Source organism: Bufo bufo, chromosome 3 (assembly GCF_905171765.1).
Source record: "Bufo bufo chromosome 3, aBufBuf1.1, whole genome shotgun sequence".
Classification (NCBI taxonomy): Eukaryota; Metazoa; Chordata; class Amphibia; order Anura; family Bufonidae; genus Bufo; species Bufo bufo.
Genome location: NC_053391.1, coordinates 535,125,770 through 535,197,858, shown reverse-complemented (window position 1 = coordinate 535,197,858; position 72,089 = coordinate 535,125,770).

The window sequence follows — 72,089 nt, the reverse complement described above, 5'->3', positions numbered from 1 at the left end:
GCGTTCCAGGCAGATGCATGGAACCTGAGCGATTCAGGCAAATACATTGGATCCTGAGCGGTTCAGGCAACATGGAGTCCTGAGCGAATCAGGCGATTACATACGCCTTTGGTGAAGATGACGGACCCTGGGTGCGTCGGGCATTACCTTGGACCTGGGTGGACCTGGCCACTACCTACCCACTGAGAGACCAGGGAAAAATACAGAAGCCTGAGCGATTCAGGCCAATACTTAGACCCGAGTGATTCAGGGGAATACATAACCAGATTGTTCCAGGAAAAATATGCAATAACTATATGTGACCAGAACGTAGTACGACTGGTGCCTACGAGAAGGCTTGTGTCGGTCTGGGTACGTACCTGGGCTTAGAGGCTATTACCTGTACCGATGTCTTGGGTCGCCTGACCTTGGTCCAAAATCTCGAACCAGTGAACGGTCAGGACACGTTCCTGAGAGGGCAAATCCATAAAGTTCGGAAAGAAAAGAGAACATAACTGGGGAGGATGACAGGCCTGGGCGAACCAGGAGACAGAAGTAGGTGTGAGCCTGGGCGAACCAGGAGACAGAGGTAGTTGCGTGCCTGGGCGATCCAGGAGGCAGAGGTAGGTATGAGCCTGGGCGAACCAGGAGACAGAGGTAGGTATGAGCCTGGGGCGAACCAGGAGACAGAGGTAGGTATGAGTCTGGGCGAACCAGGAGACAGAGGTAGTTGCGTGCCTGGGCGATCCAGGAGGCAGAGGTAGTTGCGTGCCTGGGCGATCCAGGAGGCAGAGGTAGGTGTGAGCCTGGCGAACCAGGAGACAGAGGTAGGTGCGTGCCTGGGCGATCCAGGAGGCAGAGGTAGGTGTGAGCCTGGGCGATCCAGGAGGCAGAGGTAGGTGCGTGCCTGGGCGATCCAGGAGGCAGAGGTAGGTATGAGCCTGGTGATCCAGGAGACAGAAGAAGGTGCGTGCCTGGGCGATCCAGGAGGCAGAGGTAGGTATGAGCCTGGACGAACCAGGAGACAGAGGTAGGTGCGTGCCTGGGCGATCCAGGAGGCAGAGGTAGGTGCGTGCCTGGGCGATCCAGGAGGCAGAGGTAGGTGCGTGCCTGGGCGATCCAGGAGGCAGAGGTAGGTGTGAGCCTGGGTGATCCAGGAGGCAGAAGTAGGTATGAGCCTGGCGAACCAGTAGATGAGACAGCAGCATATAACGTGAAGTACATACATATAACACATGGCACTGTCGCCACCATAGAATAGATGACTGCAGTGAGCGTTTAGTGACCGCTGAATGGGTATGGCGTGCAATGATGACCTGGCCTACTCGTGGTGAGACCCCGGTTTCTTTGAACACCGTGCTGAAACTAGCGACCCTTCCAGCCAAGCAGGGCCCCCGGGGCCCTCTCCCTAAGGCTATCATTCACATGTCCGTAATTTGGGTCCGCATTTGTTCCGCAATTTGCGGACCCATTCACTTTCAATGGGGCTGGAACGGATGCAAATCCACATTTCCTGGATCCACATCCATTTTTTCGGGATCCGCATCCGTTTTTTTGGGATCCATTTTTTCGGGATCCATTTTTTCGGGATCCGCAATTTCGTTCCTGGAAAAATAGAACATGTCCTATTCTTGTCCACGATTGCAGACCAGAAAAGGCATTTTCTATTATAGTGTTTGTGATGTGCGGATCCGCAAATTGCGGATCGCACATTGCAGGTGTCCGTGTTTTGCGGATCCGCAAAACACTTACGGACGTGTGAATGGACCCTTAAGAGGAAATGAGGATAACTTTGTCTTCCTCTCGCCTAACGCTGCGTGGCACGGCGGGAGTTTTATGAGATGGCTTGTGGTTGGGACCTACCGAGGGTTTTTATTTTTTTTTCCGGCTGTTTGTGGATGTGGGCCGTTGTTGCCCAGGGGCTAGATACCCCTACTACGTATAGCCTGTTTTGACAGGGGTGCCAGGCTTGCCTGGTTCGAAATGGAATGGCAGGGGGGGTGACCATGCGGACCAGCAGACTGGGGGACGGGGACCACTCGTCCTAAGTAGTACGTAGGGCGGGAGACCTGGTTGTGGGGCCAGAATCAAGGTGTGTTTCGAGAGGGGGAGGGCCCCGTGGGGACAGGATTAACCCAGGCTGGGGCCACCGCACTGGAGCCGCCACGTTGCATGGATCTGCCGGGCCTAAATGAAGATTCCGGCGTGCGCTCCACTCTGGAACGCACGCCGAACACGTGACCAGGCCCAGGCCCGGCAAAGGGACTCCGACGCGCGCTCCAAGCTGGAACGCACGCCGAACATGTGACCAGGCCCAGGCCCGGCGGGGGGATTCCGGCGTGCGCTCCAAGCTGGAACGCACGCCGACCATGCGACCTGGAGCTCATGCCTGGTGGCGGATTTCCGGCGTGCGCTCCACGCTGGAATGCACGCCGGGCTGCAGCGGAGCCCTAAGTAAAGACAGGACGGGGGAGGCCGTGTGGAGGGGGGGACCCGCGGGCCAGACCCTGCCCCCTTCCTGCTGCCTCGGGAGGGAGTTGGATGGGGAAAAGAAAGGAGACAGACAAGACAAGAAACAACTTGGGGCAGGAATGTGTATAGGCATGCGTTCCACGCTGGAACGCACGCCGACTCAGGGAGCCGGAAGTATGGCACAGAATTTACCTCTCCTGAAGACGTGAACGGCAATGTATGAAAATAAAACGAAGTAGATGAAAGCAACTCACGACGTGCACGGATGCAGTACCAGAGCAAGCGACTCCCTAACCAGCTGTGAACAGAAGCGCCCTGAGGAGCTGGGGGCTGGAGCTTAAGAAGGTAAGATGCCCCTCCCACAAATTCAGGCTGACTTTTCAGCCTTCCACATACCATACAATAACACAAATTGCATTGGGTATAACATATTTTTCTTGTGTTTATAAAATTTTATTTTTGTGCAAAACCAAGAATAAGATATGCACTGGAATTGTACTGTTGCTGGAGTACTTTTAACAAATGAATCTGTGTAAACTGTGAAAGAAAGGAGTTCACAGAAGCAAACATATAAAATATATTTTTATTAATATATAGATATAAAAAAAAAGTCATAATTCAAAATTGACAAAAAAAAAATTGTCCCTAAACATAAAGAATACAATTGACAATCAGATTGAAGCAAAACTGCTGTGGGCGCCAACATCAATAAGTAAAGGATATCCCTGCATGTGTGCTATTTAAAGATGGAGCAGCAGCTGACGGTATCAGAAACAATCTACGCCTGAGATGCTGTGAAGCTTTGCTTAAATCTGATCTTCCAATTGTGTTCTTTATCACTGGTGGATCATTTGTAGCTATATTTATCATTAGAGCTAACAAACCCAGTTTAGTTATATCGACAAATACTATCCCTAAAGTACAACTTGTATCCCGATACTTCCCCTGATGATCCAATGGAATTGGAGATTTGCGTTGGGAAATAGATTACTAACTTCAGAAACGATTTATCTCATAGGGTCTAGGTTTTATAAATTTTTTTAACGTATTTTTCAAATTGCACTGAGTTTGTCACACAGGTTTAGCTGTAGATTTTTGTTGTTGTTTGGCTATATTGGCATCTTCCTGTCTGTATACCACGGACCGGTGACTGTAAGGCCGACCATTATTGTTGATATGGGTAATGTTATGTTTAGGGACAATCATTTTTGTAAGTTTAGAAATATGAATTATATTTATGACTTTTTTATATCTATGTATCAATAAAAATGTATTTTTATATGTATGCTTCTATAAACTCCTAAACTAGTTAAAGAGAAATATATCTGCATTCAGTGATATGTTTGATCTGTAAAAGATAAAGATGAGCAACTCTGACAGGTCTATGTCCAATGACATCTCTCTTCTCCCAGTGGGCCTCCCCACTGTGCTGCTGTCCATGCTGCTTGTGGTTGCCCCTGTCTCTTTCTTCCATCTCCTGCTTGAATGTGCTCCCTGGTTGTTAAAGGGCAAATGCACACAGACTAATCTGATCCCTGTCTATGACAGCATTCCCTGGGAAATGTAAGGCACCTTCCTCTGTGGGAGGGTGTGCTGCTATAGTGTTTTTTGACCTTTTGTGCCTGACCATATTAACCCTGTGCGGCCTGACCATTATCTGGTCTCTGTATTGATTCTGCATTGCCTGCCCATACCTATTGTTAGTGCTACCACTGCAAAAACTTTCCCTGTCTTGACTTTCAAATCCCTAGCTGCCACTCTGAACAGAGACTACTCCTAGTGGTAGCAGCCTGGAGGCTCATTCAACAAAGTCTAGATCCCTGTATAGGGCTGAACACAAGAATCCCACCTTGACAACGTCCTAAGGAGTAGTTCCAAGTCAAATCTGTTCAGTGACCCAGCGGGTGTACATCCAATGCCTTGTATGGGAAAATTATTTTCTTTATTAATGATTCTTGATTTCCTAATATGAAAAACACTCTGAGTTGGTGCAGTGATTGTACCATTTCTAGCCTCAGTCATTACAGTAAGCAGGCTCGGACTGGCCCACAGGGGTACAGGGGAATCCTCCGGTGGGCCCCTAGTCTCCCACCCCAAGCACAAGTGGCACATAACACATTAGATTGACTGTGCTACATACATATATTCAATGTACAGCACCTCAACCAGCCTATGTTCATATAAAAAACTTGTTAAATTATTTATTATATTCGAATGTATGGTACGGTGGGCCCCCAAAATAAATTTTACTGGTGGGCCCTAGGTACCCCAGTCCGACACTGACAGTAAGTTATTATTAATGGTAATGTACTGTATTGTCAAAAGCTATAATCATGAAGTATAATTTCATTGGCTTCTCAGCAACAGTTTTTTCAGGTACTACGTTGTGTAGCTTAATCAACCCCAAGTCCTCACCAATGGACCGTACAGGAGGATTTTGATAGCACTGCATTGGATTCACAAGTACCAGTGTTAAATAGTTTCATCTATCAGCAAGTTTAAAAGAATCAGCAACTAAAGGTTTTCATAATATAATCTAGAATTCACAAGATAAAATGTATCTAGCAGCAGTCAATCAGCGACCGTCATTATTCACCTATTTCTCTCCACTGCCACCTAATAATGTATCCTGTTTATTGCAATATATCTAGTCATTTCCATATTTTCTACATTAAAACAAACTATTTGTGTACTACTTGAATGAACATTTCATTTATGTTAGTGAGAAATTAAACTTTGACTCAAGTCTAAGCTATAACAATCTTTTCTATCTTTGCATAAATGTGTCTTTTTAAGATATCAATTAGAGATGAGCAAATTTTAAAAAAATTTGATTTGCCGGTTCGCCGAATTTTTAAGGGAAATTTTGGTTCGATCCAAATATATTTGCTCCGAATTAGGTTAAAAAACTGCTATTTCCTGGCTGCTGAGAGCCTTTATAGTGGTATAGAACACTGTGCTTTGCATTCACACGCATTGGGAGTCTACTTTGGTAGTGAAATAATACTGTGAGTCCGTATGACATGCAGATGACAGGCGTCACTCTTAGAATCACTGCACACTTCACTTATTTTGGCAGTCACATGGCCAAAATAGACCAAATAACTCAAGTATGAACTCAGCCTTACAGGTCAATGTTAGTGTCAAGAAAAAAACGCACTCCATTTACACCGTCATCAGCTGATTCCAAATTGATGTCTACAGAACCTGTTCTATTAAACGCTTATAAAAGTAGAGCCCCCCCCCCTACAAGAGTGCAGAGGGTGTCAGCAGTAAGTTTGTGTTGACATCACTGATTATTTTGCCCTTCCTCTGATCCGTCAGAACACTAAAAAAACAGATCCTGTCTGTTGAGAATTTGTCTTCATTCAGTCAGCATTTGGCCAGTAATCCATCAGTATTGCTAATGCTAAAAAAAAGGAGTGAATCCAAAACAGATATGACACGTGAACCGAATATTTGCATGTTTTCTGTGTTTTGTACCCACTCCTGCTTTTTTCTACCGAATCATTAGCCAATTCTGATGTAAAATAGGGAAAAGGCCTTAGGCCTCATGCACACGACCGTTTTTTTTTGCGGTCCGCAAAAATGGGTTCCGTAGTTCCGTGATCCTTGTCCGTTTTTTCTTCCGTGGGTCTTCCTTGATTTTTGGAGGTTCCACCGACATGAAGGAAAAAGTCTTTTGGTGTCCGCCTGGCCGTGCGGAGCCAAACGGATCCGTCCTGACTTACAATGCAAGTCAATGGGGACGGATCCGTTTGACGTTGACACAATATGGTGCAATTGCAAACGGATCCGTCCCCCATTGCCTTTTAATGTGAAGTCAGGAGTCCCTATTAATATACCATTGGATCGGAGTTTTCGCCAATCCGATGATATATTTTAACTTGAAGCGTCCCCATCACCATGGAAACGCCTCTATGTTAGAATATACCATCGGATTTGAGTTAGATTGTCAAAACTCAGATCCGACAGTATATTCTAACACAGAGGCGTTCCCATAGTGATGGGGACTCTTCAAGTTAGAATATACTAAGAACTGTGTACATTACTGCCCCCTGCTGCCTGGCAGGTGCTGCCAGGCAGCAGGGGGCAGCCCCCCCCTTTATTTAACTCATTGGTGGCCAGTGCGGCCCCCCCTCCCTCCCTTGTATTTAACACATTGGTGGCCAGTGCGGCCGGCCCCCCCCTCCCTCCCCCCCTAATTAAAATGACCGACCCCCCATCATTGGTGGCAGCGGAGAGTTCCGATCGGTGTCCCAGTTTAATCGCTGGTGCTCCGATCGGTAACCATGGCAACCAGGACGCTACTGCAGTCATGGTTGCCATGGTTACTTAGCAATTTTTAGAAGCATTATACTTACCTGCGAGCTGCGATGTCTGTGACCGGCCGGGCGCTCCTCCTACTGGTAAGTGACAGGTCTGTGCTATAAGCAATGCGCCGCACAGACCTTTCACTTACCAGTAGGAGGAGCGCCCGGCCGGTCACAGATATCGCAGCTCGCAGGTAAGTATAATGCTTCTAAAAATTGCTAAGTAACCATGGCAACCAGGACTGCAGTAGCATCCTGGTTGCCATGGTTACCGATCGGAGCACCAGCGATTAAACTGGGACTCCGATCGGAACTCTCCTCTGCCACCAATGATGGGGGGTCGGTCATTTTAATTAGGGGGGGTGAGGGAGGGGGGCCGGCCGCACTGGCCACCAATGTCTTAAATACAAGGGAGGGAGGGGGTCTGCACCAATGAGTTAAATACAGGGGGGGGTCTGCCCCCTGCTGCCTGGCAGCACCTGCCAGGCAGCAGGGGGCAGTCATGTACACAGTTCTTTTAGTATATTCTAACCTGAAGCGTCCCCATCACCATGGGAATGCCTCTGTGTTAGAATATACTGTTGGATCTGAGTTTCACGATCTAACTCAAATCCGATGGTATATTCTAACACTTGTAAATCGTTTTTTTTTTCAACACAATCAAGTCTTTACTATCACTGTCTCTAGCGCCTGCAGACACATTTCTCCCTACACTAAGTACGCTGATGAATGGCAGAATCTAACATGGCCGCCATATTTATAGGGCTGTCACATCACAGGGCTGGCTGGCTGCTGATTTACTGCATGCATGTCAGTATGGGTGATCCCGCCTTCCCAGAGTTCCTTTCCCCATGTCCTCACGCGTGTAGCAGCCATTTTAGGAAAAAATGTGATTCATTACCACGAAGCACGAGGAGATTCGCATTCGATGTGAATCGAATTTTTCCTGAAATTTGTATAGAATTCCACTTCATCAGCTTCGATTTGCTCATCTCTAATTAATATCATTTATTCAGATCTGGGAATAAAGTCTGATACGCTTCAAAAAGTCTACATTAAAGACCTCTGCTTGTAACTGACCTTCTTCCTTGACATAGACTTGACTAAAAATTCTGCAGTCATTGAAAAAAAAACTGTATTCCTATAATAGCTATATACCAAGGCAGAGATATAATGATTTTAAGAAGGAGTAAACTCTGTCAATTATACTATTATGATATTCCTACTTGGTTTTTTTTCCTCTTATGTACAAAAAAATGCTAATAATTATGTTTACAATAAATGAATTATGATTTATATGAATCACGTTCTCGCTTTCATCATGAGACATCTATAATGGAGTGTTTGCTGGTGGAGAGTTTCTACACCAGCAAGTAGGTTGTCTACAAGGTGAATCCCCACCTGGCCACATTGCTGGCAGTGCCGTTGCTGCATTGTCAACATTGTAGTAGTGCCTTGTACTCTCACTAGAGAGAAAACGTGGGCCACTCCTTGCTACTCTCGCTTTGCAGGAAGCTGCACTCCACAGTGTCCACCTGGAACAGCTGTTATGGACAGGGACAGAACATGTTTTTCACCGCCCACTAGGTCAATACTTTTTGCAGCAGCGAAAAGGCAGCACCCCAGCAACATGATCAGGTCCCTTTGACACCCCCAAGATTGTATCAGCATGAGTCCGACAGCAGGCATTAATCAGCCTCTTACAACTCCTCCATGGAGACACTTCCATCCCCAACAGCAGCAGGGCTCCCCTCTCCCCATCCTTCCTATCACCTGTGTCAAGTCACATGTTACCACACCATGTTTTTGCTGATCAGCTTGGGTGAGAGTAGCCACACTGACTAGCAGTTTCTAAAGTACATCAAGCAGGAAACATCCCTCTGTCACCCACCAACTCCAACTGGGAAAAGTAGTAAGTGACAATAGCCACTCTGAACCTGGGATAAATAACACATGCTCCTGGCAAGCATTTTAAAAAATTGCACCTGCTTACGCAAAGTCCTGGCAATGTCCAGGAGACTGTCATTTTTTTCAGCCATTCTCATGTGGTAACGCTCTCCTGGACTTACAGCATCAGAATGGTCTGCAGCTACACTGCTTAATCCGTGACGTTCCAACACACTGGAATTCAACATTGCACATGCCAAAGTGTCTGTACGAGCAGATGATTTTGTAATGTACCTGACCGCCTCAGCAGGGAGCATGTGTTGTTTCTAGGTCAGGCAGCTCATGCTGTTCATGCTGCAGTTGTCCCTCATCCCCCGCATATGTATTTTTGAAGAGACGCTGACACTCATGTAACAGGTGGCATTGAAAGAGGAAGAAAGACCAGCTAATGCATTGTGATGTCTGCCCTGTAACTGTTGGGGACCCACAATGAGAAACTCCAATGGAGGAGGATTAGGATGAAGTGCTGTCAATGGAGGAGGAAGAGGAGTTGGAAGAGCAAGAGGATGATAATGGTAATAGCGAAACCGGCCACTACACCCATCTGAGTGTGGGGCAGAGTCAGAAAGAACTGGCTTCTGGAGCATGCTGGCCAGAATGGTGATTTGTAGACTCACTTGCTTACGCAGTGACAGGCATATCGTTAACATCAAGCAGTCTCGTGATTACTAGATAGCCATACATTTAGACTCTTTCTATGAAAGCAAAATGGGGGAGTGTTTTCCTCTTACAGAAAAGAAGGTCATATTATGGTATTACCAGGAAATACTGTATACACAGCTTGCTGCAACTTTCGGTGAGCAGACACCTTCCGCCAGCATGTCTGAAAGGTGGGCCCCTCTGTGCCCCCTGCAGAGTTACCCCCCACTCGCACCACAAAAAGCAAAATAAGCCGCAGCAGCATTAGCAACAGCCAATTCAGTCTCCTCAACATGATGGAGCAATTTTAGCATGGGCCGCGCTAGGCGGAAGCCAGTTAACAAGCCAAGAGCTCACGCCTCAACGCCCAGGTTCAGGCCTACCTACACTCTGGCCAATCTCTGGCACATACCCTGTTCCCTGACCCTATGCTGCCAATGTCCAAAGCATCATTATTGTCAAAATGAACCAAGCCTGGATTTGAGAGGATTTTCACATTCAGCTGAGGCTGATGAATAGATCTGGCCTTGCTGATGGTGCCCCATCTTGCCACTGTTGCTGTCTGCCTGCCTGCTGTCTTGCCTCCATAATGCCACTGCCACCATCATGCCACTGATGTGGCCTGCCGACCATAATGTTCTGCATGGCTGCTGCTGCCTCCATGATGCCACTGCAGCTGTCTGCCTACCATCATCTTCTGTAAGGCTGCTACTGCCTTCATCATGCTGCTGCCTGCCAACATGTACCATATGGTTGCTGCTGTCGCCGCTACTTTAGCTGCTGCTGGTCCTTTCTGCTAATCCTCTACTGTCACTACTATTAACGCAAAGCATCTGCCACCACTACCACTACCATCACTACTACCACTACCGGCCAGGTTAGACAGGTTCGCTCATCTCTTGTGGACTAATTGGTCCCCCTCCCGATTCCCTGTTCTATATTTGTCCAAATTGCCGCTGTCACTACTGCCACCATCTTGGCTACAAATTCCAGCAGAAATACTGCCAAGGTACCTATGCAGGAGGTCCCCTGTCTCCGCCTAAACCTTCTCCTCACTCAAGTTCAAACGCTGACTGATCTCACAAGTCATCAACAGGGAAAGTCTCCTGACTTTCTGCTATGGTGAATTGTAGGGTAGGGTTTGCCTCTTCTTAGGAAAAAAAATAGGCACCCCACTATGAGGGGACAGTGAAGATACCACTGAAAGACTTTTCTGGGAATGCAAGGAGTAGCAGCAGGAGGAATGCAGTAACCCCTTGCTCCAAGGCACAGTGTCAGACACAGAAGTGACCTCCAAATGATCCTGCTGTGACTGAGAGGAGTGAGTCATGTAATTCACAATGTCAACCTCTTTCTGCTCAATGATAACTATACACATTTTCAAAGCTAGGGAGAACTGTGGTCTACTACTGCTTCTACTACTTCTGGACAGATAGCTGGTGAAACTACCCACATTCTGGCTTTGGGAGGACAAGGCTTAGGTCTTTTTTTTTTTTTAACCTTTCCATATTCCAGATATTGAAGGCCTGATTTAAACTCATGATTTTCCTAAATGAAAATTCACAGGTTTTGTATACACAATCATAAAAAAAATAATGGCTGCACAACATATAAGCAGTAAAGCGGAGAAATTGGGATCATTCTAAATTCAAGTGGTATTATACCTACTATAAATGGGTATAATATATTTTGTGTCTGGCCCATCTACCAAGCGTCAAGGTGGCTTCCGCAGACGGGTCCCTATCACTAATATATCAGTATTAGTTACACTCTACTTACTGTTCTCAGCTGCGCACCGCCGAGTGTATGCATCCTCGCCAGCCTTGTGATCCGCACTGACTGCTTCACGCTACTCATTGCTTGTGTGACTGTGCCGCCCCTATTTCATTTTTGTGGACTGTTCAGGACTTTATCTTTGGGGCTGTAGCACGTCACTGAGCATTTTCTACAATTAATCAGTGCTTCCCCCATGCTATCATGGCTACAGAGGTATCAAGCCAATCTATTTTAGAAGGCAGAGAAGGGGCGGAAGATTTCTTCACGCTATGCAACACCAGGGACACCTTACAGAACCTCAGCACTCGTGCGCTTGAAGCAAAAGTAGCGCAATTAGCTGACAAAGAGATATGCTTATTTTGGACAGTTAAGTCACTGAAATCTTATAAAGAGAGTGGAAGAGTGCCCAGGGGCTTAAGGGTGTACAAGTATCCTGCACAATATGAACATGATGAGATGTTTCTGAAGGAATGGCAGCAGTTGCATGCAAACTTCTCCTTACAAATTTTAGACACAGTCTTAAAAAGAGACGTAAAAGAATATGACACTGTGAAGGAAGAACTCACCAAAGCAAGGTTGGAATTGGAATCAAGGCTGCCCGATAACCTTCTGGAGGCATTTGACAAAAAATTAAACAAGAAACTGACAGTTACACAGGCTGAGGTAAAAGAAAGAAAAAAGGATAAATTCTTAAGAGATAAACAGGATTATGAGTCTGGACACATTTTCGATTGGAATACTGGCAGAAGGTTCAAAAAACAACAAAAAAGAAAATCCAAACGCCGCCAAAACAACGATTACTGGACCACGGATTCCGATTCCAGTATTTCAGATGACCCCAACCAAACATCAACGGATATTACAGGGGAGTCATATAACCCTTTAGGAAAAAGATCAGAAGGGGACGGCGGAAAACCAAGAAGAACAGGTGTCAGGAAGTCGAAAAGGGAGAAGAAACAGGTGTCCTGGAGGAAATGACAACTCCTCCTTCACCACTTGATGTCAACCTAGTAATTAACCTCACGGACTGCGTGTTAGCACCCGGCTGCATCAAGATCCTGAGCAAAGGACTTGGTTATAGTCTTACAGAGCAGCTTGATCCCGTGACCTTTGAAATTGACCTATGCAAAGCTACCCGCAAGTTGCATTTACACAAAATGTTTAGAGATGTTCCCACTAAATTGGTGACCACACAGGGAGAGTCCCCACTTTATCCTGATCCCTCAGCTTTCCAGATATCCACAAAATTCAATAAAGAGGAATTAGAGTGTATCGATTTACTCACCGGATTGGATACAACTGAGGAGTCCTCCTTTGTTACCTCCGTGGATCCATTCAGAGGTGAAATCAAATCCACCTTTTGTCCCCCCATGCCCGCTGGTAGCAGTATCGATATATTTCAACACCAGGTTATGAAAGATATCAGGGCAGTTATATATTCAACAGCTCAACCTAATATTACCCAGGAAGAACAGAGAGCCTTGTCTTGGCTCCACTCCCAGGATAATATTGTCGTGAAACCGGCGGACAAGGGGGGTAACATAGTTCTCATGTCTAGGGAGTATTATTTAAATGAAGCTCTCAGACAACTGGGAGACTCCCAGGTGTATGAGAGGATACGGGGGGACCCCGTGGCCAATATCCAGCAGTTGCTTAAGTCCTTTATCACCAAATATGTGGATGCTGGTTTCCTCCCCAGGAATATGTTGGACAAGCTTGTCCCATCATCCCCAGCTAGACCATCTTGGTACTTTCTTCCGAAAGTGCATAAGTCGCTGAGCCATCCCCCAAGACGTCCCATCGTTGCGGGGATTGGCTCAGTGACAGAGCCCTTGTCCAAATATGTGGACTGGCTCCTGAGACCTACCCTTACCAGTGCCCCAGCCTATCTTAAGGACACCAATGATTTTCTGTTAGCCCTTAAAGAGTTACATTGACAGGATGGCTACCAATTGGTATCCCTTGATGTGGAAAGCCTCTACACCCGCATTCCACACGATGCGGGTGCGGAGGCGGTCCTTGACATCGTGGCCAATATGGGAAAAAGTCAGATGTATTGCAATTTCATTTGTGAAGCACTGGAGTTCATCTTAACCAACAATGTGTTTCAGTTTGGGGATGATTGGTACAAGCAAAGGCTGGGTACGGCCATGGGGACCCCCGTCTCCAGTACATTCGCCAATATGTACCTCGCCAGATTTGAGGATAAATACATTTATTCCACTATGAACCCTTATGTGTCCAAGTTGAAAACATATCTACGTTTTGTGGACGATGTGTTCATAGTCTGGGAGGGTACTGAGAGTGAATGTAGCGAGTTCGTGAAATTCCTCAATAAAAACGACATGGGTATGACGTTCACCCTCAATTTTGGAGGCTCTAGATTGGAGTTTCTGGATGTGGCTGTCGTGGTGGAAGGCGACGGGTTGGTCACGGAGGGCTTCCGTAAGCCCACGGCGACCAACTCCTTGCTCCACCACGACATCTTCCACCCACATAGCGTCAAAAGAGCCGTACCCCACGGACAATTCATCAGATTGAGGCGTATTAATAGTAAAAATAGCAGCTATCGGAGCTGCCCAAGATCTAAAAAAACGCCTAATGGAGAGGGGGTACCCTTAGGGACCATTGAATGAAGACATGAGGAGAGTAGAAGAGGACTTCTCCCAGGAGAATTTACTTAGGAGTGGCAGCGGCAGGAATAAATAGGGTCACGTAGATGTTAAACCCACCAGGTTTGCATTCTCATTCAAATACAGTCCCATGGCAGAGCGCATTCGCTCCGTTATTTTCAAGAATTGGGACGTGTTGAGGAGAGATGTGACCCTAAATGAGCTTACTGAGCAGAAACCACTGATTTCCTTTAGGAGGGCCCACACCGTAAAAGACAGACTTGTCAGAAGTAGGTTTCAGCCCAGCAGGAGCAAAAACTGGCTCAACAGTAATTTACCCAAAGGAAATTTTAGATGTGGTAGTTGCTCATTTTGCCATCATAACTCCCTTAAAAAATGCATTGAATTTGCAGGGATCCAGCATAGGGTCAACACCTTTATCAACTGCAGGAGCACATATGTGGTATATTTACTACTGTGCCCCTGCGGACGATTCTATATCGGTAAGACCATAAGGTGTCTTTTTGAAAGATTTAGGGAACACTTGAACTCGGTCAGAACAGGGAAGGGATGTCCGAGATTTATTCAGCATGTCAGAGAGGTTCACGGTGGCGACATCAAATGTGTTTCATTCTCAGGTTTAGAAATCGTGCCTGCTCCTCTGCAGGGGGATGATAGACATCGCCTCCTCCTGCAGAGGGAAGCCAGGTGGATTGCACGTACACAAACCCTGGGAGAGCTGGGATTAAACGACAGAAATGACCTCAGCCCGTTCCTGTGATAGATTTCTAGAATCATGTTTATTTATGTGTGTTTTGTATCTGTACTTGTCCCTAATGGGTTGCTTGTTCATTGTTTTTATATGTTGAACACACCTCCTTTGGCACGGGTGCGGTCTGATTTGTCTATTTCCATGACGACAACCCGCACCAGAGGTTAAAAGGAGTGCTGGCGCAAGCACGCATTGACGCACAGCCTGATGAAGCGCATGTAGCGCGTAACGGCCGCCGCTGTTTGATGCGTGTTCTTGAATTGTCCGTCCCCTGCCTTACTTCACTTTGAATAAAGCTGCCGCTTTTGATTGCATATGGGTGAGTGCCGCTGTTCATTTGCTTCTTATCAGTATTAGTTACCCTATCACTAATATACCGCCTCTCTTAGACTTATCCAAGTCCACATTATCATGGCAGTGAAGGAACCATCTACATTTGTACTTTTCTCAGAAGCCTCAGGCCTCAGGCGTTTGCTCAGTCTAAAAGAGGCGCTACCCTCAAATAAATATTACAAGAAAATTTAGACTGGCATATTTATTCATAGTCATAGGTGCATTTCCATAAAGCAAACATAATTAATAAAAAAAATGATGGCTGCACACACATATAAGCAGTATAGCGGAGAAACGGGGATCATTCTAAATTCAAGTGGTATTATACCTACTATAAATGGATCATTGGAAGCTCTTAGCGCACATTTTGATCAAACTTGTGTCGGGCCCATCTACCAAGAGTCAAGTTGGCTTCCGCAGATGGATCGCCTCTCTTGGACTTATCCAAGTCCACATTATCAGGGCAGTGAAGGAACCAGCTACATTTGTACTTTGCTCAGAACAGTACAACAGTACAAATGTAGCTGGTTCCTTCACTGCCCTTAGGTTTTGTATACACAGACACACAAATTATGGAACAGTTATTGAAAAATGAGGTGTATTTTGGGTGCATATTGTGGCGCAATGGTACGCCGCAATCTCTGACTTCTCCCAGCTCACGCCAAGTCTAAAAAAGTAGGCGTGGCGTGAGCGGGGAAGAGGACGGGACGGAAAACCAATCTCATTTACCATTTTCTATTCCTGTTTTAGGCATAGAAAATGGTCTAAAATGGCTGCTGCACGTGTGAGGACATAAAGCAAGGAACTCTGAAAAGGCGGGATCACCCACAATGCTATGCATGCACCCAATCAGCAGCCAGCCAGCCCTGTGATGTCACAGCCCTATAAATAGCGGCAGCCATCTTAGATTTTGCCATTTACCAGTGTACTTAGGGAGAGATGTCTGCAGGGAGAGATGTCTGCAGGCGCTAGGGACAGTGTTAGAAAAAACTTAATTGTACTAAAAAAAAAACAATTTACAAGTGCAGGGAAAGATTATTCAAGGTGTAGGAAAAGTATAGGCAGGAATCATTCCATAGCATTTTTATTGAACAGGGTTCAAAGGGGGAGGTTACAGCCTGGGTAATAGGAACAATCCTATTATACCTTGCTGCACTGACTGGGGCTCCAAATTGCCATTATACAGCTCTGTAATTCCAGCAAACCATTCTAATTAGGGTGCAAGTGCTGTTTGATACAGGCATTAACAGGGGTTTATTACAAAAAAATATTTCTACGTTTTATTTGCCCTTGTGCGGTGCAGTTATATGTTCTAAAACATTTTTTGGCTTGTATTAGTAGGAAAAAAAGGGCTTATTAGCCGATGTGTGGTGAGGTGCGAAAATTACAGCCCTTTTTGTTGTGTATTAGTGGCAAAATTAAAATATATTTGCTGCTCAGCGATGCAGTTATCTGTTCTAAAGCCTTTTGTGGCGTGTATTCGTGGAAAAAGAAAGCCCTTTTTTTCCGAGTATTAGTGGAAAAAGAAAAAATAATTTTGCAACTCAGCAGTTATCTGTTCTAAAGCCCATTTTTTGCCTGTATTAGTGGAAAAAGAAAAAGAATCTTTGCCGATCAACGGTGCAGTTATCTGTTCTAAAGTCCTTTTTTGCATGTATTAGTGGAAAAAGGAAAAATATGTGTGCCGCTCAGCGGTGCAGTTATCTGTTCTAAAGCCTTTTTTTGCATGTATTAGTGGAAAAAGAAAAAATATCTTTGCTGATCAGCGGTGCAGTTATCTGTTGTAAAACCTTTTGTGGCATGTATTAGTGGAAAGAGAAAATATATATTTGCCGCTCAGCGGAGCAGTTATCTGTTCTAAAGCCTTTTGTGGTGTGTATTAGTGGAAAAATCTAAAATTATATTTTCAGCTCAGCGGTGAAGTTATCTGTTCTAAAGCCTTTTGTGGCATGTATTAGTGGGGAAAAAAGGACTTATTAGTCATTGTGTGGTGAAGTAAGAAAATTACAGACTTTTTTGCGGTGTTTTTATTTCCTTTAAATTTTTTTATTTGATGTCAGACAGAGAAGTGCCAGGCCCTGCACAGGTTAATTGGCAAAGGCGTAAATGTTTCTGGCACAGGCAGAGGTCGCAGCAGAGTAAGGGGCCATGGCAGCAGGGGTCACTTTCTCCCACTGTCAGCTAGCGGTTGTGTCTTGACCAGCAACCCAGCGGTTCTTGAGTGGTTGACTCGATCTTCGACTTTGTCGCAAGTGACATCAGACACCCCCCAGCCAAGAGTCAGTGGGCTTGTCAGACACAACCCTTAGTTGGCATGGCCTGGGAGCCGGCCCTATGCCCTCACCTGTCCTCAACCTGCCTCTGTCCTTTTCTTTTCCCACAGCCAGAGAAGTATTGAATGCTGTGGGCTCAGCTCCACTATACAGTGAGGACGAGCTACTAGAAGACAGTCAGCAGCTACTGGCCAGTCAAGATATGGAGGATACATCCGCCGCTTCCTCCTTTAGGCGGGCAAGTAGTGATGGGGAGAGTGGCGTGAGAGCTGGTTGTCACGGATGTAGTAGACGAGAACACCAAAAGACAACAATAAGCAAGGGAAAAGACACTAGGCCTCACCGCTAGGGAAGGAAAAGGGTCACCACCTATAAAACCCTGCTCCTGGCCCTAACTCCTATGCGTATAGGCACCTCTCGATAGTAGAGATGCCCATACACAGGAACCTATGTGGCCCTCGGATTCCCTAATGGTAATGACAGGGCAGAGACAACCAGCTCCTTCCCTCCTGATGAAGGAACCAGCATCTCGCTGAGGCCTAGTAAACAACAAAGGTGGGGGGAATACAAAATACAACAAGCGGAACACTTAACTTCTGAGGCTGATGGATGATGGATGAACAGGACTTCAACTAGAACCACACTCCAGCTCTTCCAAAAACCAAATGAAGCTATCCAGAGCAAGGAGTGATGGGTAAAGACAGACTAAATAGGGGGAGGTAGAGGTCACATGATCCACACCTGAATAGGAGGTGTGGACATACAAGCAACACACAACCAAAGTGAAACCAAAACCAAAAGAGGCTGTCAGATCACTAATGTGCAGATAATCTTTCAGACCTTCTAAAACCTGTCACCAGTGTGACACTGGTGTTGCGAGCGGTCAGGCTCCTGACCCAGAGATGGTTCACGATGACATCAGTGACTTGCAGACAGTACTCGATGATGATGATGTGGTTGATTGCACTTGGGAGCAGGGTGACGCAGGGGTTTATTTTTCTTTATATAATTCTTTTTTTCTTTATATAATAATGTAATATTATAAAATCTGGTGTCTCCATGATAAATCTGCAGCATGGTGGCCATTTTTGGCTTCTACACACTTTCAAAATAATCCTTCAGCGGGTGAATAGATGCCGGATGACCGGAATACTCCATGACCTTTCTCAGGAACTTATGTCGGGAACAGCGTTTCATTTCTGAGACGTCCGTATAGTGCGGGGGAAATCCAAAGACCCTCTCCATCTCCATGCATCACAGGATGTCCTCCTTCCCATCCATCATTACTGGGAACTCGTGATGTTTTCCCTGATGAAGAGACCAGGGACTGGTAGGTATGGTTTGAATCTTGATGAACTTCGCAACTCTTCCGTGCTCCAAGTATTCTTGAAGCTTTGTCTTCCCATGGTATGTAGCTACTAGAGGCCTGTTCATGCCAGGCAGGTTTCCCCAGAAGTATCTGGCTTGATGAGCAGCCGATACCGCATCAATCTTTACAGGATTCATCTCCAGGTGGAGAGAAATTGTTTTTTGGAATGCTTTCTCCATCGCAACCACATTCTCGAATAACCAGAAGACTGGCCTATTCTCTCCTGTCCTGTAATTTATTTTTTTTATTAAGAAATGAAAAAAGAACATACAAATGTATTTACTATACAATTTAGTCTTCATCCTTTATCCTAAATTCTAATTTTTACCCCTCTGCTTCCCCCTACCTCCCCTTCTTGTGTCTTCAATGCGTCTCCTATCCTGTCCGTCAACTAAGAGTAGGGATACCGGGGAGGTGAAGGCAGGGAATTTAAGGTTTCCAAATCCCCCATACCGTATTCCATTTCTCCTCAATATTTCTTTGTTTGTATAGAATTTTTTCATAATTTTTTAATCTTGTTGACCAGATTCAACCACGTATACACACTAGGAGTATTTGGTGAAAACCAAACTCGAAATAAACAAAAAAATGCCGTCAGGGGAGAAAGATGATGAATACTTCTCCCAAACTTCCACAATTTGTTCAGAATAGGAAAAAAAGAGGTAGTAATCTATTAAAACTTAACATTTATTAATTATTAGTTAAGAAAGTAGAGACAGTATACATAATACTAAGTGTATGCACACCACCAATCGTGCAACAAAAAAACTAAAACCCAGAGAGTATTGCCGTAGGTGCCCTGTATTGACAGCACCGACCAAATGGCAAAACTATAAATCTCCCAACCGGATATAAATCCAATAATATATCAGGAACGGTCTTACTGGTAGATGGTGGTGTGCATTCACTACGTATTATGTATATTGTCTGTACTTTCTTAACTAATAATTAAATAAATGTTAAGTTTTATTAGATTACTACCTCCCTTTTTCCTATTCTGAACTAATTGTGGTAGTTTGGGAGAAGAATTCATCATCTTTCTCCCCTGACAGCATTATTTATTTCAAGTTTTGGTGGGACATGGCTGGACTTATGACTGCAGGGTTAGACAAAAATCAATGGCTTTCAGAGGCTAATGAGGTTTTCTCTGAGTATACCTTTGTACAAAAGAAATATACCCCCACATTCAAGGGGGCATTTAATGAATTGACTAAACTTTACAAGGAACACATTTCCTCTTGGTGGGAGGTACAAGGTCTTAAATATTATATCAAGCAAGACATTGTACCCAGGGGGCTCCGTATTACTCTGACCCCAGCAAGACGCTGCAGGAGCCCAGGTTTAATGAAGAAATGGTAAATGGAAGCTACTAATAGTTCCCTACAGTTCATGCAGCTTTTGTTGGAGGAAGAGAGAATTACCTTTGAGCAATTAGAAAAGAAATTACAGGAACGAATAGAAATAACTAAGAAATTCACTCATGAACAAGAGTTTAATAACAAGGAGACACAATTGCAAAACACTATCGAGAGGTTCCAATTTAATCGGAAGGATTTCAAGGAGAATAGAGGTTATCTTTTCCTTGATAATTCTGACCCCAAGAAGGATAGAGGTTAGTCATTCACCGGACAGAAAACATCAAGTGATTATGTGGCTGGAGGAATATTAGATGGTCATTGGATATCAATTTTACTGCAGGCCAGTGGAGTACAGGCCCCAAAAATTATTCATTCAATGTACAGAAAAGAACAAGTGATTATGTAGCTAGAGGTATATTAGACAGACATTGGATATCAATTGTATTGCAGGCCAGTACAAATACATGTCAAATACATATGTTTAAAAGAACTAAAAATATAAAATTGGATTAAAAACATGGCTAATGAAATCCCCCCTCTTAGGACTCATGCACACGACCATGCCGTTTTTTGCGGTCCGCAAACCGCAGATCCGCAAAAAACAGAAGCAGTCCGTGTGCCTTCTGCAATTTGCAGAACGGAACGGGCGGCCTATTGTAGAAATGTATATTCTTGTCCACAAAACGGACAAGAATAGGACATGCTATATTTTTTTTGCGGGGCCACGGAATGGTGCAATGGATGCGGACAGCACACGGAGTGCTGTCCGCATCTTTTGCGGCCCCATTGAAGTGAAAGGGTCCGCACCCGAGCCGCAAAAATTGCGGCTCGGATGCGGACCACAAAACCGGTTGTGTGCATGAGGCCTTAAATAAACCCCAAATGATAATAGGTTGAATTCTTCCGAGGCCCCAACAATTAGGCATTCACCGTACAGAAAAGATCAAGTGATTATGTGACTGGAGGTATATTAGACGGTCAATGGATATCAATTTTACTGCAGGCCAGTGGACTACAGGCCCCAAAAATTATTCATTCACCGTAGAGAAAAGAACAATTGATAATGTGGCTGGAGGTACATTAGGCGGTCATTGGATAACAAATTTACTGTTGGCCAGTTAGATTACAGGCCCCAAAAATTATGCATTCACTGTACATAAAAGATTAAGTGATTATGTGGCCAGAGGTATATTAAACGGTCAATGGATATCAATTTTACTGCAGGCCAGTGGACTACAGGCACCAAAAATTATGAATTCACTAGACAGAAAACATCAAGGGATTATGTGGCTGGAGGTATATTAGACGGTCATTGGATATCAATTTTACTGCAGGCCAGTATTTTGCTGCAGGCCAGTACAAATATATGTCAAATAAATATGTTTAAAAGAACAAAAAATATAAAATTGGATTAAAAACATGGCTAACAAAATCCCCCCTCTTGAAAAAAAAAAGAAATTATAATAATTTAAATTTGATAACACATGGTCATCACAGGTGTTGAATTCCTTCAAGGTCCCAAACCTTAGGCATTCATCGGACAGAAAAGGCCTTTTATGCCTCATTATTTACATAAGACAGGGACCATTATTTGTTCTGTGTGGTGGCGGATAAGTGTGGGCTGGCAAGAGGAAATTTAATTAAACGTGGTCATCACATTTGTTGAATTCCTCCGATATCCATGCCTCATTCATTTTTAGAAATGTGAGGTAGTCCACACTGTCGTCAGCTAGGCGAGTGCGCTTATCGGTCATGATCCCCCCTGCTGCGCTGGACATCCTTTCGGACAGGACGCTCAAAGAGGGGCAAGCCAAGAGTTCCATGGCAAATTGTGCCAGCTCTGGCCACAGGTCAAGCCTGCACACCCAGTAGTCAAGGGGTTCTTCGCTTCTCAGAGCGTCCACATCAGCCGTTAACCCGATGTACTCAGACAACTGTCGGTCTAGGTGTTGCCTGAGGCTGGATCTGGAGGGCAGCTGTCAATGGGTTGGCTGCAAGAATGATCTCATATCTGAAGTGTCAAACACATCTTCAAACTGTCCTCTTCTTGCATGCGCTGTAGGATTGGTATCCGCAACTGTTTCTCTGTGGGTGGAAATTCCTCTGCGCCCTCAAAAACAGAATGCACCATCTCTTAAAGCAAGGCCTGGAAATGATGCATTCTGACAGCCCTCTGTAATGCTGGTAACATGTCCGCCATTTTGTGTTTGTACCAGGGGTCTAAGTACGTTGCCACCCAGTACGGGTCCTTGCCCTTTATGCTTTTTATACGGGGTCCCTCTTCAAACACTGGAGCATGAAGGCCCCCATTTGCACTTAATTGGAAGCTGTGGAGCGGCCTGGCTCCTGCTCATCGCCCAGGAGAATTTCGTCCTGTGTCTCCTCCCCCCATCCACAGACAACACCAGGGATCCCAGAAAAGTTTAAAGCCTGCTCTTCTTGCTCTTCCTCCTTCTCTTACCCCCTGGAACCATCCTCCTCTGACTCCTCTTCAGACTCCTGCTCACTTGTTTTAGATGGAGTAGCCCCCCCGGGGAATTCATTCAGCACTGCGACTTCCTCATCTTCCTGCTCCTGCACCTCGACGTCTTGATTAATGACACGACTCAATGCACGCTCCAGAAAGAAGGTGTAAGGTATGATGTCCCCGATTGTGCCCTGGCTGCGACTGACCAGTTTGGTGATCTCATCAAATGGCCACAGAAGTCTGCATGCATCGCGCATGATCAGCCACTGGCACGGTGGAAAAAAACGCCAGAACCTGTCCTGCCGCAGAGTTCGCACCAGTAGTTGTTAACGGCACGTTTCTGCTGGAGCAGCCTTTCAAGCATATGTAGTGTCCCACTACATAAGGGTGGGCACTACACAAGGGTCAATTGGGTCACGTTGTTCTCCACCTCCTGTGGAACATGGTCATTGTATTTTATATTGCATTTTAATGTGAATTGTCATGTTATTTATGTTATAATCCTGGGTAACAGGCCTGTTAGGGGAGTAGTTCCTCCTCCTAGATAGTAGAGGGAGCTAGGGAACCCCCTAGTATAAATAGCCAGGTCCAGACCAGAGAGGGGTGTGTAGTCAGAAGCCTAGAGTCACTTCAGCCAGAAGAGAGCTGAGAAGCAGCCTCTGACATGCAGCTAGATAGCCCAGGCTTCTAGCTTGCCACCAGGAGAAGAGTCTGCCTCCTGAGAAAATGAAATTCCTACAAAGGTACAGTGCAGAGCCAAGTTTATTCCAGCCAAACAGAGAGCTGAAGGGCAGAAGGATATATTCACAGCAAGGAGACATATACGAGAGGAAGTTTTCCCTAACCAAGGATAAAGCCAGCAATAGGGCATATGGGCCTTGGAGAAAGACAGACAGGATTCTGAGGAAAAGTGCAGCCTGATCTGTAAGTGTTTAGCCCTCTGAGTATCTTGCAAGAACATTGCCTGCCATTTTATGTAAAGCCTGCCTGTCACAACCTTTTACATGTGGAACTGACCAAAGACTGTAAATAGTCAAACTGTTCAGTAAAAGGAAGTTTTGGTTCACTGCAACGTGTGTTTCTCAATTATTACTACAAGAAATCGGTGTGCCACCTTTACCGGCACTGGCGTCACGAACTTAAAGGGATCTTGCCACCGGCACATTAAACCTGCAACACCCAGGGCACCTCACCTACCACCTGGCCTGGTCCCTATACACAGAGAATGCCCCAGAGGATACATTTGCCAGCCTCTCCATCACTGCTCTACGCCTGCCCAGGGTCTTCTATAAACTGGGAGTACCAAGAGCAACCCTCGGTTTATTAACTACCCCTGTGACCTCACATTCGCTCACCCTGCAGGGCTGCGTACTGCATATTTTGGCATCATGAACAGGATACAAAATATTCCTACGCCATAGTGGAATTTGAACTGTGTGCCATTATTGCCTATAAAGTGATAAATGCCCTATCTGTTTATTAGAAAATTGTTGGGCCAAAGAACTGTGAAAAATCGCGGTGTTAAAACTGTATATTGTGGACTGTTTGCCGCTTCCTAAGTCACCGCTTGCTGTCAGTGAATTGACAGCCTTATGCTTAAAGATGGCCGCCTAAGCTGACTGATTTATTGGTGCGTCATCTCTGTGTTGTATTGGCGGGAAGAATTTGGCGCCTTCTGCTGAAAAAGCGGGAAGGACTGTATTTTAGCGCCACTGCCTTATCAGCCTTATCAGCTTATTTGCATGTCTGCCAAGATGGACTCCGCCTCCCCATGTTTGAGTACCTAGGGGGTGGCCTCCCGGAGCAGTGGGAGGTCTTGTGTGAAGCCCAGTCGTGTGCAGAAAAGGGATCGAGCATGTTGCAGAGATGAGAGTCTCCAGCCGGAATGGCCTTACCTGCAAGCCAGACCCCAGAGCCTGCCATGATGGAAGAGAGAGAAGCACCGCCTGCCTACACTCCGGGACCGGAGAGGCCACCCTGCTTCCCACCGCAGTTGCAGCCCGAGCCGTGCCTTGGCTCGCGACATGGATTTACAAGGCCCTCTGCGCAATGGCCCTTGTTGATGGCCGAGATATGCGCTGCGGCAGTACAAAAAACGACCAGAAAGAAAATCTACTTCGAGGAACTGGCGAAAACTGTCTACGAGCGCCACACGAACACTCAGCCTCGTCTAGAGAGAAGGATAAGGGTAGTGGTGGCGTTTGATAAAAACCGGGGGTTCGGATCTATTAAAGACTACTCCATAGGCCGAGACCTTTTTGTGAACCGGAGGTCTGTAAAGCGCAGCTACCTGCCGGAACATTTGCACAACCTCCGATAAGGAGAAGAGGTGGAGTTCACCCCCGCTGAGGGCAGTACGCCACGGCAGTAGCCCGTCCCAAGCCGGGAACAGAGGACTGGGAAGAACCTGAAGAGCCAACCAGTCCGGGATGCGAACAAGAGAGACCTGTGGAACCTGCCCACAACACGTACCAAGAGAGGGGTTCCTTCACCGGCCCCAATATCTTTTGGCAACCCACAGTGCTGGAGAAATGGGTGAGCCCTTATCCCTCACCTGAGTTGCCCCGCAGGGAAAGACTCAGGCGGAGATGGAAAATTTGGAAAAATTCCATGAAGCCCTTGATGCCCTGCGGCGAGGAAAAAGTTCGGACCCAGCGCCTGAACCTGCTGCGACTGTGCCAGATACCTGCAGCGGAGCATTGCCCGAGCGACTGGAGGATCAGATTGCCAGGTTAGAGATCCACCTCCATGGCCTGCACCAACTTGTTGCGTCCAGAGTGGCACCGATACCACCGGACGATTGTGATCCCCCCACGAACTCCGATGTCCCTGAACCTGCAATAAAAGTCCCCGTCGCCACCAGCTCAGCGACCTCCGTAGCTGTGCCCCCCGTTGCGGCACCTGAGAAACTTTGCTATACCAGGAGTCGAGTCCATTGCCTGAAGCCGGCGCCACCCAGACCTATGGAGCCTCCTGCAGCATCAACCCCCAGGCTTGCAGAGCCTATACCAGTGACAGGCCCATTTATTCTGCAATTGCCTGCCAATACTATTTTGTGGTCCCAGCCATGCATGGATCCCCGTTCCAGGCCAAGACTCAGAGCAGAGCCAGGATGTACCACATCTGATGACCAGTATGAACTGGATACATTCCTGTAAGTAGGCCTGCTAGGCCATGTTTTTGCTGATGGACCCATAGACAGTGAATTTAACTGTTTCAGGACAGGAGTCCTATGTTTTGGCCAAAAGAGCTGCTGCCAGTTACCCACGGCCCAGTGGTGGTTGAAAAGCCACTGAGTATACCAATAGCTCTATTGTCATATTGTTTACCAGGACATCCTGCCTGCTTTAAAGTGCCAAATCCAAGTTGTGCCTGCTTTTTCTATTGTTTTGCACCTTTACCCTTTTTAACCCCCTTTTCAGGTTGAATAGGGATATTACAGCACTACTTTTATCTACCAGGACTTGCCAGGGGAAAAGTATCCCTGAAATGTAGAGTTCTGTGCTGTGACTTTTATGTGCAATCTTAATTCAAAAACTGTGCCCAGAGATTACCTCAACGCATGTGGGCCTCTGAGATGCTGTTTTATGGGACTATTGTATTTTATTATTATGGACCATCCTGGTTATTCCTGATACGCTGTACCAGGTCAGCGCCCCTGTTCCCTGGCCTGGTCCCTATACACAGAGAGTGCCCCAGAGGATCCATGTGCCAGCCTCTCCATCACTGCTGTACGCCTGCCCAGGGTCTTCTAGAAACTGTGAGTACCAAGAGCAACCCTCGTTTTATTAACTACCCCTGTGACCTCACATTCGCTCACCCTGCAGGGCTGCGTACTGCACATATACAAGGTGGAGTATCATCTCGTCGGGCAGTCACAAATCAGACGTCTGACGGGCAAGTGGTGTCACCGCTGAACATCAGCAAGGCGAGCTATGGCAGTATAAGATCTTCTAAAATGGGCAGAGATTTTCCTGGCTTGCCGCAAGACGTCCTGGACCTCGGGGTTTTTGGCAACGAATCGCTGCACGACCAAATTCAGCGAGTGTGCCATGCACGGCACGTGTGTCATTTTGCCCTGTTTCAGCACGCTAAGCAGATTGGCACCGTTGTCGCACACCACTTTACTAACTGTCAAATTGAGCGGGGTTAGCCACTGATCGGCCTGTGACCGCAGAGTTGAAAGGAATTTAGGATCGGTGTGGCTCTTGGATTCAAGGCACAACAGCCACAGCACAGCATGGCAACGTCTCACCTGACCTGGCACATCAAATAGGTTCTGGGGATCTTGGGGGGGTGCAGTGAAAGAGGCGGGAGCAGTGGAAAAGGAGGAGTCAGCCGAGGAGGAGACGGAGGATGGAATAGGAGGAGGAGAACAAGAGGCAGGCCTACATGCAATTCATGGCGGTAACACCAAATCCACACGGGTGCCACAGGTTACATGCTTGACGGCCGTTAGAAGGTTCACCCAGTTGTAAGTAAAAGTTATGTACCTTCCCTGCGCGTGTTTGCTAGACCACGTGTCTGTGGTCAGATGTATCTTGGCACTGACACTGTGTCCCAGAGATACATTCACTTGCCGCTGAACATGGCCATATAGCTCTGGGATGCCCTTCTGGGAGAAATATATCCTCCCGACGACCTTCCATTGCGGTGTGCCAATGGCCACAAATTTTCTAAAGGCCTCCAAGTCCACCAGTTTATATGGCAGTAGTTGGTGGGCTAGCAGTTCCGAAAATCCGGCGGTCAGCCGTTGGGCAAGAGGGTTATCCAGCGTCATCAACTTTTTACATTCAAACATTTGGGCCACAGAAGCCTGCCTTTTGTCAGATGAACGCGACAACGGTACAGTGGAAGGTGGAGTGGAGGACAAATGGGAGGAGAGAGGAGAAGGAGAAGAGGCAGGATGTGGAGTGCCGGAAGTGTGGCTTTGTGGGTTCTGACAGTGTTGCTCCCACTGGGCTCGTTGATGGGAGGCCAGGTGCCTTCTTAAGGCGGTCATCCCTAGTAGGGATGAGCGAACCCAAATTGTATAGTTCGGGTTCGTACCCAATTTTGGGGTGTCCGTGTTCGGGTTCGGGTTCGGTGTTCGGCGCTTTCTTGGCGCTTTTTGAAAGGCTGCAAAACAGCCAATCAACAAGCGTCATACTACTTGCCCCAAGAGGCCATCACAGCCATGCCTACTATTGGCATGGCTGTGATTGGCCAGTGCAGCATGTGACCCAGCCTCTATTTAAGCTGGAGTCACGTAGCGCCGCACGTCACTCTGCTCTGATCAGTGTAGGGAGAGGTTGCAGCTGCTGTTAGGGCGAGATTAGGCAGGGATTAACTCAGCAAAAACACTTAATTCAGTGATCGATCTACAGCTGTGGATTATTGAACTGCTGCTATTTAATTGCTCACTGTTTTTAGGCTGCCCAGAGAGTTTTTATGTCACTTCTTTCTTAAGTGATCGGCGGCCATTTTGTGTCTTGTAGTGCGCCAGCACAAGCTGCCACCAAGTCCATTTAACCATCAATAGTTTGGTTATTTTTTTTGCTATATCCTACATCAGGGGCTTGGCTGTGCTTGCTAATTTATTAAGGGGTAAAATACAATTGCCAAAATAGCAGTACCCTAAATCTGGTGTTTCAGCTGTGGCTAGCCAATTGTAATACTGTCTGCTGTCTGCCGAAGCACAGTTTTTGTTCTGGGTTGAATACAATTCCCAACTTAGCAATTCCCTAAATAATTTTTTTCTGCTGTATCAGGCCAAGTTTTAATCGATCCATAAAAGGGTATATTAGATTTAAGGTGCGGATAGTGTCATCCTCAATAACTTCACACGCTACCGTGCATTTCCAAGTTTAATTCTGTCCGTAAACGTATACCTGTCACCCAGCGCCTAAATAATAGGCCTAAAATTTATATTCAGCTAAATCTGTGTTTATTGCTGAGGCTGGTCAATTCATTTAGTGTCCGCCAAAGCACAGTTTTTGTTCTGGGTTGAATACAATTCCCAACTTAGCAATTCCCTAAATATTTTTTTTCTGCTGTATCAGGCCAAGTTTAAATCGATCCATAAAAGGGTATATTAGATTTAAGGTGCGGATAATGTCATCCTCAATAACTTCACACGCTACCGTGCATTTCCAAGTCTAATTCTGTCCATAAACATATACCTGTCACCCAGCGCCTAAATAATAGGCCTAAAATTTATATTCAGCTAAATCTGTGTTTATTGCTGAGGCTGGTCAATTCATTTAGTGTCCGCCAAAGCACTGTTTTTGTTCTGGGTTGAATACAATTCCCAACTTAGCAATTCCCTAAATAATTTTTTTCTGCTGTATCAGGCCAAGTTTAAATCGATCGATAAAAGGGTATATTAGATTTAAGGTGCGGATAGTGTCATCCTCAATAACTTCACACGCTACCGTGCATTTCCATGTCTAATTCTGTCCGTAAAAGGGATACCTGTCATCCAGGGCCTAAATACTAGGCCTACAATTTATATTCAGCTAAATCTGTTGTTACTGCTGTGCCTGTATTAGTGTAATACGGTACCTAAATAGATAGCCAGATAGTGTTAGGTGCCTGTAAAAAAAGGCCTGAATTTGAATTCAATACATTGGGCCAAATAATTTTTTTCTTATTGTGGTGAACGGTAACAATGAGGAAAACATCTAGTAAGGGACGCGGACATGGTCGTGGTGGTGTTAGTGGACCCTCTGGTGCTGGGAGAGGACGTGGCTGTTCTGCCACAGCCACACGTCCTAGTGAACCAACTACCTCAGGTCCCAGCAGCAGCCAGAATTTACAGGGATATTTGGTGGGGCCCAATGCCGTTCTAAGGATGGTAAGGCCTGAGCAGGTACAGGCATTAGTCAATTGGGTGGCCGACAGTGGATCCAGCACGTTCACATTATCTCCCACCCAGTCTTCTGCAGAAAGCACACAGATGGCGCCTGAAAACCAAGCCCATCAGTCTGTCACATCACCCCCATGCATATCAGGGAAACTGTCTGAGCCTCAAGTTATGCAGCAGTCTCTTATGCTGTTTGAAGACTCTGCTGGCAGGGTTTCCCAAGGCTATCCACCTAGCCCTTCCCCAGGGGTGGAAGAGATAGAATGCACTAACGCACAACCACTTTTGTTTCCTGATGAGGACATGGGAATACCACATCAGCACGTCTCTGATGATGACGAAACACAGGTGCCAACTGCTGCGTCTTTTTGCAGTGTGCAAACTGAACAGGAGGTCAGGGAGGAAGACTGGGTGAAAGACGATGCAGGGGACGATGAGGTCCTAGACCCCACATGGAATGAAGGTCGTGCCACTGACTTTCAGAATTCGGAGGAAGAGGCAGTGGTGAGACCGAGCCAACAGCGTAGCAAAAGAGAGAGCAGTGGGCAAAAGCAGAACACCCGCCGCCAAGAGAGTCCGTCTGCTACTGGCCACCGCCATCTGGGACCGAGCACCCCAAAGGCAGCTTCAAGGAGTTCCCTGGCGTGGCACTTCTTCAAACAATGTGCTGACGAAAGACCCGAGTGGTTTGCATGCTTTGCCATCAGAGCCTGAAGCGAGGCATTAACGTTCTGAACCTTAGCACAACCTGCATGACCAGGCACCTGCATGCAAAGCATGAACTGCAGTGGAGTAAACACCTTAAAAACAAGGAACTCACTCAGGCTCCCCTGCTACCTCTTCTGCTGCTACCGCTTCGGCCTCTTCCTCCGCCTCTGGAGGAACGTTGGCACCTGCCACCCAGCAAACAGAGGATGTACCACCAACACTACCACCTCCGTCACCAAGCATCTCAACCATGTCACACGGCAGCGTTCAGCTCTCCATCTCACAAACATTTGAGAGAAAGCGTAAATTCCCACCTAGCCACCCTCGATCCCTGGCCCTGAATGCCAGCATTTCTAAACTACTGGCTTATGAAATGCTGTCATTCAGGCTGGTGGACACATACAGCTTCAAACAGCTCATGTTGCTTGCTGTCCCACAGTATGTTGTTCCCAGCCGCCACTACTTCTCCAAGAGAGCCGTGCCTTCCCTGCACAACCAAGTGTCCGATAAAATCAAGTGTGCACTGCGCAACGCCATCTGTGGCAAGGTCCACCTAACCACAGATACGTGGACCAGTAAGCACGGCCAGGGACGCCATATCTCCCTAACAGCACACTGGGTAAATGTAGTGGCGGCTGGGCCCCAGGCGAAGAGCTGTTTGGCGCACGTCCTTCCGCCGCCAAGGATCGCAGGGCAACATTCTTTGCCTCCTGTTGCCTCCTCCTCCTACTCGGCTTCCTCCTCCTCTTCTTCCACCTGCTCATCCAGTCAGCCACACACCTTCACCACCAACTTCAGCACAGCCCGGGGTAAACGTCAGCAGGCCATTCTGAAACTCATATGTTTGGGGGACAGGTCCCACACCGCACAGGAGTTGTGGCGGGGTATAGAACAACAGACCGATGAGTGGTTGCTGCCGGTGAGCCTCAAGCCTGGCCTGGTGGTGTGCGATAATGGGCGAAATCTCGTTGCAGCTCTGGGACTAGCCGGTTTGACGCACATCGCTTGCCTGGCGCATGTGCTGATTTTGGTGGTGCAGAAGTTCATTCACAACTACCCCGACATGTCAGAGCTGCTGCATAAAGTGCGGGCCGTCTGTGCGCGCTTCCGGCGTTCACATCCTGCCGCTGCTCGCCTGTCTGCGCTACAGCGTAACTTCGGCCTTCCCGCTCACCGCCTCATATGCGACGTGCCCACCAGGTGGAACTCCACCTTGCACATAGTGGAGTTTCAGCTGCAGCACGCACGGGTCAGTCGCACTGCGGAACAGCACCACTTCACCACCAATGACTGGGCCTCCATGCGAGACCTGTGTGCCCTGTTGCGCTGTTTCGAGTACTCCACCAACATGGCCAGTGGCGATGACGCCGTTATCAGCGTTACAATACCACTTCTATGTCTCCTTGATAAAACACTTAGGGCGATGATGGAAGAGGAGGTGGCCAAGGAGGAGCAGGAGGCGGAAGAGGGGTCATTTTTAGCACTTTCAGGCCAGTCTCTTAGAAGTGACTCAGAGGGAGGTTTTTTGCAACAGCAGAGGCCAGGTACAAATGTGGCCAGACAGGGCCCACTACTGGAGGACGAGGAGAATGAGGATGAGGAGGATGTGGAGGAGGATGAGGATGAAGCATGTTCACAGCCGGGTGGCACCCAACGCTGGTGGGTGGCTGGGGGGAAACGCAGGACGATGACGATACGCCTCCCACAGAGGACAGCTTGTCCTTACCTCTGGGCAGCCTGGCACACATGAGCGACTACATGCTGCAGTGCCTGCGCAACGACAGCAGAGTTGCCCACATTTTAACGTGTGCAGACTACTGGGTTGCCAACCTGCTGGATCCCCGGTACAAAGACAATGTGCCCACCTTACTTCCTGCACTGGAGCGTGATAGGAAGATGCGCGAGTACAAGCGCACGTTGGTAGACGCGCTACTGAGAGCATTCCCAAATGTCACAGGGGAACAAGTGGAAGCCCAAGGCGAAGGCAGAGGAGGAGCAAGAGGTCGCCAACGCAGCTGTGTCACGGCCAGCTCCTCTGAGGGCAGGGTTAGCATGGCAGAGATGTGGAAAAGTTTTGTCAACACGCCACAGCTAACTGCACCACCACCTGATACGGAACGTGTTAGCAGGAGGCAACATTTCACTAACATGGTTTTACAGTACGTGTGCACACCCTTCCACGTACTGACTGATGGTTCGGCCCCATTCAACTTCTGGGTCTCCAAATTGTCCACGTGGCCAAAGCTAGCCTTTTATGCCTTGGAGGTGCTGGCCTGCCCGGCGGCCAGCGTTTTGTCTGAACGTGTATTCAGCACGGCAGGGGGCGTCATTACAGACAAACGCAGCCGCCTGTCTACAGCCAATGTGGACAAGCTGACGTTCATAAAAATGAACCAGGCATGGATCCCACAGTACCTGTCCATCCCTTGTGCAGATTAGACATTAGCTACCTCCCCTTAACCATATATTATTGTACTCCAGGGCACTTCCTCATTCAATCCTATTTTTATTTTCATTTTACCATTATATTGCGGGGCAACCCAAAGTTGAATGAACCTCTCCTCTGTCTGGGTGCCGGGGCCTAAAAATATCTGACAGTGGCCTGTTCCAGTGTTGGGTGACATGAAGCATGATTCTCTGCTATGACATGAAGCCTGATTCTCTGCTATGAGACCTCTCTCCTCTTTCTGGGTGCCGGGGCCTAAATATCTGACAATGGACTGTTCCAGTTTTGGCTGACGTGAAGCCTGATTCTCTGCTATGACATGAAGACTGATTCTTTGCTGACATGAAGCCTGAATCTCTGTTATGGGACCTCTCTCCTCTGTCTGGGTGCCGGGGCCTAAATATATGACAATGGACTGTTCCAGTTTTGGCTGACGTGAAGCCTGATTCTCTGCTATGACATGAAGACTGATTCTCTGCTGACATGAAGCCTGAATCTCTGTTATGGGACCTCTCTCCTCTGTCTGGGTCCCGGGGCCTAAATATATGACAATGGACTGTTCCAGTTTTGGCTGACGTGAAGCCTGATTCTCTGCTATGACATGAAGCCGGAATCTCTGTTATGGGACCTCTCTCCTCTGTCTGGGTGGCGGGGCCTAAATATCTGACAATGTACTGTTCCAGTTTTGGCTGACGTAAGCCTGATTCTCTGCTATGACATGAAGACTGATTCTCTGCTGACATGAAGCCTAAATCTCTGTTATGGGACCTCTATCCTCTGTCTGGGTGCCGGGGCCTAAATATATGACAATGAACTGTTTCAGTTTTGGCTGACGTGAAGCCTGATTCTCTGATATGACATGAAGACTGATTCTCTGCTGACATGAAGCCTGAATCTCTGTTATGGGACCTCTCTCCTCTGTCTGGGTGCCGGGGCCTAAATATCTGACAATGGACTGTTCCAGTTTTGTCCGACGAGAAGCCTGATTCTCTGCTATGACATGAAGACTGATTCTCTGCTGACATGAAGCCTGAATCTCTGTTATGGGACCTCTCTCTTCTGTCTGGGTGCCGGGGCCTAAATATATGAGAATGGACTGTTCTAGTTTTGGCTGACGTGAAGCCTGATTCTCTGCTGACATGAAGCCTGATTTTCTGCTATGGGACCTCTCTCCAATTGATATTGGTTAATTTTTATTTTTATTCATTTCCCTATCCATATTTGTTTGCAGGGGATTTAACTACATTTTGCTGCCTTTTGCAGCCCTCCCCTTTCCTGGGCTGTTTTACAGCCTTTTTAGTGCCGAAAAGTTCGGGTTACCATTGACTTCAATGGGGTTCGGCTTCGGGACGAAGTTCGGGTCGGGTTCGGATCCTGAACCCGAACATTTCCGGGAAGTTCGGCCGAACTTCTCGAACCCGAACATCCAGGTGTTCGCTCAACTCTAGAAGTTCTCCCCTACCCACCCTTGATCCCTGGCCCTGAATACCAGCATTTCAAAAAAACTGGCCTTTGAAATGCTGTCATTCCGTCTGGTGGAGACGGAGAGTTTTAAAAGCCTTATGGTGGTGGCTGTCCCACAGTACGTCGTGCCCAGCCGCCACAACTTTTCCAGGCGTTCTATCCCTTCCCTGCACAACCAAGTAGGGGACAAAATCAGTAGAGATGTCCCGAACTTTTTGCCGGCGAACATCGCTTGTTCGCGTTCGCCGCGGCGGGCGAACATATGCGATGTTAGTTCCGTCCCCTATAAGTCATCTATCACGGTCGGCGTGGCTATCACATACGTGACACAGAGGGAGGGAACGAGGAAGGCCCTGACCAAGTGAGAGGGAAGATGGTGACCCCTGACTCACCTGGCGGCTGGCACCTGGCTGCCCTGACGTCCCTAGACGGGTTCCTCACCCGTACGCCGATCACGTGCCTAAAGCCCTGGCTTTCCCTGAGCTGAGCCCTAGGTAGTGAACAGGGCGATGGGAACACTAGTCCGCACCACTAACTCTAAGGGAAAACACCAAGGGGAGGACAGACAACACAGACTCAACATATATTCCCAGGTGGGCGACAACAGGAGACAACAATAAACCAAACAGGGATCCAGAGGGTAGCACACAGGAACAACAACCAGGATTAACCACTCCAGTGGGTCAGTATAGATGTCCAGGCAGGAAGCTCTATAACTGGCAACTAGAGAAGTGTGAGGGGAGAATATAAGGAGGTAGGGAGTGGCAGACAAGAAACAGCTGAGGAGGAGAAGCTACGGATCCCTGAGAGAGACAAAAAGGATAGCAAGGCAAACACAGAAAACAATAACTAAGAAACACCGTGATCTTTAGATATAGAGCGCGCAGCTACCCGCTGCGACTTCCTGACCCCGGGTATAACGGAGTCAGACGTGGCTCTTGATACCCTCGTGACAGTACCCCCCCTTTCACGAGGGGCCTCCGGACACTCAGGACCAGGTCTCTCCGGATGAGAGGCATGGAAAGTCTGAATTAACCTGTTGGCGTTTACCTCTGACGCTGGAACCCACATTCTTTCCTCGGGACCGTAACCCCTCCAATGCACAAGATACTGAAGAGAGCGGCGGACCCGACGAGAATCAACAATTCTGGCTATTTGAAACTCCAGATTACCATCCACAATAACAGGAGGAGGTGGCAGCGGCGATGGTTCTAGAGGTGGAACATACTTCTTGAGTAACGATTTATGGAAGACGTTATGGATCTTAAAAGTCTGAGGTAGCTCCAGGCTTATAGGGACCAATGAACCTAGGACCCAGTTTCCAAGAAGGAACCTTCAACTTAATATTCCTAGTAGACAACCACACATAGTCATTCACTCCTAGGTCCGGACCTGGTGACCGTTTCTTATCGGCCATGCATTTATATTTACCACTCATCTTTTTCAAGTTAACTTGCACCTTCTGCCATACCGATGAAAGAGATGAAGAAAACCTTTCCTCTTCGGGAACCCCAGAAGACCCCCCCTCTTTGAAAGTACAAAATTGGGGATGAAAACCGTATGCACCAAGGAATGGTGACTTGCCAGTGGACTCCTGATAATGATTATTTATGGCAAACTCAGCTAACGGTAAATATGATGACCACAACTCTTGGTTTTCAGACACAAAACACCTTAAATATGTTTCTAGGTTTTGGTTGGTACGCTCAGTCTGTCCATTCGACTGAGGATGGAAAGCTGAGGAAAAGGACAAGTGAACCCCCAAACGGGAACAAAAAGCTTTCCAAAACTTAGAAATAAACTGGGTTACCCGATCCGAAACCACATCGGAAGGGACCCCGTGAAGCTTCACGATTTCACTGATAAACACCTGAGCGAGAGTTTTAGCATTAGGAAGTGCGGGTAGCGCAATAAAGTGTACCATTTTGCTAAACCTGTCTACTACTACCAAGATAACTGTTTTACCCGCCGACAATGGTAAGTCAGTGATGAAATCCATTGACAGATGTGTCCATGGCCTATTGGGGATGAAAAGTGGCAATAAAGACCCTGCTGGACGTGTATGAGAGACTTTCGCGCGTGCACAAGTAGAACAAGTAGACACGAAATCCATTACATCCTGACGCAACCTTGGCCACCAAAAACGACGAGATAAAAGCTCCAAGGTTGCTTTACTACCCGGGTGTCCAGCAAGTGCCGAATTATGATGTTCTTTTAATAATTCAAGACGCAGGTTTAACGGTACAAACAATTTCTCTGAGGGGCAAGAGGCCGGGGCGTCCCCCTGAGCCTCTAACACCTTTCCCTCTAGAACAGAGTGTACAGAAGAGACAACCACTCCTCTTTGTAAAATAGGTACCGGATCACAAACATTACCCCCTCCAGGGAAACTACGAGATAATGCGTCTGCCTTGGTATTTTTTGCCCCAGGACGATAGGTGATTACAAAGTTAAATCTGGTAAAGAATAGCGACCACCTAGCTTGTCTAGGGGTGAGACGTTTAGCCGATTCTAGGTACAGAAGGTTCTTGTGATCCGTAATCACCGTGACGGGGTGGATTGCTCCCTCTAAGAAGTGACGCCACTCTTCAAGCGCCAGTTTAATCGCCAACAGTTCTCTATTTCAAATATCATAATTCTTCTCCGCAGAAGATAATTTTTTGGAATAGAAAGCGCAAGGACGCCATTTGCCAGGAGACGGACCCTGAGACAATACAGCTCCCACTCCCACCTCTGACGCATCTACCTCGACAATAAAAGGCTGAGAGACATCAGGTTGAATTAGAACAGGTGCCGAGGTAAACCTCTCCTTTAGAGAGGAAAATGCATCTTTAGCGGCGTCAGACCATTTGGAAAAATCCGTCCCCTTCCTAGTCATGTCGGTAAGGGGTTTAACGATCACTGAATAATTTTTAATGAACTTTCTATAGAAATTAGCGAAACCTAAAAACCGTTGTAGGGCTTTAAGGTTCTCAGGAAGATCCCAATCTAAAATTGCCTGGACCTTCCCAGGATCCATGCGGAAACCTGAAGCAGATAATAGATATCCCAGGAACTGTAATTCCTGAACAGCGAAGACACATTTTTCAATTTTCGCATATAATTTATTCGTCCGTAGGACCTGCAGTACTTGCCTGACATGCACCTCATGTGTTTTCAGATCAGCCGAATAAATTAAGATATCATCTAGGTATATGACTACAAACCTGCCGATGAGATGACTAAAAATATCATTAACGAAATGTTGGAAGACAGCAGGGGCATTGGTCAGACCGAAAGGCATAACTAGATTTTCATAATGCCCCTCAGGGGTGTTAAAAGCTGTCTTCCACTCATCCCCTTCCCTGATACGAATCAGATTGTAGGCCCCCCTAAGATCAAGTTTAGAGAACCACTTAGCACCCGCAATCTGATTAAAAAGGTCAGGAATGAGAGGAAGAGGGTATGGGTCACGGATGGTTATCTGGTTTAACTCACGGAAATATAAGCAAGGACGCAGGCCCCCATCTTTCTTTTTAACAAAGAAAAACCCTGCAGCCACGGGTGAAGAAGAGGGTCTGATGTGTCCCTTAGCCAGAATCTTTCATGGCTTGTCTCTCGGGACCCGAAAGATTATACAACCTGGACTTGGGTAATTTTGCCCCGGGAATCAGGTTAACCGGGCAATCATAAGGACGATGAGGTGGTAGTTTCTGACAACCCTTTTCAGAAAAAACGTCCTCAAAGTCCGAAATAAATGTAGGTAGGGAAGCTATGGAGGCGATTAAGCAATTGTTATTTAAGCAATTCTCTCTGCAATGCTCACTCCACTCCAATATCTCCCTGGCCTGCCAATCCACCACTGGATTGTGCGCTACCAACCAGGGAAGACCCAATACCACCGGAGAGGGAAGGCCCTCCAGAACGTAACATGAAAGACACTCATTATGGTGGTCCCCTACCCGAAGGGGGGTGAGGTTTCTCTGAGACAGAGGAGCAGAATCTATAGCGAATACGGGAATAGGTCTCTGCAGCGTACAGAGAGACAAACCCAGAGTGCGGGCAAAATGGGCATCAATCAAGTTTACCCCTGCTCCACTGTCTAGAAATAGACTCCGTCTTAACACCAAAAACAATGACCGCTGGTAACACAAATTGAGATGTTCGTATGGAGGAAACGTATACCCCCCGGCTGACATCCTCCGCACAGCCCGGGGTTAGTAGTTTTCCGACGGTCTTTTGTTTTTGAGAAAGGAGGGACAGACATTAATGAAATGACCCCTCCCCCCACAGAAAAAACAAGCCCCCCCCCTACGGCGAACCTCGGGAGGACGGACCTGACGAGAAGTTCCGCCTAGCTGCATAGGCTCATCTAAGTCAGTACAGGCTGACTGTTGCTTGGGAGAGGTAACCAATTGCTCCGGAATTTTCGATCTCTCCCTAAGACGTCTATCTATTCTGATAGCGAGGGACATAACAGCATCAAGGGAAAGGGGGGTCTCATACAGCGCCAGTGCATCCTTAACCCTTTCAGATAACCCAGAGCAGAACTGACTCCTGAAAGCCGGGTCGTTCCACTGAGTATCCGTAGCCCACCTACGGAACTCTGAGCAATATTCCTCTGCTGACCGATCTCCCTGTAGGAGTCTCCGTAACTTCGACTCAGCAGGGCGACTCGGTCAGGGTCATCATATATGAGACCCAAAGCCCCAAAAAATCCCTCCACTGACCGAAGAGCCTGAGAACCAGGGGGTAACGAAAACGCCCAGGATTGCGGATCCCCCTGAAGCAGGGAAATGACAATCCCTACCCGCTGTTCTTCATGACCTGAGGAGTAAGGGCGCAACTTAAAATATAATTTGCAGGCCTCACGGAACGTCGCAAATTTGTCCCTTCCCCCAGAAAATCTGTCGGGAAGAGCAACCTTGGGTTCAGTGACAACCTGGTTACCCATAGCAACCGCTGGGGGTGCGGTCTGCTGCATTTGCTGCTGTTGTTGGAGAACAGACGCCTTCAATCCTGCCACCTCCAAAGACAGGCTTTGAAGCTGTTCTGCCAAGGCATCAATAGGATCCATATTGGATCCCTGAGAGAGACAAAAAGGATAGCAAGGCAAACACAGAAAACAATAACTAAGAAACACTGTGATCTTTAGATATAGAGCGCGCAGCCACCCGCTGCGACTTCCTGACCCCGGGTATAACGGAGTCAGACGTGGCTCTTGATACCCTCGTGACATCATCATTGAGCAAACTTTGACCCTGTACCTCACAGTCAGCAGACACATTCCAGCCAATCAGCAGCATACCCTCCCTCACAGACCCTCCCACCTCCAATCAAAAAGCAAGGACAGCATCCTTCTTAGATTCATTCTGAAGCTGCAGTGTTAGTGAGAGCAGGGAGAGTGCTGCTGCTGCTGAATTAATAGGGAAATCGTTAGCTAGGCCAGTGTTCTGTGTCCACTTCAGTCCTCAAAGACTCATCTGATCCGCTGTAAGGACAGCGTCCTGACAGCACCCCAAAAAGCCCTTTTTAGGGCTAGTACATCAGTCTGCTTTTTTTTTTTCTCTGTAATATAATTGCAGTTGCCTCCAGCGTGTGTCAGGCCCCACAGTGTGTACTGTGCCCACTGCCAGTGCCCACCACTCATATCTGGTGTCACAGTAGCTTGCACGCATAGTATCACTAATCGGAAAAAAAATGACAGGCAGAGGCAGGCAGGGGCCGTCGTGGTTGTGGAGCTGTGATTTCCTTTGGCCCTAGAATAATGCCCAGTGTTCAGAGGCCACGTACCCTGAACTCGAAAAGTTCTGAGGACATAGTTGACTGGCTAACACAGGACACCCAATCTTCTACTGCTTCCGCTCAGAACCTTGACGCACCATCCTCCTCCAGCTCAGCTTCGGGCACCTCTCAAGTTACCACTCGCACGCCTGTCACCACCACCAACACTAGCACCACAGCTGCTTCACTCGATTTGTCAGAGGAGTTATTTACACTCAGTTGGAATTCAGTTGGAATAAATGAGTGATGCACAACCATTATTGCCAGAGGATGTAGATAACAGGGATATGTCTCAGTCAGGCAGCATTACATACATGGACGTACGGTGTGATAATGATGTTGTTGTACCCACTGCTGCTTCCTTTGCTGAGTTGTCAGATACAAGTGAAGCGGTTGATGATGACAATGTGTCCGTGGATGTCACGTGGGTGCCCGCTTGAAAAGAAGAAGAACAGGGGAAAGTTCAGATGGGGAGACAGAGAGGAGGAGGAGACGAATTGGAAGCAGGGGGAGGTTGTCGCAAGAAGCTAGTGGCACAGTCAGACAGCATGTATCGGCACCCGGGGTCAGCCAGACAGCATGCCAATCAACGCATGCTGCTGCCACCACCAGAATGCAGTCATTGCAAAGGTCAGCAGTGTGGCATTTTTTTTGTGTGTCTGCCTCTGATAACAGCAATGCCATTTGCAACCTGTGCCAAAAGAAACTGAGTCCTCACTTGGAGTATTGTGCGCAGTACTGGAGGCCATATCTCCAGAAGGATATAGATACTCTAGAGAGAGTTCAGAGAAGAGCTACTAAACTAGTACATGGATTGCAGGATAAAACTTACCAGGAAAGGTTAAAGGACCTTAATATGTATAGCTTGGAAGAAAGAAGAGACAGAGGGGATATGATAGAAACTTTTAAATACATAAAGGGAATCAACTCGGTAAAGGAAGAGAGCATATTTAAAAGAAGAAAAACTACCGCAAGAGGACAAAGTTTTAAATTAGAGTGGCAAAGGTTTAAAAGTAATATAAGGAAGTATTACTTTACTGAGAGAGTAGTGGATGCATGGAATAGCCTTCCTGCAGAAGTGGTAGCTGCAAATACAGTGAAGGGGTTTAAGCATGCATGGGATAGGCACAAGGCCATCCTTCATATAAGATAGGGCCGGGGGCTATCCATAGTATTCAGTATATTGGGCAGACTAGATGGGCCAAATGGTTCTTATCTGCCGACACATTCTATGTTTCTATGTTTCTGTGAGTCGTGGGAAGTCCAACACCCACCTAGGTACAACTGCTTTGCGAAGGCACATGATCTCAAATCACAAATGCCTATGGGATCAACACATGAGTACAAGCAGCACACAAACTCAAAGCTGCCATCCTCCTCCTGGTCCAGCATCTTCAGCCACGTCAACCACTGCTGTCCTCCTTGCCCCCTTTCAACCATCCGCCACTCCGCCTCTCACCTTCAGCAGTTCCTGCTTATCTGCCCACAGTCTGGTGTCTTTCAAGGTAATGTTTCAGCGTAAGAAGCCAATGTCACCCCCTTGCCCGGCGTCTGACAGCTGGCTTGTCGGAACTCTTAGCCCGCCAGCTTTTACCATACAAGCTGGTGGAGTCTGAGGCCTTCAAAAATTTGGTAGCTATTGGGACACCACAGTGGAAGGTACCCGGCCGAATTTTTTTTTCACAAAAGGCAATCCCCAACCTGTACTCTATTGTGGAAAAGGAAGTCATGGCATGTCTGGCACACAGTGTTGGGTCAAGGGTCCATCTGACCACTGATACCTGGTCTGCAAAGCACGGTCAGGGCAGGTATATCACGTACACTGCGCATTGGGTAAACCTGCTGACGGCTGTCAAGCATGGAACGCGTGGCTCTGCAGAGGAATTGGTGACACCGCCACGACTTGCAGGCAGGCCTGCTGCCACCTCCTCTACTCTTCCTACTCCATCCTCTTCACTAACCTCCTCGGCTGAGTCCTCTTCTGCTACTGCTTCTTGCTCCACATCAACTGCACCCCCTTCAGCTCCCCAGGGGCTATTCCACATCCCGGATACGACAGTGTCACGCCGTCTTGGGGTTGGCTTGCCTGAAAGCAGAAAGTCACACCGGATCAGCACTCCTGTCCGCCCTGAACGCACAGGTGGATCAGTGGCTGACTCCGCACAAACTGGAGATCAGCAAAGTGGTGTGTGACAACGGAAGCAATTTGTTGGTGGCATTGAATTTGGACAAGTTGACACATGTGCCGTGCATGGCACATGTGTTGAATCTGATCATACAACGCTTTGTGCATAAGTACTAAGGCTTACAGGACCTCAAGCAGGCCAGGAGGTGTGTGGCCATTTCAGGCATTCCTACACGGCCATTGTGCACTTTTCCAATTTTCAGAGGCGAAACAACATGCCAGTGAGGTGCTTGATTTGCGACAGCCCGACACGTTGAAATTAAACACTCCTAATGTTTGACCGCCTGCTCCAACAAAAAAAAGCCGTCAACGAGTATTTGTATGACCGGGGTACTAGGACAGCCTCTGCAGAGCAGGGTATTTTTTTGCCATGTTACTAGACGCTCATGCGCAATGCCTGTAGGCTCATGCGTCCTTTTGAGGAGGTGACAAACCTAGTCAGTCGCACCGAAGGCACCATCAGCGACATCATCCCATTTTTTTTCTTCCTGGACCGTGCCCTGCGAAGAGTGCTGGATCAGGCCGTAGATGAGCGTGAAGAGGAAGAGGAAGAGTTGTGGTCACCATCACCACCAGAAACAGCCTTATCAGCATTGCTTGCTGGACCTGCAGCAACACTGGAAGAGGAGTCTGAGGAAGAGGAGTCAGAGGAGGAATGTGGCTTTGAGAAGGAGGAAGACCAACCACAGCAGGCATCTCAGGGTGCTTGTTGTCACTTGTCTGGTACCCGTGGTGTTGTAGGACGATCAGTGAGGCCAAGGAACGGGACATGAGTAGCTCGGCATCCAACCTTGTGCAAATGGGGTCTTTCATGCTGTCATGCCTGTTGAGGGACACTCGAATAAAAAGGCTGAAGGAGAATGACCTGTACTGGGTGGCCACGCTACTAGACCCTTAGTATAAGCAGAAAGTGGCTGAAATGTTACCGAATTACCGGAAGTCGGAAAGGATGCAGCAGTTCCAAAACAAGTTAAAAAGTATGCTTTACACAGCGTATAAGGGTGATGTCACAGCACAACGGGAATCTAACAGGGGAAGAGGTGAAAGTAATCCTTCTCCTACCACAACCACGCCGGCAAGGACAGGACGCTTTACAGACGTGTTGTTGAGTAGAAGACTACCTCACCTTAACTGCAGATATTGACACTCTGAGGAGCGATGGACCCCTTGACTACTGGGTGTGCAGGCTTGACCTGTGGCCTGAGCTATCCCAATTTTCGATAGAACTTCTGGCCTACCCCGCTTCAAGTGTCCTGTCAGAAAGGACCTTCAGCGCAGCAGGATGTATTGTCACTGAGAAGAGAAGTCACCTAAGTCAAAAAAAGTCTAGATTACCTCACCTTTATTAAGATGAATGAAGCATGGATCCCGAAGGGACAGACAGTGGGGGATGCATTTGACTAAAAAAGGCCTGATGAGATGACTTGGGCTAAAAATGGTCCACACGCTGCTGTATTTAATCTCTGCATGCCGGATGACTTGCGTGACTTCTCCGCCACCAACTAGGGTTCAAGCCGCAATGTTTTAGTGCACTTTCTGCTACAGCAGTGGCTGCAACAATACCTAATTTTTCAGGCATGTGTACATGCCTAATTTTTCTGGCCTCTGGTGCTGCACTGTGGCTGCAAAAACAAAACAAAAAAAAAAGGCACATACATGTGTCAATTCCCCTTCGTGATCGTTACCTTGTTGAGGTGAAGGGGCTTACGTATCACAATGAAGCGATCACCTCTATGAGTGTGTTGGCAATGGCAATGTTGGCACACCCCAGATGATAAAGTCGTTGCTTCATTGTGAACAGACTAAAAGCGATCGGCTGGATAATTTTGCATAGAAAAAACATTTATCATCTAAGCTGATCATTAAAGCTTACTAGGCCAACAATGGGCCCACACTGCAGAATCATTGTTTTCTGGGTCACTTAACTGTCACTGAACTACCTCAGCACGACCATAGGCTTTGAAAAACCCCCATCGCCTGCAATCTCCCAAACATGCGCACAAACACAGTCATCACTACACCAAGATTGACGCATAGAGGAATAAAATTTATGTCATGAGTGTGTCAACTATTGACAACTCTTTGCGGTTGTCTAAACTCTATTCGATACACGTCCCCTGATAGGGGACGTAACAGGGATTGAACTGATAGGAATAGAACTACTTAACATACCTCTCATATCGGGTAGCACAGTACATTGCACGGCGCACGCGCAGTGCCCCAAATTGGAAGTAAGAGGACAAACAAAGCATCTTTTTCAATCTCCCGGTTCCAAAAATCTATTCCATACACGTCCCCTGATAGGGGACGTAACAGGGGTTAAACTGATAGGAATAGTACTACTTAACATACCACTCATATCGGGTAGCACAGTACACTGCACGGCGCACGCGCAGTGCCCCAAATTGGAAGTAAGAGGACCGACCAAGCATCTTTTTCCATCTCCCGGTTCCTAAAATCTATTCCATACACCACACCGGCCCCTGATAGGGGACAAAACAGAGATTAACCACCTCCGGACCGCTGTACGCACAGACGCGTCCTGGAGGTGGTTGATTGATTCCGAGTGGACGCGCCGGCGCATCCTCTCGCAATGGCCGAGATTTCCTGTGAACGCGCGCACACAGGCGCGCGCGCTCACAGGAACGGAAGGTAAGAAAGTGGATCTCCAGCCTGCCAGCGGCGATCGTTCGCTGGCAGGCTGGAGATGTGATTTTTTTAACCCCTAACAGGTATATTAGACGCTGTTTTGATAACAGCGTCTAAAATACCTGCTACCTGGTCCTCTGGTGGTCCCCTTTGTTTGGATCGACCACCAGAGGACACAGGTAGCTCAGTAATATGTTGCACCAAGCACCACACTACACTACACCCCCCCCCGTCACTTATTAACCCCTTATTCAACCTTGATCACCCCTGATCACCCCATATAGACTCCCTGATCACCCCCCTGTCATTGATTACCCCCCTGTCATTGATCACACCCCTGTAAAGCTCCATTCAGACATCCGCATGATTTTTACGGATCCACTGATAGATGGATCGGATCCGCAAACGCACACGGACGTCTGAATGGAGCCTTACAGGGGCATGATCAATGACTGTGGTGATCACCCCATATAGACTCCCTGATCACCCCCCTGTCATTGATCACCCCCCTGTAAAGCTCCATTCAGACGTCCGCATGATTTTTACGGATCCACTGATAGATGGATCGGATCCGCAAAACGCACACGGACGTCTGAATGGAGCCTTACAGGGGCATGATCAATGAATGTGGTGATCACCCCATAGAGACTCCCTGATCACCCCCCTGTCATTGATCACCCCCCTGTAAAGCTCCATTCAGACGTCCGCATGATTTTTACGGATCCACTGATAGATGGATCGGTTCCGCAAAACGCACACGGACGTCTGAATGGAGCCTTACAGGGGTGTGATCAATGACTGTGGTGATCACCCCATATAGACTCCCTGATCACCCCCCTGTCATTGATTACCCCCCTGTCATTGATCACCCCCCTGTAAAGCTCCATTCAGACGTCCGCATGATTTTTACGGATCCACTGATAGATGGATCGGATCCGCAAAACGCACACGGACGTCTGAATGGAACCTTACAGGGGCATGATCAATGACTGTGGTGATCACCCCATATAGACTCCCTGATCACACCCCTGTCATTGATCAACCCCCTGTAAAGCTCCATTCAGACGTCCGCATGATTTTTACGGATCCACTGATAGATGTATCGGATCCGCAAAACGCACACGGACGTCTGAATGGAGCCTTACAGGGGCATGATCAATGACTGTGATGATCACCCCATATAGACTCCCTGATCACCCCCCTGTCATTGATTACCCCCCTGTCATTGATCACACCCCTGTAAAGCTCCATTCAGACGTCCGCATGATTTTTACGGATCCACTGATAGATGGATCGGATCCGCAAAACGCACACGGACGTCTGAATGGAGCCTTACAGGGGCGTGATCAATGACTGGTGATCACCCCATATAGACTCCCTGATCACCCCCCTGTCATTGATCACCCCCCTGTCATTGATCACCCCTCTGTAAGGCTCCATTCAGACATTTTTTTGGCCCAAGTTAGCGGAAAATTTTTTTTTTTCTTACAAAGTCTCATATTCCACTAACTTGCGTCAAAAAATTAAATCTCACATGAACTCACCATACCCCTCACGGAATCCAAATGCGTAAAAATTTTTAGACATTTATATTCCAGACTTCTTCTCACGCTTTAGGGCCCCTAGAATGCCAGGGCAGTATAAATACCCCACATGTGACCCCATTTCGGAAAGAAGACACCCCCAGGTATTCCGTGAGGGGCATATTGAGTCCATGAAAGATTGAAATTTTTGTCCCAAGTTAGCGGAAAGGGAGACTTTGTGAGAAAAAAATAAATAAAATCAATTTGTGCCAAAAAAAAATAATTTCTATGAACTCGCCATGCCCCTCATTGAATACCTTGGGGTGTCTTCTTTCCAAAATGGGGTCACATGTGGGGTATTTATACTGCCCTGGCATTCTAGGGGCCCTAAAGCGTGAAAAGAAGTCTGGGATCCAAATGTCTAAAAATGCCCTCATAAAAGGAATGTGGGCCCCTTTGCGCATTTAGGCTGCAAAAAAGTGTCACACATCTGGTATCGCCGTACTCAGGAGAAGTTGGGGAATGTGTTTTGGGGTGTCATTTTACATATACCCATGCTGGGTGAGAGAAATATCTTGGCAAAAGACAACTTTTCCCATTTTTTTATACAAAGTTGGCATTTGACCAAGATATTTATCTCACCCAGCATGGGTATATGTAAAATGACACCACAAAACACATTCCCCAACTTCTCCCGAGTACGGAGATACCACATGTGTGGCACTTTTTTGCAGCCTAGGTGGGCAAAGGGGCCCACATTCCAAAGAGCACCTTTTGGATTTCACAGGTCATTTACCTACTTACCACACATTAGGGCCCCTGGAAAATGCCAGGGCAGTATAACTACCCCACAAGTGACCCCATTTTGGAAAGAAGACACCCCAAGGTATTCTGTGAGGGGCATGGCGAGTTCCTAGAATTTTTTATTTTTTGTCACAAGTTAGTGGAAAATGATGATTTTTTATTTTATTTATTTTTTTCTTACAAAGTCTCATATTCCACTAACTTGTGACAAAAAATAAAAACTTCCATGAACTCACTATGCCCATCAGCGAATACCTTGGGGTGTCTTCTTTCCAAAATGGGGTCACTTGTGGGGTAGTTATACTGCCCTGGCATATTAGGGGCCCAAATGTGTGGTAAGGAGTTTGAAATCAAATTCTGTAAAAAATGACCAGTGAAATCCGAAAGGTGCTCTTTGGAATATGGGACCCTTTGCCCACCTAGGCTGCAAAAAAGTGTCACACATCTGGTATCTCTGTATTCAGGAGAAGTTGAGGAATGTGTTTTGGGGTGTCTTTTTACATATACCCATGCTGGGTGAGATAAATATCTTGGTCAAATGCCAACTTTGTATAAAAAAATGGGAAAAGTTGTCTTTTGCCAAGATATTTCTCTCACCCAGCATGGGTATATGTAAAATGACACCCCAAAACACATTCCCCAACTTCTCCCGAGTACGGAGATACCACATGTGTGGGACTTTTTTGCAGCCTAGGTGGGCAAAGGGGCCCACATTCCAAAGAGCACCTTTCGGATTTCACAGGTCATTTACCTACTTACCACACATTAGTGCCCCTGGAAAATGCCAGGGCAGTATAACTACCCCACAAGTGACCCCATTTTGGAAAGAAGACACCCCAAGGTATTCCGTGAGGGGCATGGCGAGTTCCTAGAATTTTTTATTTTTTGTCACAAGTTAGTGGAAAATGATAAAAAAACTTCCATGAACTCACTATGCCCATCAGCGAATACCTTGGGGTGTCTTCTTTTCAAAATGGGGTCACTTGTGGGGTAGTTATACTGCCCTGGCATTCTAGGGGCCCAAATGTGTGGTAAGGAGTTTGAAATCAAATTCTGTAAAAAATGACCAGTGAAATCCGAAAGGTGCTCTTTGGAATATGGGCCCCTTTGCCCACCTAGGCTGCAAAAAAGTGTCACACATCTGGTATCTCCAGCATGGGTATATGTAAAAAGACACCCCAAAACACATTCCTCAACTTCTCCTGAATACAGAGATACCAGATGTGTGACACTTTTTTGCAGCCTAGGTGGGCAAAGGGGCCCATATTCCAAAGAGCACCTTTCGGATTTCACTGGTCATTTTTTACAGAATTTGATTTCAAACTCCTTACCACACATTTGGGCCCCTAGAATGCCAGGGCAGTATAACTACCCCACAAGTGACCCCATTTTGGAAAGAAGAGACCCCAAGGTATTTCGTGATGGGCATAGTGAGTTCATAGAACTTTTTATTTTTTGTCACAAGTTAGTGGAATATGAGACTTTGTAAGAAAAAAAAATAAAAAAAAACCCCATCATTTTCCGCTAACTTGTGACAAAAAATAAAAAGTTCTATGAACTCACTATGCCCATCAGCGAATACCTTAGGGTGTGTACTTTCCGAAATGGGGTCATTTGTGGGGTGTTTGTACTGTCTGGGCATTGTAGAACCTCAGGAAACATGACAGGTGCTCAGAAAGTCAGAGCTGCTTCAAAAAGCGGAAATTCACATTTTTGTACCATAGTTTGTAAACGCTATAACTTTTACCCAAACCATTTTTTTTTACCCAAACATTTTTTTTTTTATCAAAGACATGTAGAACTATAAATTTAGAGCAAAATTTCTATATGGATCTCGTTTTTTTTGCAAAATTTTACAACTGAAAGTGAAAAATGTCATTTTTTTGCAAAAAAATCGTTAAATTTCGATTAATAACAAAAAAAGTAAAAATGTCAGCAGCAATGAAATACCACCAAATGAAAGCTCTATTAGTGAGAAGAAAAGGAGGTAAAATTCATTTGGGTGGTAAGTTGCATGACCGATCAATAAACGGTTAAAGTAGTGTAGGTCAGAAGTGTAAAAAGTGGCCTGGTCTTTCAGGGTGTTTAAGCACTGGGGGCTGAGGTGGTTAAACTGGTAAGAGCAGATTTTTTTAATTTAAAAAAAAGAGGACAGCCTCTGCGGAGCTGGGTATTTTTTGGCCACGTTACTGAACGCTCATGCACAATGGCTGTAGGCTCATGCGTCCTTTTGCGGCGGTGACAAACCTGGTCAGTCAAACCCAAGGCAACATCATCGACCTCATCCCATATGCGTTTTTTCTGGAGCGTGCCCTGTGAAGAGTGCTGGATCAGGCCGTAGATGAGCATGAAGAGGAAGAGTTGTGGTCACCATCACCACCAGAAGCAGCCTTGTCGTCATCGATTGCTGGACCTGCGGCAACGCAGAGAGAGGAGTCTGAAGAAGAGGAGTCAAAGGAGGAAGATGGCTTTGAGGAGGTGGAAGACCAACCACAGCAGGCTTCCCAGGGGGCTTGTTGTCACCTTTCGGGGACCCTTGGTGTTGTACGTGGCTGGGTGGAGGAAGAGACCTTCAATGACGTCAGTGAGGACAAGGAACGGGACATGGCTAGCTTGGTATCCAACCTTGTGCAAATGGGGAGTTTGCGGTTGTGCAAATGGACTATTTGCAGTTGTTTGCGGTGCGTTAAACGGGGAGTTTGGTCTGTCATAGTTTGGTCTGTCACTGTGAAGCGGGCGTAACCCTTACACTACCTGATCGATACAACATCATATCTGATGTTTTAAAGCACGTTATTCCAAACTATTTAGGTGAATGTTAGGTGATTTATGCCCTTTATGGATTAAAACCCGACTCTACGTCAACTACGTAATTTTCCATGGGAGTTTTGCCACGGATCCCCCTCCGGCATGCCACAGTCCCCTTGAAACAACTTTCCATCACTATTGTGGCCAGAAAGAGTCCCTGTGGGTTTTAAAATTTGCTTGCCTATTAAGTCTATGGCGGTTCGCCCGTTCGCGAACTGAAAATTTTATGTTCGCGACATCTGTAAAAATCAGGTGTGCACTGCGTGATGCCATCTGTGGCAAGGTGCACCTCACTATGGATTCGTGGACCAGTAAGCACGGTCAGGAACGTTATATCTCCATAACAGCACATTGGGTAAATGCAGTGGCGGCTGGGCCTGAGGCGGATAGAAGTTTGCCGCATGTCCTTCCACCACCGAGGATTGCAGGGCGCTTCAGTTTGCCTCCTGTTGCTTCCTCTTCCTACTCCGCTTCCTCATCCTCTACCGCCTCCTTATCCAGTCAGCGTAACACCTTCACCACCAACTTCAGCACAGCCAGGGGTAAACGACAGCAGGCAGTTTTAAAACGTATCTGTTTGGGGGCAAACCCCACACCACGCAGGAGCTGTGGACGGGCCTTGAACAACAGAGTGGTTGGTGCCAGTGAGCCTCAAGTCCGGCTTAGTGGTGTGCGATAATGGGCGAAATCTCGTAGCAGCTTGTACGATATATTAGAGCTGCTGCAGAAAGTGCGGGTAGTCTGTGCGCACTTTTGTCGTTCTCACCCGGCTGCTGCTCGCCTGTCAGCGCTGCAGCATAACTTCGGCCTTCTCGCTCACCGCCTAATATGCGACGTGCCCACAAGGTGGAACTCCACCTTGCACATGCTGGCCAGACTGTGCGAGCAGCAGCAGTCGATAGTGGAGTTTCAGCTGCAGCACGCATGGGTGAGTCGCTCTGCGGAACAGCGCCACTTCACCTACAATGACTGGGCCTCCAAGCGAGACCTGTGTTCCTTGTTGCGCTGCTTCGAGTACTCCACCAACATGGCTAGTGCCGATAACGACGTTCTCAGAGTAACTATTCCACTTCTATGCCTCCTTGAAAAAACACTGCTGGTGATGATGGAAGAGGATGTGGCACAGGAGGAGGAGGAAGAGGGATCATTTCATAGGGTTTCCGGCCAATCATTCACAAGTGGCTCACAGACAAGCGCAGCTGCCTGTCCAAAGGCAATGTGGACAAGTTCACACTCATTAAAATGAAAAAGGCATGGATCCCAGAGGACTTGTCCGTACCTTGTGCAGAATAGACATGTATACCGGCCTTAACCAGCCATTGTTATACTACAGCACAATTGCTTATTCTTGTATTTTGGATATTTCCCACTCTTTTGGAGAGTACCCTAATAAAAAATAATAATAATTAAAACCAAAAAGCAGTGTTGGCTTCCTCGTCCTCCTCCACTGCCGCTTCCACCTACACCGCTACATCCACCGCCTCCTCAAACTCCTACTCCATATGGACCTCCACCTCATAAATCAAGGTTTTTTTATTTTTATTTGTACGTATTTTATTTTATGTAATTTCACTAATTTGTCTGTTACAAAATGGGTAAAATTCACAAATTTTTGTGTGTGATATACCACTGCTCTACCTAGTAGACAGGTAAAAAAAAATCACTAATTAGTTTGCTACATTTTCAGGTGAAATTCACCAATTTTAGGGTGTGATATACCCATGCTCTACCTAGTAGACAGGTAAAAAAAATCATTAATTTGTCTGTTACATTTTCGGGTGAAATTCACAAATCTTTGGGTGTGATATACTACTGCTATACCTTTTTGACAGCTTAATAAATTTCACAAATTTTTCTGTTACATTTTCAGGTGACATTCAACAATTTTTGGCTATGATAGACCCCTGCTCTACCTAGTAGACAGGTTAATAAATTTCACACATTTTTCTGTTACATTCTTGGGTGACATTTTAAAATTTTTGCCGTGAATAAACCCCTGCTCTGCATAGGTGACGGGGACCGAAATTTTAAAAAATAATCTGTTTCTTTGGCGGGTGACATTAACTCATTTCTGGTGATGAAAAACCCCTGCTCTGCATAGGTGACAGGGACTTAAAATTCTAAAATTCGTTTTTTAATTGGCCCTTTCATTCGAACCTTTTGCTTTAACCCCTTAAGTACACGGCCATATTTCACCTTAAGGACCAGGCCATTTTTTGCAAATCTGACCAGTGTCACTTTATGTGGTGAGTACTTTAAAACGCTTTGACTTATCCAGGCCATTCTGAGATAGTTTTTTTTGTCACATATTGTACTACATGACATTGGTAAAATGGAGTAAAAAAAAATAAATTGTTTTTACTTATAAAAAAATACCAAATTTACCAAAAACTTAAAAACATTAGCACATTTTTAAGTTTCAATTTCTCTACTTCTATAATACATAGTAATACCTACAAAAATAGTCATTACTTTACATTCCCCATATGTCTACTTCATGTTTGGCTAATTTTGGGGATGACATTTTATTTTTTGGGGATGTTACAAGGCTTAGAAGTTTTGAAGCATATCTTGAAATTTTTCTGAAATTTTCAAAATCCCACATTTTAAGAACCAGTTCAGGTCTGAAGTCACTTTTTGAGACTTACATAATAGAAATCACCCAAAATTGACCCCATTCTAAAAACTACACCCTTTAAGGTATTCAAAACTGATTTTACAAACTTTATTAACCCTTTAGGTGTTCCACAAAAATGTATGGAAAATAGAGATACAATTTCAAAATTTCACTTTTTTGGGCAGATTTTCTATTTTAATAATTTTTTTCCAGTTACAAAGCAAGGGTTAACAGCCAAACAAAACTCAATATTTATGGCTCTGATTCTGTAGTTTACAGAAAAACCCCATATGTGGTCGCAAACTGCTGTACGGGCACACGGCAGGGCACAGAAGGAAAGGAATGCCATACTGTTTTTGGAAGGCAGATTTTGCTGGACTGGTTTTTTGACACCATGTCCCATTTGAAGCGCCCCTGAGGCACCCCTAGAGTAGAAACTCCAAAAAAGTGACCCCATTTTATAAACTACACCCCTCAAGGTATTCAAAACTGATTTTACAAACTTTGTTAACCCTTTAGGTGTTCCACAAGAATTAATGGAAAATAGAGATAATATTTCAAAATTTCACTTTTTTGGCAGATTTTCCATTTTAATATTTTTTTCCAGTTACAAAGCAAGGGATAACAGCCAAACAAAAATCAATATTTATGGCTCTGATTCTGTAGTTTACAGAAACACCCCAAATGTGGTCGTAAACTGCTGTACGGGCACACAGCACGGCGCAAAAGGAAAGGAACGCCATTAGTTTTTTGGAAGGCAGATTTTGCTGAACTGTTTTTTTTTACACCATGTCCCATTTGAAGCCCCCCTGATGCATCCCTAGAGTAGAAACTCCAAAAAAGTGACCCCATTTTAGAAGCTACGGGATAGGGTGGCAGTTTTGTTGGTACAAGTTTAGGGTACATATGGTTTTTGGTTGTTCTATATTACACTTTTTGTGAGGCAAGGTAACAAGAAATAGCTGTTTTGACACAGTTTGTATTTTTTGTTATTTACAACATTAATCTGACAGGTTAGATCATGTGGTATTTTTATAGAGCAGGTTGTCCCGGACACAGCGATACCTAATATGTATACTATTTTTTAATTTATGTAAGTTTTACACAATGATTTCATTTTTGAAACAAAAAAAATCATGTTTTAGTGTCTCCATAGTCTGAGAGCCATTTACAACATTAATCTGACAGGTTAGATCATGTGGTATTTTTATAGAGCAGGTTGTCCCGGACACAGCGATACCTAATATGTATACTATTTTTTAATTTATGTAAGTTTTACACAATGATTTCATTTTTGAAACAAAAAAAATCATGTTTTAGTGTCTCCATAGTCTGAGAGCCATAGTTTTTTAAGTTTTTGGGGCGATTATCTTGGGTAAGGTATAATTTTTGCGGGATGAGATGATGGTTTGATTGGCACTATTTTGGGGTGCGTATGACTTTTTGATCGCTTGCTATTATACTTTTTGTGATAAAAGGTGACAAAAAATGGCTTTTTTTTACACCGTTTTTATTTTTATTTTTTTACGGTATTCACCTGAAGGGTTAGGTCATGTGATATTTTTATAGAGCATGTTATTTCAGACGCGACCATAGCTAATATGTATACTTTTTTTTTATTTGTGTAAGTTTTACACAATTATTTCATTTTGAAACAAAAAAAATCATGTTTTAGTGTTTCCATAGTCTGAGAGCCATAGTTTTTTTCAGTTTTTGGGCGATTATCTTGGGTAGGGTATGATTTTTGCGGAATGAGATGACGGTTTGATTGGCACTATTTTGGGGTGCGTATGACTTTTTGATCGCTTGCTATTACACGTTTTGTGATGTAAGTTGACAAAATTGCATTTTTTACACCGTTTTTATTTTAATTTTTTTACGGTGTTCACCTGAGGGGTTAGTTCATGTGATATTTTTATATAGCAGGTTATTACGTATGCGGCGATACCTAATATTTATACTTTTTTTTATTTTTGTACGTTTTACACAATAACAGCTTTTTTAAAACAAAAAAAAATTGTTTTAGTGTCCCCATATTCTGAGCCATAGTTTTTTTTTTTTTTTTTTTGCAATTGTCTTAGGTAGGGGCTCATTTTTTGCAGGATGAGGTGATGGTTAGATTGGTACTATTTTGGTGGGCATACGCCTTTTTGATCGCTTGCTGTTGTACTTTTTGTGATGTAAGGTGACAAAAAAATTGTTTAACACAGTTTTTATTTTTATTTTTTACGGTGTTCATCTGAGGGGTTAGGTCATGTGATATGTTTATATGTTTATGTACTGAATACACTGCATTCCCATGCACCCCTTCCACCACAAAAAAGGGTATTTAGTTCAATCTTCCTTTTCTCATCCTCCTCTTCCATGATATCAGCATGCTTATTAGTCTGCTCCTAATGGTGTAGAGGGTCAGCTCACTTGTAGGCCCTCACATATAATGTTTTAGAGGGTCAGCTCACCAGCAGGCCCTCACCTACAATCTTTAGAGGGTTAGCTCACCTGCAGGCCCTCACATGTAATGTTTTAGAGGCTCAGTTCACCAGCAGGCTCATACCTACAATCTTTTAGAGGGTCAGCTCACCAACAGGCCTTCACCTGCAATCTTTTAGAGGGTCAGCTCACCTGCAGGCCCTCACCTACAATCTTTTAGAGGGTCAGCTCACCTGCAGGCCCTCACCTACAATCTTTTAGAGGGTCAGCTCACCTGCAGGCCCTCGCATATAATGTTTTAGAGTGTCAGCTCACCTGCAGGCCCTGACATATAATGTTTTAGAGGGTCAGCTCACCTGCAGGCCCTCACCTACAATCTTTTAGAGGGTCAGCTCACCTGCAGGCCCTCGCATATAATGTTTTAGAGGGTCAGCTCACCTGCAGGCCCTCGCATATAATGTTTTAGAGGGTCAGCGCACCAGCAGGCCCACACCTACAATCTTTTAGAGGGTCAGCTCACCTGTAGACCCTCACATATAATGTTTTAGATGGTCAGCTCACCAGCAGGCCCTCACCTACTATCCTTTAGAGGGTCAGCTCACCTCCAGACCCTCGCATGTAATGTTTTAGACGGTCAGCTCACCAGCAGGCCCCCGCCCATAATTGTTTCAATGGTTAGCTAAGCAGCAGGCACTCGTCCATAATTTTTTCAGCAGCAGGCCCTCACATGTAATGTTTTAGAGGGTCATCAGCAAGCCCTTGTTCCTAATGTTTTTGAGTGTCACCAGCAGGCCATCAATCATAATTTTTCAAAGGTGTATGATGCCCTCCTTTATGAGTGTAGGAGTCCAACTTTTCACTTAATGCAAAGGCTTTATGAGTGTAGGAGTCCCACTACCTGAACAATTGTACCACAATGTGAATAAGACCCTCCATTATGTGATATACAGGTTGTAACGAGTGCCTCTTGCTCGTAATTTTTGTCAGCACTTGCACTTTATATACAAGTAAATATACAGGAAAGAATGCTTCCTAACAATTTTTTCTCTAAAATCGATTTTATCTTTGGTTTTGTGCGTATTATTGTCAGTCTGTAAAAGTGGCGTACTATTTGGACAACATCGTTCCGAGCAGCGACCTGGGAGTCCAAGATGCATCCAGACATTCTCCCATTGACTTCCATTGTGCTCGGGTGCTTGGTAGAGCACCCGAACACCCGAGCACTTTGGTGCTCGATCAACACTAGTTGTAGGGCTTCAGTAGAAATTTCACGAAGAAGGATGTAATAGGACAAAACTATCACTCCCAGCTTTTCTAGAATGTTATTATGGGTTATGCCAGGACACCACTAACATCTCTATCACAGTACTGTCACATTAAGACATCCCACAGCTTGTTCACCACTTCTCTGCACTGGTTACTATATGATGACATCTCAAAGATCCTTCAGCCTTCTCCTCTGTACTGCTGTGCTCTGGCTTGCTATATTTTTCACATGATTATCACAACATCAAAGATCCTTCATCACATCCTATGTTATCCTCTGAACAGGCAGCTTTACCTGTGTAATTAGGAGGCAGGCCTTTCATCCACGGTGGGTCCCCCTTCCTCCATGGACCCCGTAACAGCTGCGTGGTATGCCACTGGCTGTTAATAATTTGTCCCTGGTATAGAAAATTAAAACTTGTTCAAAATTATTAGGTTGTGGTAAATTTGCTGTAAGGCTCATACTGAGCAATTTATGTATTAATCTCTTGTTTTAGCATATAATTATCCGACGTAGTGTATAAAACCCCAAAAAGTCGGCAAACTTTAAAAGACTAGTAATTGCGCATTTTATAGGTACAGCGGGGGTGTTTCCCAAATTCCACTCTATTCTAATAGCCCACCATTTATAATGAGTAAATTATATATTTACTTGCACTGAAAGCAAACAAAATATGTAGGAAAAACTTTAGAATATCTTTTTTTTTTTTTTCTATTTACCTAAATTAATGTAACAATCTTTAATAAAATATTCATAAACATTGTCATTGTTTCACTGCCATGGGAGACAGAGACATGTTTTGATCAGTGCTTTTATACCTTATTTTAAAGCAAATGGAGCCTTTCATATTTAAGATTTTGTTTAATCAGCTCAGCATGTTTCTATTGATAGAGAATAGGAAAGTGCAGATGGAAGTCTGAAATTTCGTATGACATTATCATGCCGTGATCTTCTTTTCATCAGAGAATGTAACGCTGATTACTGATTCTTTTTTCCTTTACTAATGTCGAAGATGAAGATATGAATTTAAGAATTACATGCCATTTTCTCTCCATATTTTGTAAGTAAAAGTACATTTTGCTTCATCACACAATATTTCAAGGGAGTTTTAAACACATTAGCATTTAAGTATGGAAGACATAACAATAGTCTACACCAATAAACATAAGAAGTGGGGCTCAATGTATTGATTTTTTGTCTGATTTTGCACATTTTTCAAAAAAAAAGTTAATAAGAGAATGGAATAAAAAAAATCTAAGCTTAAAATATTGGCTAAACAACAGATGTTCCTTCTGTTATATGGCATGCACATGGCAGTTCAAGGGCCCTTTCTTGGGACTTCTGCCAAAGCAGCGGTTGATAGATAGTCTCAGCATGATGATAAAAATGAAGTATGCTTTATCATATACACTGCTGATCAAAGAAGGAATCTGTAAATTAGAATGTTTGCCTATTTCATGTGGTGCCTTATCTCCCCACGGTTCTAAATTTGTTATAGGTTTGTGTTTTTTTTTGTTTTGTTTTTGTTTGTTTTTTTAGTTTCTACAATATGAGCTTTTAAGTTTGACTCCTTTCTTTTGGTTTTCAATGTTTGCAATGTTATTTATTTTCATATATCCATAAATAAATTATTTCATGAACATGAGAGTTTAACGGCTTGATATAATGGCATACATTTTCGTAAAAGTCCGGGTTCGGTGCTTTCTTGGCGCTTTTTGAAAGGCTGCAAAGCAGCCAATCAACAAGCGTCATACTACTTGCCCCAAGAGGCCATCACAGCCTTGCCTACTATTGGCATGGCTGTGATTGGCCAGTGCAGCATGTGACCCAGCCTCTATATAAGCTTGGGTCACGTAGCGCTGCACGTCACTCTGCTGATTCAAGCATAGGGAGAGGTTGCTGCTGCGACGTTAGGGCGAGATTAGGCAGATTAACTCCTCCAAAAGACTTCATTCTGTGATCGATCTCCAGCTGTGGATCATTGAAGTGCTAATATTGAATTGCTCACTTTTTTTGGGCTGCCCAGAGCGTTTTTAAATCACTTTTTTCTGGGGTGATCGGTGGCCATTTTGTGGCTTGTGGTGCGCCAGCACAAGCTACCACCAAGTGCTTTTAACCATCAATAGTGTGGTTATTTTTTGCTATATCCTACATCAGCTGCAGGCTGAGCCTGTGTCACCGAAGTGCATTTAACCATCAACAGTCTGGTTATTTTTTGGCCATATACTACATCAGGTGCAGGCTGAGACTGTGTCACCCAAGTGCATTTAACCATCAATAGTGTGGTTATTTTTTGGTCATATACTACATCAGGTGCAGGCTGAGCCTGTGTCACCCAAGTGCATTTAACCATCAACAGTGTGGTTAATTTTTGGCCATATACTACATCAGGTGCAGGCTGAGCCTGTGTCACCCAAGTGCCTTTAACCATCAACAGTGTGGTTATTTTTTGGCCATATACTACATCAGGGGCAAGTTGAGCCTGTCACCCAGCGCCTAAAAAATAGACCTGACATTTCTATTCAACCAAATCTGTACTGTTTTAGCTGGTCAAGTTATTTGTAGTGACCGTAAAAGCACAGTTTTTGTTCTGGGTTGAAAAACTATTCCCAAATTTGCCATTCTCAAAATAACTAAGTAGTTTATGCTATATGAGGCCTACTTGAAATCTATCCAAAAAAGGATATCTTAGATTCAAGGTGCTGATAGTGTCATTCAGAAAAACTTAACACCCACACGCTACCGTGCAGATACAAGTCTAATTCTGTGATTAAACCTATACCTGTCACACAGCGCAAAAAAAAAATATGTGACAGTGGCCTGTTCCAGTGGTGGGTGACGTGAAGCCTGATTCTCTGCTATGACATGAAGACTGATTCTGCGCTGACATAAGGCCAGATTCTCTGTTACGGGACCTCTCTCCTCTGTCTGGGTGCCAGGGCCTAAATATGTGACAGTGGCCTGTTCCAGTGGTGGGTGATGTGAAGCCTGATTCTCTGCTATGACATGAAGACTGATTCTGCGCTGACATAAGGCCAGATTCTCTGTTACGGGACCTCTCTCCTCTGTCTGGGTGCCGGGGCCTAATTATGTGACAGTGGCCTGTTCCAGTGGTGGGTGACGTGAAGCCTGATTCTCTGCTATGACATGAAGACTGATTCTGCGCTGACATAAGGCCAGATTCTCTGCTACGGGACCTCTCTCCTCTGTCTGGGTGCCGGGGCCTAAATATGTGACAGTGGCCTGTTCCAGTGGTGGGTGACGTAAAGCCTGATTCTCTGCTTTGACATGAAGACTGATTCTGTGCTGACATAAGGCCAGATTCTCTGTTACGGGACCTCTCTCCTCTGCCTGGGTGCCTGGGCCTAAATATGTGACAGTGGCCTGTTCCAGTGGTGGGTGACGTGAAGCCTGATTCTCTGCTATGACATGAAGACTGATTCTGTGCTGACATAAGGCCAGATTATCTGTTACGGGACCTCTCTCCTCTGCCTGGGTGCCTGGGCCTAAATATGTGACAGTGGCCTGTTCCAGTGGTGGGTGACGTGAAGCCTGATTCTCTGCTATGACATGAAGACTGATTCTGTGCTGACATAAGGCCAGATTCTCTGTTACGGGACCTCTCTCCTCTGTCTGGGTGCCGGGGCCTAAATATGTGACAGTGGCCTGTTCCAGTGGTGGGTGACGTGAAGCCTGATTCTCTGCTATGACATGAAGACTGATTCTGTGCTGACATGAAGCCAGATTCTCTGCTATGGCATGAAGAGACTGATTCTCTGCTGACATGAAGCCAGATTCTTTGCTATGGCATGAAGAGACTGATTCTCTGCTGACGTGAAGCCAGATTCTCTGCTATGGGACCTCTGTCCAATTGATATTGGTTAATTTTAATTTTTTTAATTTTTATTTTAATTTATTTCCCTATCCACATTTGTTTGCAGGGGATTTACCTACATGTTGCTGCCTTTTGCAGCCCTCTAGCTCTTTCCTGGGCTGTTTTACAGCCTTTTTAGTGCCCAAAAGTTCGGGTCCCCATTGACTTCAATGGGGTTTGGGTTCGGGACGAAGTTCGGGTCGGGTTCGGATCCCGAACCCGAACATTTCCGGGAAGTTCGGCCGAACTTCTCGAACCCGAACATCCAGGTGTTCGCTCAACTATAGATACAAGTTCATTTTAATTTTACTTAGTTTTATTTTTTGCATACAGTCTACCAGCACTATTGCATTACAGCATTATTTACTAATCGAGTTCTCAATGAGCTTAAAGAGTTCATTTCTTGAGAATTTCCCCATGAAGGAACCACATCATAATTGATTTAATACAGTGCTAATTGTATTCTTTATACCAGGCAGTGTGCAGTAACCAAATAAATAAATTAACAACTCAGCTAGTGTCTGATGGCAAGCTTGTTGGGGTCTTTTTTGATCACTGCATTTTCCACATTTTGTCTTATTTTTGTTTTTGTTTTCAATAGGTCTTTATAAATCATTTCCGACCTGTTCCTCTACAGATTTTCGTTTCAGTGCATCTACAGACCTCTGCTATCCGCTTAACATTGAAACCATCTGAGCTGCTTTGAGGACTTAATCTTTATCCCCCATATCTGAACTCCTGACAGTGCATAAACACTCATTAAAGCTATATTCTTATCAAACTGTTTAAATACCTACACAGTGTTAACTAAGTACTCAAAGTCAAAATCAGGGGTGACAGCTTGAGTGTAGAGCATGTGTCATACAAGTTGGTAAAAAGTTATGATAGTGAATCCAACATGTTATATTAATAAGAACTACAAATGTCTTTGATTCTTACAGATATAGAATCATAATGCATGCCCAATAAAGAAATAAGTGCTCAGAATGAAGTTATAGTAAGTCATTATGTTCGCCTTAAGGAGGACATCACCTCCCCTGACAAGTCCCGTTTAGTGACTGCATTCCCCATGTAATAACAGTTCTGCAGTATCTATTCTTATCACCATGTTGTTCAGTTCTTATATTATAGCTACTATGTTTGTAAAAGGTTTCCAGTAGTCTGCAATACAGGCCCATCTGGGTGTTACCAGTTGGCGGTATGTCCCTGCACAGTCTGACACTAGCAGCACCAATTGGACTGCGTCAGATTGTGCAGAGACACACCTCTGACTTGTAACAACCAGATTGACCTATATTGTAGACTGGTGGTAGTTCATTTATAAAATTTAAATAGTAATAATAGAAGAATGCCATGGTGACTCGGTGGTTAGCACCGGTGCATTGGAGCACTAGAGTCCTGTGTTCGAATCCAACCACAACAACATCTGTATGGAGTTTGTATGTTCTCCCCGTGTTTGTGTGGCTTTTGGCTTCCTACAAAATTGAACCTAGTGGTCGAGTGCATACGGTATTTGTCAGCCACTGACTTCCCAAAGAGTTGCCCCAGCCACATACAAACCGGATTCCAAAAAAGTTTGGACACTATACAAATCGTGAATAAAAACTGAATGCAATGATGTGGAGGTGCCAACTTCTAATATTTTATTCAGAATAGAACATAAATCACGGAACAAAAGTTTAAACTGAGAAAATGTACCATTTTAAGGGAAAAATATGTTGAATCAGAATTTCATGGTGTCAACAAATCCCCAAAAAGTTGGGACAAGGCCATTTTCACCACTGTGTGGCATCTCCCCTTCTTCTTACAACACTCAACAGACGTCTGGGGACCGAGGAGACCAGTTTCTCAAGTTTAGAAATAGGAATGCTCTCCCATTCTTGTCTAATACAGGCCTCTAACTGTTCAATCGTCTTGGGCCTTCTTTGTTGCACCTTCCTCTTTATGATGCGCCAAATGTTCTCTATAGGTGAAAGATCTGGACTGCAGACTGGCCATTTCAGTACCCGGATCCTTCTCCTACGCAGCCATGATGTTGTGATTGATGCAGAATGTGGTCTGGCATTATCTTGTTGAAAAATGCAGGGTCTTCCCTGAAAGAGGTGACGTCTGGATGGGAGCATATGTTGTTCTAGAACCTGAATATATTTTTCTGCATTGATGGTGCCTTTCCAGACATGCAAGCTGCCCATGCCACACGCACTCATACAACCCCATACCATCAGAGATGCAGGCTTCTGAACTGAGCCTTGATAACAACTTGGGTTGTCCTTGTCCTCTTTGGTCCGGATGACATGGCGTCCCAGATTTCCAGAAAGAACTTCGAATCGTGACTTGTCTGACCACAGAACAGTCTTCCATTTTGCCACACTCCATTTTAAATGATCCCTGGCCCAGTGAAAACGCCTGAGCTTGCGGATCTTGCTTAGAAATGGCTTATTCTTTGCACTGTAGAGTTTCAGCTGGCAACGGCGGATGCCACGATGGATTGTGTTCACTGACAATGGTTTCTGAAAGTATTCCTGAGCCCATTCTGTGATTTCCTTTACAGTAGCATTCCTGTTTGTGGTGCAGTGTCGTTTAAGGGTCCGGAGATCACGGGCATCCAGTATGGTTTTACGGCCTTGACCCTTACGCACAGAGATTGTTCCAGATTCTCTGAATCTTCGGATGATGTTATGCACAGTTGATGATGATAGATGCAAAGTCTTTGCAATTTTTCGCTGGGTAACACCTTTCTGATATTGCTCCACTATCTTTCTGCTCAACATTGTGGGAATTGGTGATCCTCTACCCATCTTGGCTTCTGAGAGACACTGCCACTCTGAGAAGCTCTTTTTATACCCAATCATGTTGCCAATTGACCTAATTAGTGTTAATTGGTCTTCCAGCTCTTCGTTATGCTCAAATTTACTTTTTCCAGCCTCTTATTGCTACTTGTCCCAACTTTTTGGGGATTTGTTGACACCTTGAAATTTTGAATCAACGTATTTTTCCTTTAAAATGATACATTTACTCGGATTAAACGTTTGATCTGTCATCTACGTTCTATTACAAATAAAATATTGACATTTACCATCTCCACATCATTGCATTCAGTTTTTATTCACAATTTGTTTAGTGTCCCAACTTTTTTGGAATCCGGTTTGTAACTATCCGTGTGCTTTGAGTCTCAAATGACACAAATGTGTGTAATTGAATAATAGAACGGCACATAAGATGAGATGTTTCAGAATTGTTATTACATGGTGAATGCAAATAGCTACTAAAACAGACATGTCAAGAGAGGTTGCAGGCCCTCTTTAAAGTCTCTAAAATATGGAGAAACTCAAGCATACAGGGGAGAGGCATGGGGATCCTGAAGTATGACTGCAAAAAAATAACATACAGATGTAGCAGGGGTAACACTCACACTCTTAACTCAAATTTCTTAACTCATCGCGTTATCTTGAAACAAAACCCAATGAAAATCTATTGCTTAACGCATTTGGTTGCATTTAGTTTAGATAACATGTCTCATAAAGCATGAGTGTTAACCCTGCTACATCTGTACATTTATTGTTATCTCAGTATAGGATAAAGATAAAGGGAGATTTTTCAAGATTGGTCTACCCATACGCAAGTCTTGATCTATCTGCTTTTCCATGAGGTGCGCCTAATTTAATAAGAGGCCGATGCTGATTAATAAATGAAGCCTGCCCCCTCTTGCTTTGGAAAAGTGCAGAGAAGCTTAAAAAGTTGGAAATTACGGTGCACATATGGCATGCGCTATAATTTACAACTTTTACGCCGCAATAGTGATGTAAAATTAATAAATGTTCCCCAGAGTGTTTCTAGGGAGTAGCAAGTAATAGGGGACACCACAAACTTCACTTTTTTTATTTATTTTTTATTTACTGTGCATGACCTCTTATTGGTTAAAATAGAACCAAAAAAGAAAGCCTCAATGTACAGCTGTAAGTCAGGGCAAGGGATAAGAAACCATATAAACCTATAATGTTGTTAAACAAACAACAAGAAAATGCCCAAAATATTCAAAAAATATATTTTAATTTAATTGTAATAAACATATCATGATTTATAAAATATTCAAAATAACAAAAAAATATGAAGAATCAGCAGGAAACCGGATGCCGCAATCCACTGGCCAGTGCTGCTGCTACCCACCAAAAGATGGAAAACATGTCAAGTATGCCAATGGTATATATCAGGGTGATTCACCACATAGTAGCCCAGATAATGTTACTATTCTGAAAAATAATGCATATGGTCATCACCCTGGTACATAACCACTAGGCAGAGCTCAACTCAGAGTGCAGTTGAGAAAAATAATAAAACAAACGCTAGCGTCTAGCAATGGAGGGAAATGTTGAACCCTCACAAAATGAAAAAACACAAAACCTTGTAGTAAAGGTGGAAGAAAGTTTTATTCTCTGATGAGAAAAAATGTAACCTTGATGGTCCTGATGGTTTCCAACATTACTGGCATGACAAGCAGATCCCACCTGAGATGTTTTCTACGCGCCACAGTGGAGGGGGCGCCATAATGGTCTGGGGTGCTTTTTCCTTCAGTGGAACAATGGAGCTTCAGTAAGTGCAGGGGCGTCAAACGGCCGCTGGCTATGTCCAGATTCTGCAGAGAGCATTCCTCATGACTGAGGGCCCTCGTCTGTGTGGTAACGACTGGGTTTTTCAACAGGACAACGCTACAGTACACAATGCCCGCAGGACAAGGGACTTCTTCCAGGAGAATAACATCTCTCTTTTGGCCCATCCTGTGTGTTCCCCTGATCTAAATCCAATTGAGAACCTTAGGAGATGGATGGCAAGGGAAGTTTACAAAAATGGACAGTAGATAGCCTTCATGCGTCCGTCTTTACCACTTGGAGAAATGTTTCCACTCACCTCATGGAAACGCTTGCATCAAGCATGCTGAAACAAATTTTTGAAGTGATAAACAATAACGGCGGAGCTACTCATTACAGAGTTCATGTTTGGAAGTTGGATTTCTGTTTTGGGGGGGGTTTAGTTTTTTTTTTTGGAGGTGTGGTCCTAAACTTTTGATCAGCTGAAAAACAGCCTGTTTCAGTTTATTCATTGTTTTCATTAAATTGAATGCTCAAATTTTTTTTTGTCTCACTCTCATTTCTTCTTGTTGCATGTTGAAGCTCTACTTGGAACCTTGTTAAGATCCAGCCATGCTAAATATGATTTTTTGCCATTTTTCAAGTGGTCTTAAACTTTTGATCAGGACTGTATATACAGTAACACACCTCAGAATGAAATACGGATGATTATTGGCACCACATGCTGCCAATAATCAATAGAACAGGATGAGGAAGGAAAGACTGTGGTAGAAATAAATTCTCCCCAGTCGAGTTTGTATCGGCATGTATGATCAGCCCAATTCAAATGACCATCGATAGAAAATGTTCTCATCCATCATCACTCGCGCTGCCTGAAGACCAGGCAGTGTAATGCCACTATTACAAAGTTTGTTATGTTTCCTTTTACTATTTGCTTTGGATGAATGCAGTAAAATGGCTTGCAGGCAGCTCCACTTTACTACACATGTAGGCGAACAAAACCACAAGGCAAGAAGAAGAATAATGCTCACATGACCCTGGGAGGAAGTGAGAGGGAAGGTTATATTGGTGGTTATATTGGTGGTGTGAGGGGAAGAATTGTCACAACATGTGTTTTACAGTAGAGAAAGATCTTCCCTGAAACTGTGTTTTGTAGGGATTTGCTCTGGTAGTGTCACGACCTTGTGTTAAGGTCGTGGCTTCATTTAGTTGCCTGTGGCAACGTTTAATGGTGTTTTCCCTGCATTGCAGCCCGGTAGCAAAGGACATTGCCCGATAGGGGGGATTCCCCACCCCCGTTGTGACATAATGACAACTAACGGCTCTGCAGTGTCCGCACCTTCGAAAGAGGGTGCAGCATGTATCGCCATCCTTTTGGTGTGCATGTGCATTCTCCGGAGGGAGAGCGTTATGGGGATTCACCGTTAACGGCGCAGTGAGTGGCCTTTTCCCCGCCATTCGGTTTTACCGTTGTCTGTGTTGGTGCCCCCTCGTCCCTCTCTTTGTTCCTATTTCTGGTCGTCTGCTGGCAGCATTCCTTTGGTGTTCTGTCAGTGTGCTGGTTGGGGAGTGGCTGCTGGCAGCAACCTGGAGTGGGAGCGTTTATTGAGTCGGACGCGGTGTCCAGTATGTCCTTCAGACTGCTTAGCTGGCTGGCGGCCAGGGACCTAGGTGATTTTTGGTTGGGAGGGGCTTTGAGGGGTGGGAGTGTCACAACCTTTGTTTTAAGGTTGTGGCTTCATTTAGTTGCCTGCGGCAACGTTTAATGTTTTTTTTTTCCTGCTTTGGTGTGCACGGGGTTAAACTTGTTGGAGTGTGGTGGGTGTGACCTCAGGCCTCCTTATATGTTGGTGTGGTGGAACATGAGGTCAGTTTGAGTTTGCTTGTTGTCAGTCTGTGTTGGAGCTCTGCTCCCTGGCTGTATGTGTCATGCTGTGTGAGCCACCCTTAGCTGTCATTGTTATTATTTGTGTCTGTTTCCTGTACCCTTCCTCTCTGGTTTTGTTGTACGTCTAGTGTGGTGTGCCATGTCTGGTATTTGTGGTGATGTTACCCGCATGGCTGCTTGACGTGTCACTTTTGGTGTGTGTATGTTGCACTGGAGGGGTTTAAGCAATATGCAAGACTGTGTGCTTCACAGCCTGGAACCTCCATGCTTCTTGTAGCCGCAGGGAGGTCCAGGTTGTCGTTGGTGCCGTCCTTCCATCTCGGCTGCGGCAGGTAAGAGTTGATAGCATTTGTGGTGTTGCTGTGCTATTACCTGCCGTACTGTTTAGTCTTGCACCCTGCCAGCTACTGGGCCTCTGGAGATGCCTGTCATCCGTGTCGGGATGAACAGGTGTTCTCTGCCCTGTCACCAGCTGTAGGGCAATGCAGGGATACTTAGACTTCTAGGCACGTGGGTATGAGTCCCCTTACCTTTAAAGGGGGCTCATACAGCTAGGAGACTAGGGCCTGCTGAGGGAAGTTTTAGGAGGTGACCAGCTCCCTTTTCCCTGCATTGCAGCCCGGTAGCAAAGGACATTGTGCGATAGTGGGGGATTCCCCCACTCCCCGTCGTGACAGGTAGGCAGGGTAAGCGGACGCAATACAGAGGCAAAACCACGGTTGAAAAGCAAAAGTCAGTGTTTATTCACACAAAAAGGCAGAAAAAAAAACAATACTTTGCAGGGTCCTGGTGTTAGTTCACACAGCAAGAGTCCACAGAACAAAACATGTCACCTGGCAGTCCACAGCAGGCTTTAGGGCACCAGCAGGCGGCTCTCAGCCTTGCAGCATGGCTTAACTCCTCAGCTCCCAAACACAGAGCTTCCACAGCTCCACTATCACCTGGAAGATAATTCCACACCCAGCTGAGCTGATGGCTAGGTTTTTAAATCCCAGCCCAAAACCTGGCCTGGAATCTGGGGAACAGCCACCCACCCTGCTCTTTGACTGCTCCCAATAAGAACCGGCCCGGATTGGCTTTACAGCCACACTAAGAAAAAACTGTGTTAGCGAGCACTAGCTGCCACTAACACACAAAACTACCGGTTCCTATCTCACAGAGGCCAGGAACCTTGGTGACACGTACCTTCTGTCAATTACCGACCCTTGTGCCTTCCTACAGTTTTTAAATGCAAATAACACAGTAGTTAAATCTTGCAATGGCACTTCCAGCGTAGTTATAGTTGTGTTTGGGGGGGGGGGGGGGGTTGGGAGAATGGCATTACAAGTTTGCAAAACGTGTTTTTCAGTAAAGTTTTTTTCAAAACTGTGATTTTAAAGTCAAATAACATAGTACAGAAATCTGATCGGTGCCAAAAATGCATTATTCCCAAAATTGTCAATAGCAGCATTCACTGTGTTTGTAGAATTGGAAGGACATTTAATCGTGCCTGTCTTCAAATTACAGAAAACACGCTTGCAATTTCGCTATAACAGTTTCATAATTTGTTTGACTTTACTAAACTTATGACTTTTCGCTTAGTAAAATCCTGACTTTACATTAGGCCTTATAATGAAATGTCAGAAATATGGAAGGGTTAAAAACAAAAAGATCCATGCCTTGTCCTCCCAGAGACAGAATGTGGGTAGTAGTGATGAGCGGCAGGGGTCATATTAGAATTCGTGATATTTTGCAAATATTTTGTAGAATATTCGTCATATATTCGCAAATTCGTATATTCATTATATTCTACATTCTTTTTTTTTATGCGAAAATCGGCATGGTAATGATCGCGTAATATGCGAATATTACGCGCTCAATACAGGCGTGGGTCAAAAAAGAATATATCTGAACACATGATTTCTCCCTGCTCCTTGTTTGTGGGCCAATGAGTCATTGGCCCACAAGCAACTTAAACAGGGAGGAATCATGACTTCAGATGGAAAAAAAATTATATATATTCGTTTTTTAGAATATTCACCACTATATTGAATATAGTGCTATATATGCGTAATAAAGAATATTTGTCATTTTTTTTCCATCTGAAGTCATAATTCCTCATCATGATTCGTCATTATGAATATATAGCACTATATTCTAAATATTTGCGAATTTTCGAAGTGCCGATATTCGAGATTAAAATTCGCTATTTGAATATTTGCGCTCAACACTAGTGGGTAGTAGCAGCTCCAGATATCGGGCCAGATGTTGCTGTAGTAGCAGTAATAGGTCGGAAAGAAGCAACATGGATTGGATGGCTCACTTTGCTTCCCATTCACAGAAGAAAGTGTCACTTCTGAGTCTGAGACGGCTAGGAGCCAGGGATTACAGCATTTCTCCTCCTGCTGTGAGAGCAGTCAGCATTTGTACTGCCATGAGGAGGAAGTTCATGAACGAAGTAGGGAACCCCATGCATAGGTGTGTTGGTGGTAGTACTGCTTGCACTTGTTGCCACGGTGGTGGCGTTCGGGGCAGTGGTAGCGACAGTGGCACTGTGGCCAAATACTGAGTAGGAAACCTGGAATGGTGCCAAGAAGCACACAATGAGATCTTACAATTTGACGACTATGATTGTGTGTTGGGATGGACCTTAGAGATTGGGATGCTGAGGGGAAAGAGACATCAGGGGAAAAGGGTGGTGTTTGTGGTGGCAATGAAGAGGGGAGGCAATTTACGGCCAAAACTTTCAAAAGAACTGGCAGGGCCAGATCTGCTTCTATTGTGTTCAGCTCCAAATGTGCCACACTTAGGCCAAGTTTTACTTCCTTTAGTTCTGTGCGAGCATCTCCCGTATGGCACTTTTTCTCAACAAGGCACGCAACCACTGCCTTGTGCAAGATCTGCAGGATTAAAATAAGTTGTGGGTGTTCAAGCACAAACATAGATACCAGGATTTTATTGAAGCACATGAGGCTGTATCACCAGTAGTGATGAGCGGCATAGGCAATATTCAAATTCGCAATATTTCGCAAATTTTTGGCTGAATATTCGCCATAAATTCGCAAATTCGAGAATTTGTGACCTCGTTATGGTTTACTTAAATTTACAATGTAATATATTCACAATAAATTTGAGATTAGAATATTCAGCACTATTCGCAAATATGAATATATAGCACGATATTCTAAATATTTGCAAATTCTCGAAGTGGCGATATTCACGATTAAAATTTGCCATTTGAATATTCGCGCTCAATACTAATCACCAGATCCTGTGGAAAAATAGAACTAGGCAGCATTCTCAATCAGAACAAGTCTGTTCTCCTTCTCCTGGTCTTCTTTGTGGCTGCCAGCCTGCATCCCTAAATAGCACAGTGTCCTTGTCATCATCATCAGCTGCCCTCCACTCCATTGTAAGACATCTATAATACAATGTGTGGCCATAATAAAAGTATTCTCAACCAGCTATTAGCTTATGTGTAAACTGAACTCCCACCTGGACAAGTTTCTGGCAGTTCATTTGCTGCCGTACCATTTAGTTGTGGTAAATGTGGTGTACTTTTGTGCCTTTTTGACTCAAGCAGTGAGGTAAGACTCTTGGTCAAGCAAGGTAGAGTACTATTGCTATATGGAAAATTGTACTCATTGGTCTGCAAATGTGGCGCACTTCCACATTTTCTCCTAAATTTAATTTAACTGGGCTCTTGCGTGGGAGGTGTGTTGGCACTCTTGGCTATGCAGTTAAGAATACAACTCCTAAATTTAAAAAAGCAAAAATTTATAAGAAATTAACAAAAAGAGATAAAATATTTTCCCACTTATAGGAGTATAGTGTGTGTTGTATACCAATTTTCAGGGCAATTAGCAACTTTGGTTCGTGTAGAATCGACTTGTTTCTGAAGAGAAATTTTTTAACATTTTGGCGAACCTGAAAATAACCAAATTTTAAAAGGGCTTATCTCAAATATATAGATATTTGGTCTGACCATAACCATTTTTCAGAAACTTAAATGGCTTGCTATAGAAAGGGGCACACTTTTCCAAATTTTAAATTTATCTTTAATAAAGTTAAAGTTGATCATTCCTTTGCAATTTATGGAAAAGCTTATACCCAGGTTTGATGTGTGAAACAACTTTAAGATCAAAGCCTGAGGAACCATTTTGGATAGACCTATGAGGTGAGAGATACCATACAATAGAAATGATTATGTGCAGTTTATCTGGAGAGCAGTCTATGTTCAAAACATGTATAATTAATTTCATTGCCTTAAATAGTCTTTTCCTATAGTGTGCAAGCATGGCCACAGCTGCTGGATTGCAGGGTGGTTGTAACCATGGAAACGAGCAGTGTATAATGTGATGAAAAAATGAATCAAGCCAGCAAGGGAGGCAATATGGATAATAATAATACATTAGTTTATGGCTTGTATTAACTTTGTCTACAGTCGTAGCAAAAAAGTTTTAAGAATTAGATAAATATTGGAAAAGTTGCTGCTTAAAGGGATTCTGTCATCAGATTTTACCCCTATAACCTAAAGATATCCTCATGTCCGGACTAATAAGAAGAATCCTAAGCTGGCCTTATTAAACCTCACTGTGGCTCTATTTGTCCAAAAAGGGTGCCCCGCCGCACCCCTCGCTGTCCGGTGCCCAGCGCCGCCTTCATCGCCGCCTTCTCTGTCTTCAGCGCCGCCTTCTACAGCTCAGCACCGCCTCCGCAATCCTCCCTGTCCCTCTGCCAGATCCCGCGCCTGCCCACTAAGCTCAGCCAATCTGCAGGTCATATTAGGGTTGAGTGAAGTGCGCATCTTTGCCCCAGTCCTCAGCGGCCGGGCACCCTGTATTAATGGACCTCCCCTTGGGCACCTTAAGTAAGTGATTGGCAGGTCATAAAAACCTGTTTTTTGGACAAATAGAGCCACAGTGAGGTTTAATAAGGCCAGCTTAGGATTCTTTTTATTAGTCCGGACATGAGGATATCTTTAGGTTATAGGGGTAAAATCTGATGACAGAATCCCTTTAAGTTTTTATAATAGCAATTTGCATATACTCCAGAATGTTATGAAGAGTGATCAGATGAATTGCATAGTCCTTCTTTGCCATGAAAATTAACTTAATCCTAAAAAAACCTTTCCACTGCATTTCATTGCTGTCATTAAAGGACCTGCTGAGATCATTTCAGTAATCGTCTTGTTAACTCAGGTGAGAATGTTGACGAGCACAAGGCTGGAGATCATTATGTCAGGCTGATTGGGTTAAAATGGCAGACTTGACATGTTAAAAGGAGGGTGATGCTTGAAATCATTGTTCTTCCATTGTTAACCATGGTGACCTGCAAAGAAACGCGTGCAGCCATCATTGCGTTGCATAAAAATGGTTTCACAGGCAAGGATATTGTGGCTACTAAGATTGCACTTCAATCAACAATTTATAGGATCATCAAGAACTTCAAGGAAAGAGGTTCAATTCTTGTTAAGAAGGCTTTAGGGCATCCAAGAAAGTCCAGCAAGCGCCAGAATCGTCTCCTAAAGAGGATTCAGCTGCGGGATCGGAGTGCCACCAGTGCAGAGCTTGCTCAGGAATGGCAGCAGGCAGGTGTGAGCGCATCTGCACGCACAGTGAGGCGAAGACTTTTGGAACATGGCCTGGTGTCAAGAAGGCCAGCAAAGAAGCCACTTCTCTCCAAAAAAAAACATCAGGGACAGATTGATCTTCTGCAGAAAGTATGGTGAATGGACTGCTGAGGACTGGGGCAAAGTCATATTCTCCGATGAAGCCTCTTTCCGATTGTTTGGGGCATCTGGAAAAAGGCTTGTTCGGAGAAGAAAAGGTGAGCGCTACCATCAGTCCTGTGTCATGCCAACAGTAAAGAATCCTGAGACCATTCATGTGTGGGGTTGGTTCTCATCCAAGGGAGTGGGCTCACTCACAATTTTGCCCAAAAA